Source organism: Cyprinodon variegatus, unplaced genomic scaffold (genome assembly GCF_000732505.1).
Source record: "Cyprinodon variegatus isolate N-32 unplaced genomic scaffold, C_variegatus-1.0 Scaffold108, whole genome shotgun sequence".
Classification (NCBI taxonomy): Eukaryota; Metazoa; Chordata; class Actinopteri; order Cyprinodontiformes; family Cyprinodontidae; genus Cyprinodon; species Cyprinodon variegatus.
The window spans coordinates 1399242-1470466 of record NW_015150561.1 but is presented as its reverse complement, the minus strand read 5'-3'; the positions used below and the strand labels follow the sequence as shown (position 1 = coordinate 1470466).

Below are 71225 nucleotides of genomic sequence, written 5' to 3'. Positions count from 1 at the left end.
CTATCACATAGAAAAAAATGAAGTGTTTAAAGGAACAAAAACATTCATAAATGGCTCTTTTCTGTTGTTTTGTTGTACAGAAATATCTGATCTATTTTAATTTATTTTTTTCAATGAGCATGCATGTACTAGAAACTGGGCGGAGAGATTCTCCAGTCTGTTCTTCTTGTCGCCTCTGCCTCAGGCTTCCCAGGGCAAAGGAGACAGAAGGCAGACAGAAAGAGCCAGTTTCAACACATTGAGAAAAGAAATTTCAAGAGCTGTCTAAATGAGAAATGTGGAGTGAATGAAATACGACAAGCTAAACAGTCCCCCTCAATCCATTATGTCAAAAAAATTTTAAAGGTAACCGACAGGCACATCTCCACAAAACCTTAACTCACCCTGCAGGAAACTGTCTCTCTCTGGTCAGATAGACCCCACAGATAAGAGGGCAGGTAATGAATCAAGCTGAAAGAGCTGATTTTTTCTTTTTCTTTGTGTTCCTCCTATCTCAGGCAGTGAAGAGTGGGCTGAAAACAACCTGCAAATGCCACGGGGTCTCCGGCTCGTGTGCAGTAAGGACTTGCTGGAAGCAGCTGTCCCCTTTCCATGACACTGGGCGGCTGCTGAAGTACAGATATGACAATTCTGTGAGAGTACTGAGTGTCACCAACGCAGCCACGGGAGAGACTGAGCTGGCTGGCCCTAAACGCCACGGCCAGAGCCCCCGCAACACCGACCTGGTCTACTTGGAGGACTCCCCCAGCTTTTGCAGGCCCTCCCGCTACTCTCCAGGCACAGGAGGCCGGTCGTGCACCAAAGACACCAGCTGTCAGAGTCTGTGCTGCGGACGCGGTTATAACACAGCCATGCGGCTCACTAGCCTTTCATGCCACTGCCAGGTGCGCTGGTGCTGCCATGTGGAGTGCCAAACGTGCGTGAGGGAAGAGGAGGTGTACACCTGCAAAAACGCATAAATATGAAAAAAAGGAAAGAAAATGATTCGATAAAGCAGCAGAAAACTTGAAAGGGACTGAACCTAGATCTTTCAGGCATAGTCTGCTGCAGAATGTCACATTAAAAAAAGAAATGTTGCAAATATCATTTAGGACATGTATGATATTTTGGGAGAATAAAAAAAAACACTAAAGTACCACAATGATACTGCTGGTTCTGTCGTAATCATCAGCTTGATGTAGATGATGATATTCCCAAACTAATCTACTTCGCCTTAGCTGGATGCACTGCAATCTCTCTTTTCTACAAAAGAGGGAATCAAGCTCCTTAAAAACGGGACCCAGACTGGATCTTCCCAGCAGTATGAACTCTGATCTCCGACACTGTCTGTTCCATGTGGTGTTTGTCCTCCCATATTTGACTATTTATTGTGCCACTTTCTTTGCCTCGTATACTGCTGCTTTTTGCATTAAATCTTATAATCAAGTGTTGCCAGTAAGGTTGTAAAGGAGTTGAGATGAATCTACCTGCCTGTCTCTCTGACTGCTGTAGAGAACTTTAAAAGTTCTGTTCTGAGTAAAAGCACTTAAGCTGCTCTTGCTTCAATTAATTGTTAATGCCTGGGTCTAATATGCTCAGATGGAGTTACTGGAAGCTTTACTAGTGGCTAAAACCGCCGATATACCTTATTAAGTGCGTTAACAAGGTTATCGTGTAAAGAAAGAAGCTTGGTGTTTTCAGTTGCTCTTATGGAAATGTCTATGGAAATCTCTACATGTGCTGTGCAGAACAAAGGGAGATTAGCACACTGATACGAATGCTGACCACTCTCTTTGAAATCCTGCCTAATTTGGGAGTATGCCAGTTTTTTTTTTTATTGTTGGTATTTGCAGAAATCTAAATTTTTCTATACTTTCAAGTGTAAAATCAGCTCAAAAGAATATCTGCTCTTTAAAGTCCAAATTAGCCCCATCATTGTTCTGCATGCCTTTGAAGTGAATCAGTCATGCTCTCTATTTTCCCTAATTGCTAATTAAAGAAAATGACCATGTTTACCCCCTCCTTTCTCTTTGCATCCAACTCTACGTCCATGTGTGCAGGTCGAAAGTGCACGCCGGACCCCAAAGCGTCTCCTTTTATTGGGCCATTTCATGCTTCATTGGTTTGCCTCTGAACTGCAGATGAGCTATGAATATAACTCACATCGGCGCTCCAGGCGTCTGACAATGCGGAATCGTAATTTTTCTACCTCACTTCAACTTTTGGCAAATATCAATAAGATTTATGAGCTATGCAGAGTTTTCTTCTCTGTAGATACACGTCTTTCCCTCTGCATTTAGTTGAAATTTCATATACTAGATGTCTGGGCAAGTTTTTTTGTTTTTTTCTGAATGTGGAATTATGTGTAATCATTTTTCTTATTTTTGTTTTGAAACTTTGTTGCTTTACACATTTTATTTAAAACAAGATTAATAAAAAGAAACATTTGTAAGACTTGTGCACTTGTAATGTTTTGCGTCGGTGCAGCAGGAAGCGACATACACTCACACACGCTGAGAAGAAATCAGTCTGATCCACCTGCCTGAAACTTGGTGCTCTGCATCATCAAAACCATTTCCTGCTAATGACACTCTGCCCTCCTTTTCATCTGAAAATACTGCGGCCTCTCTGCATCACCCTCAACCACAAAGTAAACAGCAAAGGGTTGAGTGGGTGGATGGGGGACATGCATACAGGTGTTCTGCCTCTGGCCAGCAAACCAACTACGATGACAATCTTAATGACGACGATGACAAGGAATATGACCCTTTGACCCCCAGATTACACACAATAGACCGCCCCACAAACACAACATGAACAGTTTACATCTTATTATCCCTGAATCATAACTTTCCACCCGTTTGCATGAGTGCATCTGTACATAGGGCCCCATTGTTTGGCGTATTTATAGCAAGCGCTTGTGTTTTTGATGTTCCTCTCTAATCACGATGATTACACACATTAGTCTTTATTAAAACATCAATTTGAGACCACTTGTAAATTGAATTAGAAAACATGTTCACTTTTTTTTCCTTTAAAAACTTACTATAGATGTAAAACAAGTTATCGTTACTGTAAACTTCTCCTCATGTGACAACTATATTTTGATATTTTACATTTTTTCCGTTTCTGATAATATTACAAATCTTAAATAACAGGATGCCGCTCATTTTAGCCATTTTACAAAAAGGTTTTTAAAAAATGACAACTTCCGTATTTTAGTCTTTAAAGCTACTTATCAAACATTTCTGTTAACATTAAACTCACTTTATTCTGTTTCCTTTAAAGGTGTTTATAAGTATTATGTACCTTATTCATTCAGAAACGAGATTTAGCTTATTGTGATAACACATAAATGGGGAATATAAAAATAATCTCTTATCTTATTTTATCTTATCTTATCTATCTTATGCATAGATCTGCAGTTCAACTTATACCCTTACATCAACATTAGATGGGAAAAATAAGAAAAAAAAACATCCCATTACATCATTATTCAAAAGACAGAAGTTATGCCATGTTGATAATGTCATATAAATAAAGAAGATTTGCATGGGTTGGTTCAATAATCACTTAGTGTCATAAAAAGCATTTATTATTTTACATGGTGAGTTTACACAGGAAACAGTCAAATTGAAAAATTTCAGCAGTAAACTTTATAGAGTTTTACCATTATTGCCATTATATTACCATTATATTATTCATGGGTTATGTGATTTGAAATGTTAATTTTTTGTTTTTTTGTTTTTTTTTGGTGAGGGGGTTGGGGTCAGTGGATGGGTTTCCCTTAATTTTTACAATTTAAACGATGTGCTGCACAGTGGAGCAACTCTGAGCCCCGAGCACAAACTTCAAGGGTCTGCCAAACAGGGCCGACCCAAGTCATAAGGGAAAAAGGCACCTGCTTAGTGTCCCAGGTCTACTAAACGTTCCCCCAAGAATTTTTTTTTACATGTATTATGATTTCTATATAAATATATGAACCAAAAATACATTATTTCATACTAAAGTCTTGCTTATTTCTACATAATTTCTTTTATCATGTAAAAATCATTACTTATAGATAGAAAAAGTTCTTCTGGGAGCCAGATATGAAACCAATGAGGAAACAATAAGACTAATTTATCTTTGAAGAACTGTCTGATAATGATGAAAGCACAATGACTTCAGACATGAAAAACCTTCCAGACATCCTAAAGCTCAGATGACCTCATTTACTGACTTACTTCTCAAAATTAGATCGAGGTTTTACTCAAATGTTACGGTAGCTCTTTGGATGACCTGCTCTCTCCCCGTGCCTGTTGCACCAGCAGAGCGGCACTTTTTCCAAACTCAAAATACTCGAGATCTTCTATGGTAGAAGAACCATCACTGAGCTGACAGTGATTAGTATTAATAACGACGTTGGCTATAAGATTTCCTACAGTGGTGTCATCAGTGACAGAAGTCATGTGAGTGGTTAAAAGTAACTTTTTTTTTTTTGGAAACCTTTTTTGCGGGGGTTACTTGTTAACTTTAAATTAAATTTTGTTTTTCACTTTGTTTTTGGTTGGTTTTTTTTTTCCTTTCTTTAAAAAAGTTTTTGTTTTTTTAATTAATTCTTTTTTTCTTTTTTGGCCTTTTTGGCCGGTTGCTACTTCCTTTTCTTTGTTTTGCTTTTTTGCCGTTTTATTGCCATTAAGTTTGATTTTTTTTCTATTCTATTCTTAATGTTTATTTTATCAAATGTCTGTTTTTGTACAGTCTAATTTAATATTTATATAAGTTATTTTGTTTGCTTGCCCTGCAGGTTATTTTTTTTGCATTGCTTTTTCAGTTGGAACCAAAAAAGTATGAACCACATGAGACCTTGAATTTAAATAAACTGAATACTAGTTTATTTTATTACTTTTAGTAGCACTAGATGACGCTTAAACATAGGAGATTATACAGGTTTTAAAACGATTTGATCATCAGAAAATCAATATTATTAGCAGAAAAAGAAGGCCTGAAAATGGAGGTTTGCTTAGACTCTAATGGAGGTTTGGGCCAAATACTTAAGAAAATATCAGTTGTTAGCCCTGTTAAAATGAGCATCTTTAAAACACCACAAAAAAAAAAAAAAATGCTCCAAAGAACCAGAGGCTTTACTGCTGCAGCACTATTCTCATTTTAAATCCCTCACATTGCAATTACCAGATTCTTCCCAAGGATTCTCTTAAAGAGTAGATTGTCTTCTTCATATTGAACTTCATGTATGATTCGGGTTATACAGCAACCCAGGATAGCATCTATATTTTGCATGAACCTTTTGACTTTTTGCTTAAAAATGAATTTAATATCTCAGGTATGTTAAGAATTCAGAGGTCTGGGGCCAACAAGTTCATATTGCCACACGTTGGCCTTACCATATTAACTTTTTATACAAGAATATTGCAGATCAATATTTAACTTTATTCAACGAGAATGCATTGTAATAAAAAAGCCACATTTCTCTAAGTAGAGCTGCAGGTTAGAACAAAAAAAAATGAGACATAGGAGTGTGTCACAGACTGGACCGGACTGAGGTCTGAAATATTGAAAGGCTGAAAAGAAGGAGATGAGGTTGGAGGGATGAGGAGGGATCTTTTGCCGCCCCAGGAGGTCCATCCCCTGCTGCTGTTGTTTTATAATAAACTCCCAAAGCTTTCATTTCCCTCTCTGGCCCAAGTGAAGGGGTTGCAGCGAATCTAGAGCCGAACTCGCACGCACACTAACCCCAAGGGGATGGGGTGTGGGTTAGAAAGGGCAGGGGTGCAGTCTGTGAAGACAGGTGAGGGCAGATAGGCTCTTTGCATATGTGTTTGAGTATACCTGCCCTGTGCACACCTGTGGTCACTACAGCAGGAGTGACATGCAAGTGTGTGTTTGTAATGAGGTTTTCGTCTGTGGGTGTGAGCTGCCAGCAGCCTGCCTGAGCTGGAGCTTTCCAATGCCACCCTGAGAGACTGCAGATCATACATAACACAGGGCAACTCTGCCTGTTCGGGTCAAGTAAAGGTCAAAAGGCCGCGCCACCAAAATCTGTGGAAGACTGAAGATGAATTGTTAAACCAGGTTTTAGGTGTTTATTCAAATATGTCTGAAATTATGCGTTGCATAGTTGAAACATTTTTTTTTTCCATTGCAACTTGCATAGCCTTCAGGTTTATACATCACTCATTTGTGTAAGAACAGTAGGTGTTAAATGAAGCGTAGACGACTTGGAAGGCATTTTGCTCAAGGACACAAAGAACGGCACCGTCTTGTAATTCAGAACCAGTGAGCCTCAGGTAAATCCACGCCCTCCTTAATCCACAAACCCTTACTCTATATGAATTAATCAATATAAGATATTGATGAAGAAGATGATGAAAGGTAAAGATGATTTGGTGATTTGATGAGTGGAAAATGCAAGAGGAAAAGAGCGGTAGAGTTGAGAATACGGCATGCGGTAGGAATGTGAAATGAGTAATGCATTTGCTCAACCCACAACAAGAACATGCACTGCCTAGAGCTACACCGAGGCTGAGTGCATACCTGTATGGGAGGAGGTGGAGGTATCTCAGAGGCTGGGATGACTGAACCTTAAGTCTTCACAGTTTCTGATGAAATTAAAAACTAAACTGATTAGACAGCACAAGTTTAAAATTGGATTTGTACTTGAAGTTGGAGAAAAATGCCAACTAATTACTCCATATAACCATGCAAAAGATAAGTAGAATTTCATCTGGCAAATGATTTCACATCAAGCAATCTGACGTTCATAGAGTTTTAGAACAAAAACTAGAGATAAGTAGATCCTTTAACAGAAATGTTGAAGTACCTAAAAAATATACAACTTTTGCAGGATTGGCATTCAATTCAAGTTCCGTGAAGGAATGTTATATACTTGCTGGTCATCTGATCATCTTTTTCTATATGGGGAGAAAATTGATTCTCAGCTCCCAGTGCTGTGAAGGTTAATGATTATCAATAGGTTATACTCTCTAAAAACACCTAAATATTTTATAAAAAATGGAAAAATGAATAAAGAATGAAACAAAGTCCAGACCCAAATTCAGCGGAGAAACTTGAGAATGACATGCTTTCCATTTGTTCTCACTGAGCCTCTATTTTTAAATCTTGTTTTAAAACCTATTTGTATTCTTTAGCTTTTAACTTTGGACTCTCTCTGTTTTTGCATTTGTGGTTTGTTTTATTGTTTTTTATTTGGTTTATTTTGTTTTAATACATTTATATTATTACTTTTTTGTATTCCTTTTAACTTCTATGTTTCTATGTTTACCTGATATGTGCAGTACTTTGTGGCAGCTGTGGTTCTTTTAAAAGGCTTTTTAGATAAAGTTGAGTTGAGTTTAAAAAAATTCTGTTTTTTATTGCAAAAACAAAAAAAGATTGATGTATATGCATGGATCCATCCATCCATTCATACATACATACATACATTTTCTCCTACTTATTCTGTCAGGGTCGTGGTTGGGATTGTACATATCTGTGGCAGTCTAGGGCAAAAGACAAAATGCATGGATCCTTTTCTTATTTTTATTTTGTGAAGAAATCTTTGTTTTTTTTGTACCCAAATTGGTCTTGCCACCCCACATACAGCGAGGAATACAGGTTTTGGAAAGGGAAATAAAAAAAAAAAAACGAACTGGTCGAAAGCTTAGTGTTAGACGACCTCATTGGGTTGACTTCTCTACACATTGTTAAGGGCTATGTAAGTAAAGATTTAAAATATGCACATGGAGATTTATGTTAAGTGCATGGATGTAGAGAGTTAACCATTTCAAGTAGCTCAGGAATCATACATGTTTGGTTTTAGCGCTAAAACATCACCTCTGTCAACTGAAAGAAGAATCTGTTGTGTTCTGTTCTGGCAAAATATTAATATTACTGTAAATGTTTGCTCCAGTTCCACTGAAATGACCAAACTGGGCGAAACACGTCCCTCCCTGCTGAGAAGCTCCAGGGGGAGTCTGTTCCCATGCCATTCCTCAGAAACACCTGCAGCGTTAACAGCATGGTTTACAGGACCTCCACTGCGATAGCACATGATAAGACCTCGCGTGCCTTCATAACTGACTCCCCTTCTTCGATGTATGGCACTCCTCTTGGTCTTTCTCACACATGGTCTCACAGACTTTGACCTCCATCACAGGCAAAATAAAACTTTCCCACATCAACAATGTCCAACGAAGAGAAACACTGATAACGCCCAGAGCGACGTGTTCCTCTCAACCAGCAACATCTTGGAATAATAAGTCTGGGATTATATGTAATCTCTATAGCTACACAAGTGTGCCATATTGTTTGCTATTAGAGCATCACTGTCAGTGAAGGATGCAGGCATAGAATGAGTTATTGTCAACGTGTTAAGGCTTCTGATCTTCCTAAACCGCAAGTGGAGCAAACTGACACACGGGATTTAGCGATGAGTGGTTTGGAAAGTAGGCCTGATGGAGGAAAGGAAGCTGTGAGGCAGGGGAAGCCCAGTGATGCTCTCCATGCTGAGGCTGTTTATGCTCCAGGCTCTGCTTCGCTGTCAGTCAGCTATGGAGATGAAGAGCGTCTCTTTATAGGAAGAGGTCTGCGTGTTGTTGAAGCATTTTGGGAACATTAGTAGGTGAAAACAAAACCAAAAAAAAGAACGAACATTACTGGTTATCACAATTATAAAGCAAATACTTCTCTAACACAGAAAAAATGAATGATTTCTAAAGAGCCTATCAGGAGACGGTTTGGGTGTTTTCATTGGACATTAGCTCCTTCATTTAAGGGTCCAGTCCTTGTAATTAATAGATCCCCATATGCAATGAGACTTTACTAATTAACCATCATGTTTTTGTGTGTTACCTTGTTTATTGGAGTAGCCACATTTGAACCATTCCAGTATTCTTTAAACTAATTTTGCCCGCAATCCTTTTCATCTGAACGCTCAGGTCTTTTTCTAGAGGAAAACATCCAATTGATGACAAGATTAGGTTTATGTAAGGATTCACTTATGAGATGCCGTTTACTCTTCAATAAAGAAGGATCTCTCAGCTTCATTTCATCACATTCTACCTGTTCTATAGCAGCTTCATTTGATTTCTATCCCACAGCAAAACAAATACAAACAATTTCTTCTTACCTTCAAAGCTGTCCACAACTCCGTCTCTCCAAATCTGTCAGATCTCTTCACATTTCTACTCCTGTCTGCAACCCCAGATCCGCTTCTTCTATTTAACTCATCATCCTCCCTGCTGGACTTGTTACTATGGAGAGCAGAGCATTCAGCCGCTCTGCATCCCGACTCTGGTACTCACTCCCACCTGATTTCTTAACATAAACTGATCGCCACATTTCAAATCCAAACTCGAAACTCATCTGATTAAAGTAGCCAATGCTCGATGATTGCACCTTTGTTTATTATTTATTAATATTTTTGTATTTATTGTGACTTTAAATATTGTATCTGTTTTTATGTTGAATTATGTAAGGTGATGTTGAGTGCTAATAAATGTGCTGACAAATTATTATCATAATTTGTATTATTATTATTATTAATCTCCCTCACCACATACATTAAGTTCTATGCTGGTGAAGATTCTCAGTCATCCAGGTCATAGTCATTACAAAAAAGTAAAAAAAAAAAAAATCCACTGGACTTTCTTTCCGAGTTTGAAGACGTTTCACTTCCCATCCAGGAAGCTTTTTCATATTCAAAAAGTCAGAAATAGCGTTGAGTTCAAGGCTTTATAGAGTGGACCAAAAAACAAAGCCACTCTACATAGCCTCAAACTCAACGCTGTTTCTGACACTTTAATTTGAAAAAGCTTCCTGGATGGGAAGTGCATTGTTTTTTTTACTTTTTTCGAATTAAGAGAATTAAGTTCTAATTAGAGGAGAAAAAAAAGTGTATCAATGATGCCCATCCCAACATGGTGATGTTTTAGTAATATGAAGGGTTGTTTTTTTATTAATATATTTTAAAGTTTGTAAAGTAGTTTCTGTATTGTCTATTCAGACATTTTGGATGTAGTTCCAGCTTTCAATGGCACTGTTGTCTACATTTCCTTACATTTTCTATTGCTTGTCTGTTTTGGTCAATGGGGCCCAGTGGCAATCACCAAGAGTCTATAAGCCAAAAGAGGGGGGATTAAATCAACCTAACAGTCATGCTTTTGGACAGTTGGAGGAAGCTGGAGTACCTGGAGAGAAGCCAGGCCTGCAAAGGGAGAACATGCGAACCTTATGCAGAACGATCTTAGTCTAGGTTTCAAACCCAGGACCTTTTTGCAGCAAGGCAACATTTCTACATGCTGCACCACCTGAAACCTTCATTTTCTGTTTGTTTGATATCTATGGTATTTTCAAGTGCTGTAGTAAAATCACTCTTGCAGTAAATAATTGATGCATCTTGTTTTGGAGTAAAAAATGACAAATGAAACTATTTTGTATGCATTAGGATGAATCCAAGGACACAATAAACAGAAAATGTGACATAAAGTATGATCGAGTAGAAGAGATATTTATCAAAGCAGAGGTCTCTTTCTCCTGTGCATTCCAATAAGATATTCCCTATAGCTTAAATTATCTGTTTCAAACATCTGAATTACCTCATTGGGATATAATAGAGCTTCAGACATGAGAGGTAGAGTGAAAGGGACCTCTCCTGAGAAGTGTGTGACATGAATATTAAACTCATGTACGTTCAGTCTGCTGCAAGTTGCAGCACTCTAGATTTAGGGCCAGTCCCATTTTTCTCCTTTGCACTCGGTTTGGGCCCTAGCATTCGGTTTTGCGCGTTCATATGTAAGGGTAGTGTTTCCCAATAGTTATATGAGCTAGGGGGAAGTGCCCTCCAACCCTTAAAATGACCCCTTTAGACCGAGTGAGGTCTTGGAACGAAATAGCTTTTCGGAATACTTTGCAAACTCAACCAGCGAGAGGAGAAATGGTGTCCCGCAGTGGAAAAGATGGGCTCAAATGAGAGTATGGCCCTTAGACTCCTGAACTCAGGGTTAATAATAATGTGAGGCTATCTGCTAATGCTGGCCTACTGATCACTTTGCTTCTTCATCTACCGGCAAATCTGGTCACAGTGATTATCAATGTGAATACAGCTATCTTTGAACATCTGACCTGGTGCGGCAGCATCAGGGGTGGTCAGTCAGATTCCTGGGCGGGCGATTTAGGGGTGCTGGCATCCCTTCTGACCTTATTCCCAGCACAACAAAACTAAGACGTCGGGGGCTTATGAGTTTCTCCTGTCAAATCTGACAGGCTCTCATTTGCTTTCATTCAGCATCTCATCACAGCTTCAAAGCCGGGTGGCTCATCTCCCTCAGGGTTGGAGAGAGGAGATCAACCCTTCCTCAAAAAAATGACTGGTATCCAAAAATTTTTGACCTAAGGCAATTCAGTTCCTCATAATTGGCTTCTTCTTCATTCTGTCTGTCATGGGCAATCACTGCAGAGTTATGACGCATTATTCTGCCTGGAAAACATCATTAAGTAGATTGTGAAGAAGTGATTCAATAACATATCATTTTCTCTGAGTGAACAAAACAGCGTTATTGAGGGCTGTACTCTTTGTAGTCTCCAGAACACTGAGGGCTCTCTTCTTCAAACTAATAATGATCCTGTTGCTCCAGTTGTGTAACCAGGTTCAAGGGGACTGATCCAGCACAAATTTTGTTTGGTTCCTGAAAGATGCCTAAAGGCCAGTAGTCTGGCACTCAGAAGGCGCATTCCTTGATGATCCAGACACATTTAAGTGTTAGGGTCGGCTCCTGCACAATCTTCTTTTGAGAACTATTTCTTTAAGGTTTCACATTGATATTTTTGTATCAAATGTTTGGAAAAAAATGGGGACATCTTGGTTTGTCCTGATCCATATCCACACCTGGTGTCTGGAATCCAGCTTGCGCCTGTGGTGATCAGGTGTGGAGCAAAACCAGTAAGCTCATCTCATCCTTTCCTCAGGGCTGAAAGGTGAAGGACAGACAGAGAGAAGCCCACGACCTAAATGCCACAGCGTGGTCTCTGATAGGAGTTTAACAAAGGGGGCCTTCTTCCTCCCTCTTTTTCTTACTCTGAGCAGTGGTTCAAAGCTGTGCACATCCAACCACTGCCCCGGGGAGATGTTATGACAACCAGAAATGGTGAACAGCAGGAGCAAGAAGTGGCATGAACAGATTTCAGGGTTTCAGACATGAGAGGTAGGGTGAGAGGGACCTCTCTGGAGAAGGGTGTCGCCTGAAGACACAACTCATGTACGGTCAGGTTATCGCCAAAAAAAAACTGTCTGAGGTGAGCTGTGATTGCTGTGCTGAATGACGAAAACAAATACAGCTACCGGTAGTAAACAGGAATTCATGTGACAGCTCGTGAAGATAATTAACTTAAAATACTTTTCTTTTTTTTTTTTCTTTTTTTACTTACATCCAGTACACTCATGTTCCTTTCCTTCCAGACACCACAGTGATGGCGGTTTGATATAAAGTGAATGAGCTGCGGTTTGGCTTAGGTACCAGGCGCACCCAGGGACAATATTTCTCCTACTTAATCACAAGAAAATTATTGTGAAAATTTAACTGCTGTTTCTGGGAAATCTAATCATGGCACCTTTACACAACTGGAAACTTCATAAACACCTTGTCTCTTTTCACTGAAATTAGATCATTGGAAAAGAAAATTAAAAAGGCCATATCATCAACCTCGTTACCTTTAACTGCTTGCAAGGCAATGAACCTCTGGATGAACAAATCGAAATAATCTGACAACTGTCTGTGGGAAAAACAAAGCAAAGCATAGGAGCCAGTAAAGGAGAGCTGACAAAGACTTGCCCCAGGACATGCTTTCTCAGTCTTTCCTGTCACATGTCTACATGTCAACAGATTATACCTTCACTCTTGAAGCTTGAGGGTCAGAGAGATTTCTGTCAGCTACTACCTTTAAGAGAATATAAAGTAAAATGGAAACTGTAGCCTAGAGCCTGAGAGTTAAAGCAGTAAGATCTAGCAGCAAAAAAAGCAAAGAATGGAAAAAAGAAACTTTATGTTTACAGGGCTTTGAAAACTTTGTCTCTTAAAACTATTTGCCAATTTCTGCTTCTTTTTTCTTCTTTTTTTTTTTTTAAACCAATTAGACCAGGAAAGTAAATTAAACATCAGATTTAGATAACCTGGGTAAATAATTACTACAATTAATACAATTTTATTTTACTTATAATGGAAAAAACTATCCAAACAAACAAAAAAGAAAAATGCATTTGATTACTAAACAAAATAAGTGGTTTTGTGTCACCTGATGCCAACAACTATTATAAAGCATTTACAACAACAAGTAATGAAATTAAATTGGGTTTATAACCATCTCCAAGTTCACTGATATTGTGCCTTTTGTTCTTTCCAATTTGTTTAGTTTCTTTAGAGTGCAGCATGATGCCGTTTTCAAAATATATTTCAGCTTACTCCATGTAATAATTATTTGCAAACTATATTCAAGGAATATGATGTAGATTCCAAAGATCTGGCCTTTATCAGGCCTGGGTGTGGATAGGGAAATTGAGCTCAGTTTTTTTAAAAGCTTGATTGATCACAGTTGATTCATTCAACACTGATTTATCAATACTTTTTTTTCCTTTTTTGTTGTTTAGATTGTTTTTATTAGGGTGTAATAAAACATAAAAGGCAAATACCTTCTTTAGGCAGCGAAGTGAAAAAATGCTTTTACCTGCTCAGTGTTGCCCTGACTTTACTAAAATATTTGTTGGACAATAAACACCATTATTATTTCTACCAAAAAAAAAGAAAAAAGAAAGCAGACATGACTTTGCACAGTGATTAATTTCATTTGAAAATATGATAAGAAATGGGAAGCAAATAAAATACAATAAATACTGTGAGATCAAGAAAGTCAATCAATCAATCAAAATGTTTCAACTTTAATATAAGACAACTAATGTACATGATAGATGCATGGCAAAAATATATTTCAACTTTTATAAAAAAAGAGATTGTATTTTTCTCATGGATATTTAGTTTCATACGATTTAAGTCCCTATCACATATATTTCACTATACACTTTAATATAAAAATGCATAATGTCCAAAAAAACGCCATCATGAAATATAGTTAATAAACAAAAGATGTGTCGTCATCCATAAAAAGCTGTAAATTACGGAAGAGGATTAGGGCCACTGAAAAGATTAAAAAAAGTTGACTGATTTTTTAATTTTATTTTTAGTTTAATATGGGGAAAAAATTCAGAATTCTGAGATTAAAGACAGAATTCTGAGAAAAAAGTCAGAATTCTGATAGTAAAGTCAGAATTCTGACTTTTATCCCATATTAAACTGAAATAAAATTTAAAAATCCGTCAACTTCATTTTATTTTTTCAGTTGCTCAAATTCCCTTCCGTAGTAAATAGACCTATAATCTTGTTAAAGCTTAAAAATGACTGTGACTCGTGATGCACATGAGAATAAATTTAAGTTGGAGTGAGCCGTCTTCCTTTTTTCCCTATCTTCCTCTCCGTTTCCGCTTTTTCAATTCCGTACACAAAGCTCAGCTGATGACGTGTACACATTGCTGTGCTGCTAGCGGGTTAGCTTAGATAGCTGTCAGAGTAAAAGAGGGGAAATATAAAGAGGATTAAGAGAGAGAGGGGGAGGACGAAAAGCGTTTCAGCGAATCCATAAACATGGAGACGCTTTATCACCAGACAAACAAGTGAGTGTGACGTCTGCTTCCGTTAAAAGTGTAACTACTTAGTTAGCTAACTTAGCTTAAAACAGCTAGCAATGCAAGCTAATTAACTGTTCAAAATAAAGTTGGACTAAAAAACATACTAATAATAGCTGTGATAATTTCTTTTACATATGAGCACATAATAAATACAAAATATTAATATGATCGTTGCTATTGTGTTTTTTTTTTTTTTATTCCTGTTCAATTATACCTTGTTTTTTTTTTTATAATGGAATAGGCAAATCCATGAGGTGCAGTCTCAGATGGGACAGCTGGAGAGGACAGACCGTGATTCTGTTCACTGTGAGTAGGATAAAGATGAAGGTTAATGAACAGTTATAATGCCGTTCCACTGTGTTGCTGCCATCCCATCATCCACACTTCCCGTAAATGTTAAAACGGTTTCCTTGTTGTGGCTTCGGATATGCAGTCAGAGGACGGGCTGATGCCTCTCTGGCTCCGTTCTCTGTGAATGGTGTCTGTCACATTAGCTCTGGGTCTGGATAGGAAGCAGTAGGGTGGGAGCCAGTCTTTCCACCACCATAGTCCCAACAAAAACTATGACATCACTTTATATTTTTACAAAAAAAAGAGAATCTTAGTAAAATCATAAGACAATTCCGATTTTTACTATACAGCCTTTTAAAAACCATTAACAAATAAGATTTGTCTTACACATTTTACACACATTACATAACAAATTGTATTTTGAAACACCTGCAATGTTTGTAAAATGTTGATGTCCACCTGAGCTGTATCTATCTGTTTTACAGGCTTATCCAATTAAAAATGTTCAAATTCCCACAAATTCTAAAAATTCTTCTTTATGTATTTATAGAATAAAAATTGAATGAATCTCAAATCCAGCTCAAGTGTGATTTGTGTGAATATTGCATTTTTTTCATCACAAATGGTGAAATGTAGTCCATTTTCTAAATGAAAAATTCTTTTAACACAAAGAAAACACTATATTCTATGGAAAAGGATTAGGGACACTGAAAAAATGAAAAAGTAGACAGATTTTTTAATTTTATCTCAGTTTAATATGGGAAAAAGTCAGAATTCTGACTTTAATCTTAGAATTATGATTTCAATCTTAGAATTCTGACTTTTTTCCTCCGAATTCTGACTTTAATCTCAGAATTGTGGATCTTAATGTAGATGGGTATCATGAACAAAGAGATGTGGGAGCACTCAGCTTCACTGACTAAGATGGCAGTTGTTTGGGAGCGCCAGTGACACATTGGTGGAAAATAACGCAATTAGGCAACTTTTTATGTGCTTGAGGGGTCTCTAGTGATGCTATTTCATTAATGGAAGAGAAGAGGGTGATTAAAACAAAAGAGCTAATCTCTAAAACAGACACAGCTATGGCTTGATGCTAACATGTTTGTTAGCTGTCAGAATTCTGACTTTTCTCATATTATACTGAAACAAAATTTAAAAATCAATTAACTTTTTTTTTTTTTCCAGTGACCCTAATCCTCTTCCGTAATTTTCAATGGGCAGAATGTTAGTTTTATTTCTTAGCCGTCTTGCTCTCTTGGATGTGTCAAATTGGACAGAAAGCAATATATTTTTATTGAAAACTGTCTAAATCTAAGTAATAGTAGCTTATGAGTATAATTCCACTAATTAAAAACATTTACAATGTGAAAACCAAAGAAAAATGGAATTTTGTTTATATGTATCTAAATTGTGAATATATCTTTATTTTTTACCTTTGGTCTGATGTTCTAAATATATGTTTTTGTTCCTCGTTTCAAGTGTTAGAGAATGAACTACAAGCTAGAATCGACCAGATCTTCAACCATTTAGAACGCCTTGAGATTCTGGCCAGTAAAGAACCGCCCAACCGCCGCCAGAACGCCAAAACGTGAGTGTGAATTCATTTAACTGTTAGAAGGCTTAGATCTGGAATCGTAAGCTATATCTCATAAAGTCACAGGGTGGGTGCACAAGACAAAACAGCTCTGTCCTGCCCTGTGGCAACATGGCTCTACAAAAACATTTCCTCTGAAGCCTCGTCATCACCAGCATTCCTGCTGCATCGGGCAAAGATTCATCTCTGACTTGGATAAACAGGCCTAAGGGGACAAAGATCACCCCATAGCTAAGCTTTCCTCAGATCCTAGAAGGCCTGTAGGAAGACCAACGTGACATGAAACGGAGGGCCTGGGAAAGACTAGAGATTTGAGCTCAGAAAAAAATCCCTTTAATCAAGAAACTATATAAATACCTGAATGTTAAGAGAATTAACACAATCATTTTCATTTAATCTAATGTAGAAACATTAATTTGAAAAAGTTAAATTTGAATAATTGTGATGAAAACTTATAGAGGTCCTTTTTATAATCGACTGTATAGTTTATAACCATTAAAACAGATTTTTCTTTTCCATCAGGCGAGTGGATCAGCTGAAGTATGATGTTCAGCATCTGCGAACTGCTCTCCAAAACTTCCAGCACAGACGCTACACCAGAGAAGCCCAGGAGAGAGAGAGGGAGGAACTCCTCAGTCGCAGCTTCACCACAAATGTGAGCTAAATGTGCCTAAATTCAGGCTATGGTGCAAACTGGTTAATCAAGAGCCACCTTGATCATGAAATCCATATTTTGTAGAAATTCCCTACTGAAGTTTTTTACAAGAATTTGCAATGGCACTAAGCTTTGAAAAGCTTCAAAAGTTTTCACCTCTTAGCTCTTAAAATTTAGGGATGTCCTGATGCAACCTTTTCATTTTCGATACGATACCGATATTGACCAGATAAGATATCAGCACGTATTTTAACAGCTGTTATTACTCATTTTATACTGTAGAATGTTAGAAAAGGCTTAATCAAGTAATATAGCTAAAAAGGTAACAAAAGGCAACAGCAAAGGTATGAATACAACTGACCCATATAAATTTAACCAATAGGTTTCAGAAACTTTTAACAGAAACTTTTTTTCTATTGATTTTAAATGCTGGCTGATAAAATCCAATATTAGTTTTTTGGGTAATATCAGACCAATGTAATATCGGATTGGGACATCCCTACTAAAAGTGTATGGTGAACTTGTTTTAGCTTTCTTATTGCCACTTTTTCCTTATGTTCTCTAACAAACTTCTGACTCCTTTACAAAATATCAGTTTTTATACTACAGTATCACTAGACTATATTTTTCTAAAACAGTTTAAAAAGAAAATGTTATTTTCAGTTACTATGATCTACTACTTTAGGTTGGTCTGGTACATAAAACACTAGTGTTGTACATGAATGTGTGGCTCTAACTGTAGGACTATAAAGACTTTTGCAAGACAGCTTTTTTTTTTTTTTTTTTTTTTTGTAGTGACAATCTTTATTGTACGGTAATAAGATATTTTTATGGTTCCACAGGATGCAGATACCGCCATCCACATAGATGAGAACGTGCAATTTAACAGCAGTTTGCAGAACGCACACCGAGGCATGGATGACCTCCTGGGCAGCGGCAGTAGCATCCTCAATGGTCTTAGAGATCAAAGATCGACCCTCAAGGTGTGTGCACATCCAAAAAGTTATTTTAGTTTCTGTGTATGAGCTACATTTGGGTGTTTCAAATTAATATCTAAAAAGGAATATAATTACATCCCTGACTTGGCTTCTGGTGTCCGTACTGTTCTTAGTAATTATCTCATTGTTACTAAGGGTGTTCTGAGTGGGTGGGGGGAGTCCTTGTTTCCAGGGAGGAGATGGGCTTCCTGGCTTTGGCCTCAGCGTCTTATCAGGGTGTGACTGCTGATCAGCACTCTCAGCCCGGCAGTCCTGCCATGAGAAACTCCTCACAGAGTGCTGGAGACACCGAGGCGGTTGGCCCTTTCCCAACATCAGATGAATTAGTGTAGATAATGAACAATGAGCTGTGCCTTCGCAGCTGCTGAAGTCATCACACGTGATAATTGTTGCTGTCGTTAATCCTTTTTTTTTTTTTTTTTTTACTTACATCCAGTACACTCATGTTCCTTTCCTTCCAGACACCACAGTGATGGCGGTTTGATATAAAGTGAATGAGCTGCGGTTTGGCTTAGGTACCAGGCGCACCCAGGGACAATATTTCTCCTACTTAATCACAAGAAAATTATTGTGAAAATTTAACTGCTGTTTCTGGGAAATCTAATCATGGCACCTTTACACAACTGGAAACTTCATAAACACCTTGTCTCTTTTCACTGAAATTAGATCATTGGAAAAGAAAATTAAAAAGGCCATATCATCAACCTCGTTACCTTTAACTGCTTGCAAGGCAATGAACCTCTGGATGAACAAATCGAAATAATCTGACAACTGTCTGTGGGAAAAACAAAGCAAAGCATAGGAGCCAGTAAAGGAGAGCTGACAAAGACTTGCCCCAGGACATGCTTTCTCAGTCTTTCCTGTCACATGTCTACATGTCAACAGATTATACCTTCACTCTTGAAGCTTGAGGGTCAGAGAGATTTCTGTCAGCTACTACCTTTAAGAGAATATAAAGTAAAATGGAAACTGTAGCCTAGAGCCTGAGAGTTAAAGCAGTAAGATCTAGCAGCAAAAAAAGCAAAGAATGGAAAAAAGAAACTTTATGTTTACAGGGCTTTGAAAACTTTGTCTCTTAAAACTATTTGCCAATTTCTGCTTCTTTTTTCTTCTTTTTTTTTTTTTAAACCAATTAGACCAGGAAAGTAAATTAAACATCAGATTTAGATAACCTGGGTAAATAATTACTACAATTAATACAATTTTATTTTACTTATAATGGAAAAAACTATCCAAACAAACAAAAAAGAAAAATNTGGATCTTAATGTAGATGGGTATCATGAACAAAGAGATGTGGGAGCACTCAGCTTCACTGACTAAGATGGCAGTTGTTTGGGAGCGCCAGTGACACATTGGTGGAAAATAACGCAATTAGGCAACTTTTTATGTGCTTGAGGGGTCTCTAGTGATGCTATTTCATTAATGGAAGAGAAGAGGGTGATTAAAACAAAAGAGCTAATCTCTAAAACAGACACAGCTATGGCTTGATGCTAACATGTTTGTTAGCTGTCAGAATTCTGACTTTTCTCATATTATACTGAAACAAAATTTAAAAATCAATTAACTTTTTTTTTTTTTCCAGTGACCCTAATCCTCTTCCGTAATTTTCAATGGGCAGAATGTTAGTTTTATTTCTTAGCCGTCTTGCTCTCTTGGATGTGTCAAATTGGACAGAAAGCAATATATTTTTATTGAAAACTGTCTAAATCTAAGTAATAGTAGCTTATGAGTATAATTCCACTAATTAAAAACATTTACAATGTGAAAACCAAAGAAAAATGGAATTTTGTTTATATGTATCTAAATTGTGAATATATCTTTATTTTTTACCTTTGGTCTGATGTTCTAAATATATGTTTTTGTTCCTCGTTTCAAGTGTTAGAGAATGAACTACAAGCTAGAATCGACCAGATCTTCAACCATTTAGAACGCCTTGAGATTCTGGCCAGTAAAGAACCGCCCAACCGCCGCCAGAACGCCAAAACGTGAGTGTGAATTCATTTAACTGTTAGAAGGCTTAGATCTGGAATCGTAAGCTATATCTCATAAAGTCACAGGGTGGGTGCACAAGACAAAACAGCTCTGTCCTGCCCTGTGGCAACATGGCTCTACAAAAACATTTCCTCTGAAGCCTCGTCATCACCAGCATTCCTGCTGCATCGGGCAAAGATTCATCTCTGACTTGGATAAACAGGCCTAAGGGGACAAAGATCACCCCATAGCTAAGCTTTCCTCAGATCCTAGAAGGCCTGTAGGAAGACCAACGTGACATGAAACGGAGGGCCTGGGAAAGACTAGAGATTTGAGCTCAGAAAAAAATCCCTTTAATCAAGAAACTATATAAATACCTGAATGTTAAGAGAATTAACACAATCATTTTCATTTAATCTAATGTAGAAACATTAATTTGAAAAAGTAAAATTTGAATAATTGTGATGAAAACTTATAGAGGTCCTTTTTATAATCGACTGTATAGTTTATAACCATTAAAACAGATTTTTCTTTTCCATCAGGCGAGTGGATCAGCTGAAGTATGATGTTCAGCATCTGCGAACTGCTCTCCAAAACTTCCAGCACAGACGCTACACCAGAGAAGCCCAGGAGAGAGAGAGGGAGGAACTCCTCAGTCGCAGCTTCACCACAAATGTGAGCTAAATGTGCCTAAATTCAGGCTATGGTGCAAACTGGTTAATCAAGAGCCACCTTGATCATGAAATCCATATTTTGTAGAAATTCCCTACTGAAGTTTTCTACAAGAATTTGCAATGGCACTAAGCTTTGAAAAGCTTCAAAAGTTTTCACCTCTTAGCTCTTAAAATTTAGGGATGTCCTGATGCAACCTTTTCATTTTCGATACGATACCGATATTGACCAGATAAGATATCAGCACGTATTTTAACAGCTGTTATTACTCATTTTATACTGTAGAATGTTAGAAAAGGCTTAATCAAGTAATATAGCTAAAAAGGTAACAAAAGGCAACAGCAAAGGTATGAATACAACTGACCCATATAAATTTAACCAATAGGTTTCAGAAACTTTTAACAGAAACTTTTTTTCTATTGATTTTAAATGCTGGCTGATAAAATCCAATATTAGTTTTTTGGGTAATATCAGACCAATGTAATATCGGATTGGGACATCCCTACTAAAAGTGTATGGTGAACTTGTTTTAGCTTTCTTATTGCCACTTTTTCCTTATGTTCTCTAACAAACTTCTGACTCCTTTACAAAATATCAGTTTTTATACTACAGTATCACTAGACTATATTTTTCTAAAACAGTTTAAAAAGAAAATGTTATTTTCAGTTACTATGATCTACTACTTTAGGTTGGTCTGGTACATAAAACACTAGTGTTGTACATGAATGTGTGGCTCTAACTGTAGGACTATAAAGACTTTTGCAAGACAGCTTTTTTTTTTTTTTTTTTTTTTTGTAGTGACAATCTTTATTGTACGGTAATAAGATATTTTTATGGTTCCACAGGATGCAGATACCGCCATCCACATAGATGAGAACGTGCAATTTAACAGCAGTTTGCAGAACGCACACCGAGGCATGGATGACCTCCTGGGCAGCGGCAGTAGCATCCTCAATGGTCTTAGAGATCAAAGATCGACCCTCAAGGTGTGTGCACATCCAAAAAGTTATTTTAGTTTCTGTGTATGAGCTACATTTGGGTGTTTCAAATTAATATCTAAAAAGGAATATAATTACATCCCTGACTTGGCTTCTGGTGTCCGTACTGTTCTTAGTAATTATCTCATTGTTACTAAGGGTGTTCTGAGTGGGTGGGGGGAGTCCTTGTTTCCAGGGAGGAGATGGGCTTCCTGGCTTTGGCCTCAGCGTCTTATCAGGGTGTGACTGCTGATCAGCACTCTCAGCCCGGCAGTCCTGCCATGAGAAACTCCTCACAGAGTGCTGGAGACACCGAGGCGGTTGGCCCTTTCCCAACATCAGATGAATTAGTGTAGATAATGAACAATGAGCTGTGCCTTCGCAGCTGCTGAAGTCATCACACGTGATAATTGTTGCTGTCGTTAATCCTTTTTTTTTTTTTTTTATGTACAGGGAACACACAAGAAGATGCTGGACGTAGCTAACATGTTGGGCCTCTCCAACACAGTAATGAGACTAATAGAAAGACGAGCCACGCAGGATAAGCTCATCATGATTGGAGGAATGTTGCTGACCTGCGTCTTCATGTTCCTCGTCATCAGATATCTGGGCTGACCACTATCCATCCACTACACTGGATCAGTTTTGGACATTTAAGGAATGCATCATCCCACAGGATATGAAACTGTAATCTTTAAGTAATTTTTATAAAAGGTGCCATTATTATTGTTTTGTTTATTTTCAAAACCTTCGCTTCATTTTGGATACATGTTAAACGGTTACGCTAAATGTGCTCCTATTTAGACAGTATTTTATCAGTCTATTGCTTTCCATAGCCTAGCCAACATGTTTTCTTCTTCAAACCCACGTACAAACTGATCTCGCCTCCTTTTTCATAAAAAAAAAGACTGAAATGTCAACATGTGATTGAATAGACAAATCTAAATGGTGTTATAACTTTTGTTTCATTCTGCTAATGTTTCATAACCTGTTATCCAACATCCATTTAGTTATGTGATGTCCATCATTGAACAGTTAGATTTACCTGCATAAAACAATAGTTTTTAAGTTGGTGGAAAAGAACAGCTTGATAATTTGTGATACTGAAGATTGCATAAGCCTGAAAAAAAATGGGGAATCACCACTTAAAAAAAAAACTCATTTTCTGAAGTTCAGTAAGAATATTATCCATAGTGTTTAATGCTCTAGCTGCACATTTATATGAAAAATAATTTCTGGAAATTATATTAAAAATATTTAAATATTAACTTGGTCTACTTGTTTGTTACCAGCAGAGAAAGTCATTGCAGTCTCTTGGTTTATTACATCACAGCTAATGTCTGCAGATTTTCTACACAAGATCAATTGGTTTTACTGAACCACCACAAAATCATGTTTTACTTTAAACACAGATTCAGATTTTACTATAAATTGTTGTAAATTATTCCCTTTGGAATAATTTGTTGGTTATGTTCACTTTTCTGCATGTTCTCACATCCATGGAGGTTAAATTCCACATCTGTTGTGTGAATCTACAAAAACAAAGCCAGTTCTTTTGACGGCTCCATAAATCAAGCTGTACATTTCCCTCGACAGATGTCTTTATGTTCTCATACCTACTTTAAAGTTTGGCACCACTTATATCTAAATATTCTTCTTTTTTTTATTCAAATGTTCCAATTTCCATTTTGGAGCATATTCATGTTCACCTTCTCATTTTTAACCAGTGTTATTTGCACATGGAACTGTGAACTTTACTTTCCAACTTATGCACCCCTTGCATTGAAAAACTTCTCAAACCCTATTTAGATTTTACATTTCACAAAGTGTACATGTAAATTAATAATAGAGTAAATCATACATTTTGTGATTTGCAGGAGTAAATTTGAGGAAAAGATTTCTGTATTGATAAACATCAAAAGGATTCTTTTTGTGTGTGTGCTAAACCTGAGTTTTGATTGTATTCCGCAGCTTTTATTTATCTGTCAACTTTAATAACTAAACATTTAAAGGGTTAGTAATAACCCTAATCATCTGTAAAAGACATTTAAGCATTTACCCAAATAAAAAAAATTTTTCTTTCCTATTTTATCATGGTTGAGCTGATTACATGTCCTTTAAGTAAACCATTCTAGCTTTTCAACATGTTCCAGGTTCAATATGATTATGTAGGTATTAATAGGATCTCTTAGCTTTTTCAATGTAACTATGGCGCCACCTAATGTTTTCTGTTGGTACCTGCAACATGATTTGGATTATTTGTCCAGGAATTTTTCCTGAAGGTGGGAAAAAAAGCTTGAGCAATGGCACCGTTACACACTGAAAACAAAGACATATGGACTCAAAGTTTTATTTGTTGAAACAGTTATGTTTTTAAAAAATACAGTCACAACTTTAGTTTTTTTTTTGACAAGTAATTTGTCTGCGATCCCAGAGGGAAGGATTTCATAACCAACCTTGATAAAATACGAATCCGTCTTGTAACTTCTAATTCAACTGCTCAACCGAGAGCAATGTCAACCTTTTTTTTTTGTTAATAGGTTAATCTACAGCATTTTTATTTACAAAATTACAGAAAAAAGCCAAACAATGCTCTTCCTCTGAAGAGCATTTTGAAAATAATTTAAAAATAAAAATACAATTATTGCAGTATACTACAATCGTTACATGATGCAAAAGCACCATCCTAATGTACAGATTTCAGTGCAATTCATTCACATGTGCCCCTCTGTGGGGAAACAGGAGCTTTGCCTCAGAGTATCAGATGTTAAAACCTCTTTGCCATTTTTCTTCAAATTCAGGACTTCTTTTGAGCGTCATACCAGTTTAGACACCATAGTTATTTTATAAGGTTATTAATGGCTGTCTTCTTCACATTACACACTGATATATGTACAAATTACACAAACGAAAATCGCTTTGAGACCAGAAAATAATGAAAAGCAGAGTGTTATATGGGGAAAAGTATCAAACGTCAGTGAGATGTTGTAAATCTATGGGCACATCTCAAAAGAAGAGAGCTGAAGCTGTTTGCTTCTGTAACCGAATCTCAACACGATCCTCAATGCCATCTCTGCTATTATGAATCTCTTTGGATGCCAGGATTAGCTAATAATCTGATTTCAAAATGAGGAAAACAAAAGAATTCAGTGGTAAATGTGGCTGTAAACTCAAATTGGTTTAGAAAACAGTCTCTTTACATCTACAAACTCGCCTTCATAGCAGGAAACACGGGGAAAAGGAAAATAAAAACACCCAGATGAACCAATAGAAAATGCTAGTGTCAACTTTTTAACAAAACACAGCTAAACCATGTAACGCCCACTTAGTTGGTGGAATAATGCTTTTACCGACATGTCTGACTTCCTATATAGAGGAAAAGCTTCATCTCTATCCCTAAATCAAGACCGTTGCAACGCTCTGTCAGAGGCTAAGTGTTCATATCCTGTTCCTAATCTATTATCCCTCATGAACCGTGGTTAGGAGGGTGTTGGAGGTCCTGTCCCGAGAATATTGGGTGCAGAAGTGGGTGGAGCTGGAGAGCTGCTGCTGCGGCAGCCTGAGATGGCCGAGGTGCAAATAGTGTTGGATAGAGGGCCGCGTGTGGAACATGGTGGAGCGCCAAAGGTGTGTGGTGAAGTGCAGAGGCAGGGATGATATGAATAGGCTGCCCAGAAAGGAAGGCTGTATGGTGTGCAGGAATTAACCCCGCATGCCCCAGAGAGTGTCCCAAAGAATGACCAAGAGACGGGCCTAAAGGGGACAAGGAGATGGGAGTGAGGTGGTGCTGAGGAATGTGATGCACCTGGGCCAGCTGGGCGTGTGCAGGGTGGGGGTGGTGGGCATGTGCAGGGTGGATGCCCATTGCTGCGGCGGTGGCAGCATGGTGCTGCAAGATGGCGTGTTGAACAGTGGTGATTGATGTGCCCGAGGCTACGGAGACCGTCGGTTGCTGAATGTGGATCTGTTGCAGGGCTGGAGGAGGGGGAGCCGGGGCCAAGTTAGCTGCCGCTGCAGCAGCCGCCGCCGCGGCAGCAGCCGAAGGAAAAGCCTTAACCTGCTTGGCCAGAAGCTGCTGCTGGATATGCTGCTGAGCCGCCTGCTGTAGTTTGCTGTATTTCTCCATCTCCTCTGGGGTGAAGGTGATGGGCTGACTCTCCAGAGGAGCCAGGCCGTCCTCTTCTGCCTCGATGCCGTCCTCCTCCAGATTGGGCGGAGGGTAGGTGGGGTAGCCGTGCACTGCAGCCTGCTGTTGCTGCATTTCGGGCATGATGGAGTCCATCATTGGGTTCTGCGAGGGGTCTTGACCTGGTTCAGCTTGATACTGGGACATCATCATGGAAGGATCTTGTTCAAACAGAGGCTGGGCTTCCTGGTGAACTTGCTCTTCGACATTTGACTGCGCTTGTGTCTCCTGCGCAGTAACTGTGTTCTGTGGGACCTCCTCCACCTTCTGCACTGGTGGGGCTGGGGGTGGGGGTGGAGGAGGGAACTCTCTTATAGGTTCTACAAGGATAACCTCCCCATCTGCTTCAGAACCCTTTCCAGTTCCTGATTTCTCTCCCTCGTCGGGTCTTGTCAGGGGAATCAATGGTTTCTTCCCTGCCTGCAGCTTCCCAAAAAGTGGCAGCATGGCTTTGCTTCCCAAGGTTGGAGGTAGTTTAGGACCAAAGTAACCCGTTGGTGGGTCCTTAATCTTAAGCCCAGACTTTGTTCCAGAATCCTCAGAACTTTTCTTGGACTGAACCCTCTCCAGCAGCTGCCGCGCCGTCAGCATATTTTTGTGCTCCCCTGCATCACGAGATCCGACCGGCCTCAAAGTCTGAGAGGAGGATGCATGGCTGTTCCGGTTAAGGCTTCGTGACGATGAGCGAGGAGACTGGGAGCGATAGATTCGAGAGTGGTTGAAATCTCTGCGATGCGTGTCGCTGTCGGCTCGGCCCCTGGCGGATCGTCTGTGAGGGGAGCCTTTGTTGGAGCTGGAGGAGCGACTCGCTGAGCTTCGGCTTCGGCTGTAGCTACGCCTCCATGACCTGGTGCTGGTGCTGCGGCTCCAGCTGCTGGAGCTTCTGGAACTGCTGTGATGGCGACGCCGGTGATGCTTCCTCCTGCTGTAGCTGCGTGAACGTGAGCGGGAATCGTCCGACGATGAAGAGGAGTACTGATGTCTCCTGGATCGCCTACGACCTCGGCTGCCTCTCCGCTCGTACTCAGACTCTGAGGAACGTTTCGAGTGCCTGCGCCGTCGCCCCTCTGTGCTGTAGTCGCTGTAACTGTCTGAGTAACTGCGGCTACGGTGACTGTAGGCACTGCTTCTTGCCGAGGAGCGCCCAGAGCTGCTAGAGTAAGAACGGCTACGGGAGGTTTGGCCGCGATGGCGCCGCCGGCTGCTGCCACGTCTCTCCCCACGCCTTGACGAGCGACTGCAGGACCGCCTGGATTCTTCACTGTGATGGCGCCGTTGCTCCCGTGGGCTGGACCTGTGATGGCGCGAGCGCTGGGTGTTAGAGCCACCATCTTCCTCACTCTCACTGCTGGGTGGTCTGCCGTGACCCGGACTTTTTTGGGCGGAGGTGGAGCAGGAGGCGCTTTGCGATCCACTGGAGTCGGTTTTTTGTTTTTTGGAACCGCTGTGATCTTCGGATGGGCTGGTCTTATCGGTTTTTCCACTTCCTCCTTGTTCTGCTCCAGACTTAGAAGGCACTTCCTTTGGAGCACGTTTCCTTTTACCCAACTCAGCTCCTGTGGCCCCTCCCCCTCCAGTTGGGGGCTGAACAGAGGAACAAGCAGCTTTTTCTTCCGACTTTAGCTTATTTTTTTCTTTTTCATCCGCAGCTGCCTCTTCTTGATCTTGAGCTTTATTTTTGCTCTTTTTCCGTTTGTGTTTCTTCTTCTTTTTAGGTTTTTCTTCAGCCACCTCGGCATTCTCCTCTGCATCTTCAGCTATGTCCTTTTCTTTTCCTTTGCGTTTTGAATGTTTTCCAGACTTCTTATGCTTCTTTTTCTTCTTCTTCTTTTTGGTACTGCTGCTTGCAGTTGTGGCTTTTTGCTCATCAGGTTCAGGCTGGCTGGGATCTCCCTTCATTGACGGCTTGTCTTTATCAGTGCATGCTTCAGGTAGAGGTACAGCAGCTGCAGCTGTTGGAGCAGCTGTGTCTTGTCCTTTCTCATCAGTCTCTTCTCCAGGCTTGGGGGACTTTGCTGCTTTCCCACCACGCAATCCTTTGTTTCTTGAAAGCTTAAAGTCAAAGTAGAGAGGATTGCAGCTGTAAGACAGTGAAGGCTGAGCTTTTGTAAACTCAAGAAGCTCTGTAGGCCACTGCAAAGTGGTACTTTCATCTTTGCTGAGGACAGGGAAGAAGGGACCCATTGGGATTTTTGGACCAGTGTTTGAGTCGGGTGTGCTCTGGCTGTTCTCTGGTTTCTGAGTGGGAGAAGAGGGAGCAGCAGAAGCCGTGTCCAGAGCACAAGAGACATTTTCCTCCATCTTTACTTTAGGTGACAAAGCAGGCGGCTCTGTGTCGGTTGCTGATGTATCTTTACCTTCTTCTTTCTCAGTTGTGGAGTCTGTAACTTTGGATTCTGTCTGATCAGAACTTTCTTCAGCCTTTTGAACTTCCCCTGCTTCGTCCTCTTCTTCTTCTTCTTCTTCGTCATCTTCTTTGCTCTGACATTGCTCCGAAGCCTTCATAAATAACAAAAACTGGAAGTGAGGCTTCACCCGACAATGAGCTGGCGGTACGTAGTGATAGTACTGAGGTTCTTGTCCAGAATATCCTTCATCCTTTTTCATCATCATCTTCAGTTTGTTTAAAGTTGAAGCCAGTGAGCCACCGTCATCAGGCTGCTGCACCTCTTCTGCTTCAGCCGCACCGCCTTTCTCCCCTCCTCCATCTCCTTCAGGCGCTCCCTTAGGACTCTCTGTGCTGCAGGCGGATGTCTCCTCCTGTCTCCCAGCCTTTTCTCCCTCCTGATCCTCGTCTTCCTCTTTAGCCTCCTCGCCATGATCAGCGAACACAGCAGCTGCAGTTTCCAGCTTTACGGGGGCTTTCTTAGCAAAGGAGAACGACACGCTGACTTTTGATCCACTACTGGGGGTTGGGGATGAGGATGTGCTCTTCCCCAGTGAAAAATTGATAGTTGGGCTGGGCTTCGGGGAGGATTGGCCAATTTTCTCTGATGGCGATCCCTCACGGATGGCATCTGTCAAAACAGGGTTCTCAAGTGCAGCGCCTTCACCATCTCCTTCTTTCTCCCCGTCAATAGCGACTGTTGTCGTTTTGAACATAGGGCCACTTCCAGGAGTACTAAAATATTAAACAAAGGTAATTTTATTGAGGATGTGGCAATAAATGCTTTGTTTTGACACATATTTAATTGTTTAAGTTTAGCCAGCAGAGGGCGCTGCAGTGGTATGTTCTTACCGGTTCTGTTTGTCCTGTTTCCTCTGCTCTGCCAGCTCGTGCAGTCGACGCAGCATCTTCTCTTGCTTCTTTCCATCTTTTCGAGAACGGGAGGAAACATTGCGTGCAAACTCTCTCTGCTTCAGCTCTTTTAACCGCTGCATCAAATTAAAGAGGACACATATTTACTGTACTGAAGACATTTAAATCATTCAGCTGTTCTTTGTTTAAATGCTTATCAAACTTAAACTTTACCAGACTGATCAATCCTACTGTTTAGAGTTCTTTAAGATAATAAATACCTGTTTGTGCGCATGGTCGTATGAGTTAATGTGGTTGTCAAATTCCTGGTGTTTGGTGTACTGCTTGTCACAGAGTTCGCAGTAGAAATTTGCTCTCAGGTCTTCCAGAGCTTTTGCGATAGCCTTCTCCTTTTCCACCTGGTCCTATATTTGGTTAGGAATACAAAGACATTTTGAAAAACAGATAAACAACTAATTATTTAATTTAATACATGTTAAAACTAATCAGCTTTTAGGATCTCACCTTGTATTTTTGTCGAAGCTCTTCTGTATCCTCTTTTTCCACTTCAAGCACTCTCCGCTTTTCTGTGGCATCCTCTGCATAGTCCAGCTATAAGGACAAACACAGCAGTTCCAGCACTTCCAGAAAACAAAATAGCTTGTGAGTCAACAACAGCAGTGTGCCACCTGATAGGCCACTTCTAAGTTGATGAAGTAATACAACACGGTTCCTACAGCATAAGGCAAGTTAAATTCAAGACTTTTTTATGCTACTTGAGATAAAAATTTAAGACCAAATTCACAAGAAACACAAGAAAAAGCTGCTTGCGACAACTTAACCCAAAGGTTTATTTTAAAATAAACCATTGCACTAATGTTTCAAATTTTGAAAAACTTTCCATACAGGAAGAAAGCTAAAAACACACAAATGACAGATATATTTTAATAATTATTTAACTGAATTCACAAACTTTCTTTTAGAAGGGAACAAAACAAATCAGTTTTAAAGCCACAACATAAGAAGCAGCAAGTCTTTTTTGCAGCTATTTTTCTTTGTATCGTTTTATTAGTATGTTTGATTTGGTGATGTGGAACAAAACTGAGAAATACCGGCTGTTTCTCGGTAACTCGATTTTGACGCTTTGTGTTTCACGGTTCGCATGAGACTTCACTGCCTTAATTCCCATCGTTCCAAGCTTGAATCGCTTCTTGCACAAAATACACTGTGCCTCATGTATGTTCCCTGGTACTGGTTTAAGCCATGGAGAAATCTTTTGGCTGGATAACCAATTTTCGTTACATTTACACTTGCTCTTATTTTCCAGACAAAAAGTTAATGGCGCATCTCCCAAATGTCCCGGCCGCAACAACGCTTTTATTGGTTCCGCTATCGGGACGGAACCAATAATGGCGAGTTGTTTTTTTTTTTTTTTAAAAATTTTCAATTTTAATGTTTTATTTACATTACAAAAATAAATCGTAACATTTATGATGTTTTTTAAATTAAGACCTACGAAACACTGATTTAAGACATTTTAATACCAATTAAGGCCTTAGTTTTATTTTGAAGAATTCAATGCCTTTTAAGACTTTTTAAGGACCCGTGGGAAGCCTGTACAAGTGTCAGTGACAGTATGGAGTACATTTCTGTAGTCTTGAAAATATTTTAATGTCTCAAAATTAAAAAGTAAGGGAAGGTTTAAAAAAAACCTTAGCCTGTCGTTACAAAATAAAGGTCAAACATTAACCCATGTTAGGCATTACTTAAAATCCCAGCGATGCATTTTTACTTAGGGATTTGTTAAATATGGGAGAAAGACTCAAATGTAGGCATTTCAGTTTTATCTAAAGTTCAAATTGAAAAATAAAATGAGAGAACGAACAAAAGCTAAAATAAGTTGTCTAAAAACAAACTGTTTTTTGTTTTTGTTTTTGTCATATAGGGCCATATAGTGCTACAAAAGTCAGGATACAGGTGATTTAACTCAATCATATGTTTTCAGTTTGCAGAAGGTAATGAAAAAAAATATATATATTTTAAGACTTTTGGGACAATATGGTCTGATAAAGAGTACATTTATATACATGTTTAAGCCAGAATGATTTGAAATTTAAATATTACTTCCCTACGACTTTAAGCATTTATCTCAAAAAGATGTTGAATAACAACACAATATAACGGAGGCCATGGCACTATAGGAGACTTGACCCCATGCTATAAATAATTTGACACTGACAAATATGGAGTTGCTGATATCACCAATTTAAAAAGGAGTGTACTTGCGTTTGCAGCACTCCAAGTTTGAGATCAAGTTATTGCACCACAACATTTGTTTCTCAAAGGTAAGGAACTTTGTGGTTCTCACAATGGAAACTTGCCGGATTTTATCTGGATAATTCCTTAACATGACATGAACGAAAAGATAAAAAAAAAATGGTAAATTTCAGCATCTCACCTCCATCTCCATTCTTCCCATCCCCATGACATCATATTTAAGGACAATGGGCACAGGGTCGGTGCGTCCTGAGGCAAAAGAGACAGAGAACACTAGTTGAGTCTTAGATTTTGGACAAAACATTCATTCGAAGACAGCCTGCTTTTAGAGCATAGGGTGCTGGGGTTAGAGTTTTTTTTTTGTTTTTTTTTGCCTTGAAAGTGCAAAGAGACCAGAAAGCTACAGTGAACCAAACACCAGCCATTCTCACAGCTTACTACAGCCACCTCAACTGAAGTGGGCTACATTGTTTTAATGTGACCTTTGGTTTGTATCTTAGGTGAACTAGATGAACTGTAGCTTTGTTCAATTCCTGATGGATTAAGAAGGACGAGTGCCATCACTATGCATTTATAGCTAGAGTTCTATTAGACCAAGTTTCTAAGGAAGCGAAAGCTTGAGTTCCTATACATGGTTGCAACACGTCTCCACGGCCTCCTTTATCTCAAAATCTTTAATGGAAGAGGAACTCCCAAAAGTCAATGAAGCCAATTGCATAATCTCTTACAGGACTGTGTGAAACGAACACTTTTCACTGAGCCGAGACCTACTTTTTTATTACCATGTCAAATAAATTAATTCCTAATCCCTCAAGATATACAATGTAAGCTGTGAAAAGAGCTAGAACAGAAGGAAATTAACTTTAGAAAATGAAACCAAAAGACAATCAAAAACAGAATGAAACATTATAGATATGAAATATTTAAAAATCAAAACTACTTTAGAGATTGACACAAATTGCTTAATCCACTTATAATCAGCCAAACAAAGCAGAGAGAATGTAAACAAAAATAAAGACACAAGCACTGAACTACAGCAGAGTGATGTCACAGGCCAGGTGTTGCCATGTTGACAGTGCAAGGGAGGGGGGGAGGGGGATACTTACCTGATAAAACATGGGGGGATGAGTAGGAGGAGGAAAGGGGAGGACAGACAGACAAATAGATAGAAAGACAGGGGAATCTCAAAACAAAAAGCATAAAAAGAATTTGGACTAATCTGCTGCTCCTGATGCCAGCCAGAGACAAAAACCAATCTTACTGAAGGCGATTTTAATTCAGTTTGGTTTCAGTTTTTTTTTTTTTCTTTTCCTGCCATATTTTCACAATCGTCACCCCCGCCCGCCCAGATTTCTACGCATTCCCTTAGGCTTACCAAAAATAAATACCTGGACAGATTTGCTCCAAGTTTAAAGGAATGCCTCTGAAAATCAAAGAGAAGTTGCTTCCTTGTTAAACTGAGTAAGTAAAACAGACATTTTATGTAATTATCAGTCATTCCTGAGCTCGCCTTGGGTAATGAAGTCATTACAGCCCAATGACTTATCCCCCCCCTGTAATCACTGATGCATGGACACTGTAACATGTCTTTGCCTGCCTGGACTTTCAGTCCCACTGCAGTGTCTCTGAGTTGGACAAGCTTTTAAACAGACATCTCACTCTTACCTCAATATTCTCATTAGCTTATTCAAATAGAGGAAGTAAGAGGAAATGGCTTCTGATGTGATACAGAGGACACAACTATACAGAAATATGTGTGGGTTTTACACTCTTTTACAAAAGGCATCAGAGCAGAGAAGCAAAGACAGTCTGGTCTTTTAGCCAGCCACTGCAGTGGTCTGTCTCAACTGAGTCACAAGCAAGGCCCAGAACTGACGGCTAATGAACGATTACAATGATCCCAGACTATCACCAGTCCTTATACACAGTGTCAATACCTCCACATTACCCCATTCCAGTGGAAAACAAAGGGACCAGACAGAAAAAAAAATGTGCAGCTAAATCACAAAGGTGTGAATCACAAGGTTAAAAAAAAAAAAACTGAAAACAAAATGACAAATGTTCTAAGAGTAATACAGATGCATGGTAATATACAAGCAGCAGAATGAGGACTAGGACAGAGAGAATTGAAAGCCTATGTAGCATTGGTGCTCTGATGAGAGGAAAATGAAAATAATGGGAGAAATTAATAAGAAAAATAAAATTCAATTGGGGGATAAAATAACATTTACCACTAAGTTTACCATCAGCACAACATGGGCAGGATCATATCGCTGTAAAAAAGAAACACCAATTGGTTAAGCAGGAAGATTGAGGCACATAGAGAAGGGGAGGTGGGGTTGGGTGTGTGTGGGAGTGGGTTTGCAGAGCGTTCCCAGAGGGCCTTCCGTAAGTCACCGCCCCCACCCACCTCATCCCTTTACTCAGGGCTATGTGCTTACAGGAATCTCCTCTCACCACTTATTCAAACCGTTTGTCCGAGTCCCCAGGCCCATAAAGTGGCACTGTCACTGTTTTGACTGTAAATGTAGCACAAGGAACCAGACTGCCATCCCCGTAACCTAAGCTTCTCCACTGCAGGATAATGTAAACAGTAATTTTAATACATAAAGGTCACAGATCATATTTGTCCCCCATTAAAATATAAAGTTTCCATCCTGTTTTCTAAATTATCAGATATAATTCACACCAGAAACCAGGTGGCAATAAAAAAATAAGGGGAATACATAGAATTCAAGCACTTTATTACTAGTTATAAAAACCTGCATTGAAGAAGCAGCTGCATTACATTACACAATGTATTCTATGTATGTCTATAAGAAACATTTTCACCTAAAGAAGATTAAAAAAAATTTAAAAAATAGACTATTTTAACAAAGAGAACATCAGATGAAAAAAAAAAAAAGTATAAAATACATTTAGGCACGGGCCAGTAGGAGATCCTTACAATAAACAGAAATAAAAATCATTTAAAAAACAGTAAAATCTACTTGTTTGGGCATGGCCAGAGATGTGCTGCAAGTGGTGAACACACCCCTCACTTTTTTTCTCACTTTTCATGAGACAGCACTGAAAATATGACAGCTGGTGTAACATTAAAGTTTTGCTTTCCCCTTAAAATAACATGAAACCATTAATGTGACACCACTAACAACAAAGTAACGTGTTACTTTTTCTACTGATATAGGCCTAATTTTTAACATTAAATGTCTCAACAGAGAACGCTTGCCAACCTTAAATAAATGCTTGCTCATTGAAGTTTTATACATAAACACTACAGCTGATATAAAGGAGTTACATAAATGACAACAATACGTAATAAATACTCTTTTTACATATTCTTTCATGCATGAGCATAAAAAAACTGGTCATGCCTTTAGAGTATGGGAGTTGAAGTCAGGCCGCCTCCGTTACTGAATTGCCAAGCGAGCTAGCTACAGCCCTGCATCATTTAGCATATATAAGAACAAGCAGGCTTATATCATCATTCGAGTGATTAAGTGATGGAGTAGGGTTTGTACGACAAGCTAGCTGCAGAACTTAAAAGTGTAAGCAAAACTTTGGGAGAAATAAGGGAACATATTCAAATTAAATTCAAAGCATTTGCTCAGGCAACAACAACAGGATTTATAAACCACCTTTTGATGGACATTAATGCTCTGAAATGAGTGCTATAATGAGACTTTGAACAGCTTTTAGAAATGGAGATGTAACAAATGATCCCCTCCCCATTTGTTGTTCTACACTGGCTTTATTTCTGAAAGCTCACAGCAAAGCAAGGTTATTAGTGGCCCGTCTTTACGGTTTGACCAAAAAAAAAACTGAAACCCACGTAATCTAAAACTTTCTCTGTATCCAATGCCGTACAAGTGGCTTCATGCATAAGGACGGTCTAAAGGACCTTTTTCCAAACCCATCTTAAAGAATATTGAACTCAATAAAATTACCTGACCCGTGCCTAAATCTGCAATGTTTTTTTCTTTTAAAAGATAAGTAAAAAAAGGATTTTTCGATTCATGCCTCTCGGGAAGACCACCATTTTCCCCCTCTAAGCTTTTTGCCTGGCATAAGCTTGTTATAGCCCTCTCAACAATTCTCCTCAAGATCATTTTCCCCCAGCTTGTCTACAGCCAGCAAGCTTAGTCTGGGATATGCTTAACCCCACAACAAATAAAAACATAAAACATAGGAACGTACCTGAAAAAGTAGCCAGACAGGCTTTTAGCAGTGTTCAGAGTCTTTCCCATATCGCTATAGGTGGAAATGAGAAACAATATAACTGTGTCCACTTCTTTTTTTTAGTTTTACACCGTTTTTATTTAATGATTATTGTGGTTTAGCATCCTACCTCCAACACTGCTTAAAGCCTCTGGTAAGTAACAGATTGAGGCAAGCAGGAGTGCACCTCTGGGTAAACATGCTGTGCAGAAGGGGCAAAGAAACAGGGGGAGGATGAAAGTCTGTACCATGGGGACAGAGACACTCCGAGTGTAAAAAGGTGGAGAGGTTTTCCCTGTAAGTTGACTATACGGCCCGGTAAGTAGCAGACATACACATCTCAGTCCCACATAATGACCACGCACATACAAACACAACTTTTCACTGTTTTAGAGGTAGAAATAGGTAAACAAGCAGAAGGGGAGAACTTTTCTACACGGCAAGCCATTCAAAGTCTGAGCCGTGGTTACAGCCAATCAGATTACTTCAACAGCAGCCACGGAAACTCAAAGAGAGGGGGGAAAAAAATCTAAAATACATGGAGATGATGATTCTAGGGGATGTGAATCATTATTCATGGGTTCCTAAATCTACTTTGATTTCACATGGATCTTGAATCTTTGCACAAATCGAAGCGTTTTCTCTTAAGCAGATTGAAATAAAGGTTTAGTGATTATGAAGCAAAGAGGAAGAAGCTGACAGAGGCCATTAGCCTATAATAAACTGTAAAAGGAGTATTACACTTAGGTCAACTGCAGAGTGGGAGAAAATAAAAACCACACCCACACATGCATACTGACATAGAGAGGGGATCCAACAAACCTTACCTAAAAGGGGCAAAAGGGACAAAAGAAGAACAAGAACAAAGTCAATACAGTGAAAAACGTAAAGAGGGGACAATGCTTTAACTTCAAATTTCAACAACTGTCTCTTCTGGCAGGGAGGACAGGAAAGAGGAGGAAGATTACCATGATTACCCAGCATACTTCGATGAGATGTGATGCTGTGATTAATATGGGAGCCTACTCACAAGTTTGAGAGGGAAGCGGTCTCTAAGCTGAGCCATTACTTCCTACACAACTGGACACAATTTGCTGCAGTCTCATCTGCCCACAATGTAGGATGCTTACGTAACCACATTAATTCTGCCAGCGGCACAAACAAGAGCACAGTCATCCCCTGCAATGTTTTCTCTCCTCCACATCACTTCCAATATATTGCCATCTGACTCTTCAAGGCCGGATGGAAATAAACATGGATGGAAATTTCTGCCGGGCTGCTGGCCTTCATGCTTTTGTCAGCTTGCCCAGAATGAAACAGCTTCCAGGTCTAATCCGCTCACTAGCTTCATTCATGCTGAAAATACCTCAGAGACAACACAAGAAACTAAGGCTATATATGTACATAAACTAAAAGATAGCTGGGCAGCAGCAAAATGGAAAAACCCACTACCAGACAATAAACTTCCCTGTGGTGCCAAGAAGATCTCACACTCAGCGTTTATCTTCAATTATTACAGGCAATCCCTAAAGCAAGATTAGGAATCTGAAGCCAAATTATCTTTTGTTTTGAGCAAAGGTTTAGCAGTTTCAGTTTTTTTGAAATGGGAATTTGTAGAACCAGCAAATAATGTCACACATGTTAAAATGCTGCTATTAGTTATGCAGGATTATTTCAGCACTACTTTATAAAGTACAGAAATGTTACAAGAAATGTTTTGTTTTGTTAATGTTTTCGGCTCAAACAGCTGAGTTGTTTTTCTGCTTAAAATACCAACATTTAGAACAGATGTCATTTAATATTGTCTACAAACAAAATGTAACATTGCAGTAAAGGAGGATGAATGGTTTATAAATGACTGAAATGATTCACAATTACAGAAAGATGTATTGGAGAATGTGGACAAGACAAAAAAAAAAAAGCCTAAGGGGACATTAAGATGCCAGACTGGCATTCATGCACGATGCCAAATAACATCCTTTTAAGGTTAAGTTCTAAGATAACTGAGGATTAAAAAAATAAAAATTTAAGTAAACTGTTGCAAAGCAGAAAAAACGTGGAAGATACAAACAGGAAGTTAAACAACAACATTTTTGGAATTTGGGATTTTTGGAAACCTGCCAGGGTTTTGAACCACTGCTACATATCTATTTAGCATATGAACACAACAGGTTTAAACTAATGGTGTAGTAACAAGTGGACCGACCAGCCCACACAATCTCCTGCCTTTTATCTCAGTGAATCAATATCAACTCGTTGCAAATGAAAGTAAAGGGAGTGGGACAGTTAATTCTATTCCAAAATAATTTTATTAAAATGTTGCATCTGATTAGGGTTGTCAAAAGTATCGATATTAAAAAAAGTATCAATACTGAAACGTTGTATCCGGATACAATACTCATTTTCAAAAGTATCGATACAGTGCCACCACCAGTGGCACCTTAACAGTTATTCATCTAAAGTGCAGAATAGAGGAAAATGCACTTTCTGAACACTGTGTGATTGAATAATTCTTTGCACTTTTCAGTTTCAGACATTTTTTGTAACAGGTGCAGCTGCTGAGAATTATTTTTGTTTCTTAACTGGTTTGGCTAGCGTCATTGTTATGTGTGCAAAGCATAGCCAAGTAAGGAAAACTTAATTTTAATTTTGTAAGTTTTTTATCAAGCTTGCTTAATACTGTGCACAGCAAACAATCTTAAAATGTTGTTCTTATTGTTTATTGTATTTATTTATTTATTTATTGTATTTTTATTATAAATCAAAAATATTTCTGAGTTTTTATCCTTGTGGTATCGAAAATGGTATCAAGTATCGAATATTTTCCTTAGTATCGGTATCGAGTTGAAAAGTTTAGTATCGTGACCCTACATCTGATTCTATAAAATGCTTAAAATGATCTTGTTTGGCAGGTGCAGCACCAATGAAATAGACTGGAGAAGCATTTACACTGTTTTTTTGTTGTTGTTTTTTTTAGGAAAACATGATAAAAACCTTTATTCTTCCATTAACATGTGAATGTTCTGTACAGGGGCCTAAAGACAATTAGAGTGCATAAGTTAAAAGATGAAAATAGGATTAAAATGTTTAGATTCATGTATATAATTAATGCAAATATTCCAATTAGTTCAACATTTTATCTTTAGTCAAACAAAAACTCATTTAAATGTGGCCCACATACAGGCTATTGGCATTCTTTAAACAGTAGAAAAAAATTATGCTCTGAATTTTAAAAACCAACAAATTCTCTATTTTGTGGCCTGGATAACCAGATAAGACGATGCAACAACACAAGCAGAAATAGAAGGTGGATGTGAAGTTTAGTGCAGGTGCAACAACCACAGAGGTCCCCATATGCTCATGCTAAGACTGTATGATGGACTTAACAGCTTTTCTTTTTTTTTTTTTTTTTTTACACAGTTGGTTAAAGTTACCACTAGTCTGCAGAACTGCAAGCAGGTGTTTTAGCACATTGATTTATGCACGTACAGGTGTTTAATTTGAAGTATTTAAAATGTATTCACTTTGATTTTATGCTTTACATTGGGCAAAGTAGCTTAATTGCCTGTGCCCATATTATGCACCAATAAATTTACAAAATGCTTTAATTTTAATGGCAATATTTGTTATCAAACACAAAAACGTTATGGCCAACATCCAAGATAATGGAATGTGTCTTATTTGGGGGTTCTGCAACACGTGATAAAATGCAAAATATTTCTTGAGTAAATTGAACTCATATAAAATTGGATCTGTACATCTCATTTACTGCTAAACAAATGCTTCACTAAAAAAAAATCAGAAATTCCCCAAAGCTTAATTTCTTAAACCTAATTCTCTACAACACTCTGGGAATGCCTATCTTCAAGTTAAAGAGAAAAGCAGAATGACAGAACTGGATCATGTTTGTTCCTTTCCAACTTGTTCCAGTGCAGAATCAGAAAAAGGAAGAGGGCAAATAGAGGATGTGAAGAGAAAAGAATCTGGTAGGGTATCATATATAACGAAACAAATAAAAATATGAGTAGGAAAAAAAAAACAAAAAAAGAAGAGAGTGGCTCAGTGCCACCAGCAAACGTTGAAAATGAGTGTGCTTCAGATTGAATCCTTACCCTGCATGGTCTTGCCAAGTCCTTGCCCCGACTTCCATCCATGCTTCTGAAGCAGCCGGTGTCCGATGTTATCCTGGCAGAGAGAAGAGAGGAGAAAAAAACCAAAAATATTCCAATAATAAGAGGAGCTATACCCTGTGAGCATGGATGAAAACATCAAGACAAACAAAACACTCAAATCACACTATCATCATAAGCACAACCACCACCACCATCACCATTGTCGTTATCATCATCATCACCTACAGCATGTAACAATCAGTGTCCTCCAGCACAAGGAGTGTTAGGGCAAGTAGGGGGAGAGGGGTAAAGGCTGGGGGACTTGAGTTGAAGGGTAGGATTGCCTCTATGTTAAATAAATGCATGACTTTTTGTGTGGTCTGTAACCTTTAGGATTTACTCCTACAATATAAATGTATTTAAAAAAGGGTTTTCAAGCAAAAATAAAAAGAAAAAAATCTAGTATTATAATCCATTTAAACACATCAAATAACATCCACTATGTAAAAATTAGGAGGAGGAGGAAGGAGAGGGCAATATATATATATATATGTATCGCACGCATACATATATGATTCACTACAGAGTAGGATCTTAGTACACAAATAAAAGAGACAGAAACAGGTATGGAAATCTAGCAGTAACAAAATAAAGAGTAGAAACTCCAAGCTTGCTGTGAATCTGTAACCATGACAGGGGAAGGGGCACCATGGAACATTCAGCTGTCACAAAAATATAGCGAAAGGAAGAGACAGAAGTGGAGCTTTTGGGCCTTGGATTACCATTACAAGGCCCAGAGTTGACTGGTTATGCATGTGTGAAGGGCTGTGTGGGTTTGAAGATGAAGAGAAGAGCAGTGTACCTCTAACCCCATTAGAAATAGTATAAATGACCGCAGAGCATTTTTTTGGACGCCTCATAATTTTTTTTCCATTTTATCAGGAATTGTCAGATTCCAACCATGTTAAAAGAAACGTGCCACCAACAATCTGTAAATCTGCTTCAATTTTTTAACTTATACTGACAATTTACTATATGACCAACGATTCTGGTTCGATCAGACAACAGGCAATGAGTAAAAGTGGCATAAGAGGCAGTCGAAAAAAATGCACAAGAGCAATTTCCAGCAAACTGTGGGGAAAACGAGCAAGTCATGTTATTTTACTATTATTGGTAAACACGTAACAAAAACTTTAAAGTGAAATGCAAGACCATCCCAACACTACACACTACAGTACATCCTCAAGCACATATAAAACAGGAAACAATGACATTTCTGTCTAAGCAGTGTTTTCTGTTGTGATTATAACTATTCCAAGCTTGTCTAACATTCACCAGAGTGCTGCATTCTATCAAAATCCATACAAATCAAACAGAAAGGATATTTATAATCACAAAGAGAATGACGTCGACTTTCACAAACAGAAAGTGAAGGGTAGGAAAAAAACATTATAGGAAAAGAAAAAAAAAAGCATGCAGCTTTTTGTTAAAATGCTTTTTAACAAAAAGGGTCGTCGGAGTTAGTAGGAGCACTGCGAGTGGTACACATACAGTGGTGTGGGCGGGGGGGTAGAGGGCAGGTGAACAAAACTCCAGCTGAGTTAGTCTGGGATGGATCAGGCACAGTGAGGGAGGATGGCTCAAGGCTTGAAGAGATCTCTTTGACAAGAGGTCAGGAAAATGGGCAGAACAGAGCAGGCTGAGCCATGAAGGAGGTATGTTTTCAGGTGGTGGAAGTGAGCTGGCTTTGGAATAGGTTAGTGCGTGTAAAGGAGGTGGTAGCCTCAAACACACGGCACACACTTCATCTCTGCCCATAATGGTGCAAGAACAGATTTGACTTATTCCTTTGTTTTAAATGACACATATAGTAGCCTGCTTTAGCTGCATGTAATGAATCGTCAGCTTTGGACAAAATAAAAACCATGTCATCCGTATAATTACAAACAAACCATGTGACAGATTTATGCATTCTGGTCGAAAAGATGAGGCCATCACAATCTGTTTATTGTGAAGTTTGGGATTTTCTGTGATTGGTACTTTTTTTCCCTCTTCCACTCAGAACTGAATAGTTAAATTAAATTTTTCTCTTTGACAGATACTAATATCTTGGTTAATGACACTGGCTCTGAATGTTACTATTGTGCACTAACAGCATGAATGTCAATAATTTGTAGAACTTGCATGTGAAACTTAAAGGAACCCGTACGATTTAAATCCACTCAGAACTATGAGCATAAAAATACTTATGATACATTATCAAACATTATTTATAAATTGTGGTAAAGAATGATACATTAAGAACCTAAACTTCAAGTGTTTTTATGGCATATTTCTAAAAATTTGGAGCAGGCAGGATGCAGCAACAGTTTGCACCTGTTAACAGTTAAGAGATTAGGTCAGGATGAGCTCTGTGGAGGTTGGTGGCCAGAGATGACATGTACGCTGGGTGTCGGACAGCATATGAGTGCACCAAAAGAATAGACAGACGGATGAAAGCAACGACGGCGAGTCCAACAGCAGTGCAAGTGGAGTGAAGGCATTTCCATACGAACCTGGCTTTAAAATACTGGGCTGTCAAAAAAACAGTCACACGTGACACAACGTAAGAAACCGACCAAACGCTTTCAACGGCAATTCTGCTAGCTTATCTAGGTCTTAAAAATGCTAATCTCTCTCTCTCTCTCTGCCTTGAAACAAACATTAAACTGTACACAAACAGAAATGGCAGACATTTCAATACATCCACCAACTGACTGTTAATACAGGAGAAAGGAAATAAAACAAAATGTTAAAACAAAAGAGATCTAAAAGGGTGATGGGTTTTTTTATTGGCACAATGTGCCGTGATTGGCACAGTGCATGGGAAAAGATGTGGACAGGGGAAGTGATATGCAGGGGCCCCACCAAGAGACCTCAGAATTTGTATTTCTATTTATTGGTACTATATTTCCATGAGATTTCATCAAAATTGAGGGAACATGTAAACAAGCCTAAATGTATTCAAAAACTAGCTTTTTAAAATTACTTTAGCAGTAGATAACCTTTGAAGTTCTTCTTGCAAAATCAGACATTTGAAGATCCGTTTCACAGGAAAAAGTAGCCGCTTCTAAAAGGACTTTGCTCCTTGTGAGTCTTTGCAGATTCTTTAGTTTAGGTCTTTGCATGTAACCAGTCAGTGTCAGACGTGACAGGTGAGACTAAACCAAAACAGCTGTGGAGAAGTACCATAAGCTAAACTAGAACAATAAAAATCTGTTGTGCAAGTTACACTAAAATGAAGTTTTCCAAGGTTCTAAAAGTAAAACATGATGAGAAAAATGAAAGAAAACCAGAAAAGTCTGACAAAAGTCATCTAATTTACATATAATTATTCCAGAAAAAATAAACATACTTACCTTTTATTTCTGAAGCCCATATTTCAAAGACGGGAATTTAATAAACAATTATAAATCAATGTGATTACACATTTTCTCAGTTAGTTTCCCTAATTTTTCTTATTTTATTTTGTATTTGAGGACAGAATTAGGTTTTATCCAACACCATTTACCTTCTTCCTTTAACTTCTGTTCACATCATAAAAGCTTATGCAGAATGAAGCAAGTGATGCTGTTTAAATAATGGTTCCTGAATGTTAAAATGGTGCTTTTTTTTCCCCATGTGGTGTTCGAATTTCATTAGAAATAAAAAATATCTAATGTCCTTTTAAGAGAAAGCATTTTGTTTGATAACAGTAAACAGTAACAACACGAAATGCTGCATACTCAAACAGCTATAGCTTTAACAGCATTTTGGGTAACTATATTAGTGTGTGCTTAACATGAGCACACAAATTTTTACTGCAAATTTAGTTTCCCTGCAGCATTCACGCATATTCCTTTCCTGTGAGCGTTCATGTTGTTCTGTGGCTCTGAGGCTGCCCACTGCATATCGCTGTGGTTCTGGCTCAAAAAAGGGGGAGGAAGGTGGATGGTAGATTTAAGGGATTGGGAGAAGTAAGAGACGAGAAGGGATGAGTCTCAGATTAAAAATTAAATTACATTACAACACAGAGTGTTGAGAGCACATAGTGCTTAATGCTACCAAGTTAACACATGCAATGCAAAAACAGTGTTAGGAGAAAAGAGCAAAGACCAAAAGGGTAAGACAGGAATTAAAAGAGATCCCAATAAAATACCACAGACCTCTAGCTGCCTATATTTCACACACAAATAACGGCAAAGGGGGGTTCTGAGAAGCTGGGCTGAAGCATTTATGAAAAGCTCTAAAATAGGTATTTGAGGTCAAAATTAAGAAGAATAAGTAATTGTAATGATTTTGGATCATATCTATTAAGATCAATTCTGTTAAAGGCTAATTTAATGCATTTAATTAAACAATCTTCACACAATTATACTGATTTTGGAATTTTTCAATTCAACTACCTCAGATTTTGTATAACTCCTTCAGATTCTGCTGTTTTAGAGCCTACAATTGTAAGCAGAAGAGACTTAATACTGGCGACAAGGTGACACTTTACAGCTCCAACACCGCAGTGTTTTTTTTCCACAGATGTGTTAGGAGCCGTGTGGTGCTGCAGCGTGCTCCTCAGCCCCCCTTCATGAATAATAGCGCAGGAGCAATATAGCTACTCAGAGCCAGGTAAGCAGGCCACTCTTTCTAACCTTTTCCTTTCTCCATCACTCACATGGAAAACAACACTGCTTTTGTTTGTCTGAGACTATTTCATCCTAAAACTTGAACTTACAAACCTGTGTAGGACCCACTGGGCATAGAACTAAAAATAAATACAATAAATGCATCTTAGTAATCTATGGAATTGTGCAAAGTTCCAGAATTTTAAGTAGAAACTATACGAAGACGCTTGCTCAGTTCTACCTGAACACCATGGCTTATTTTAACACCCATACTAAACTTTTTAAATGGTATTTAACAAAAAATCCAAAAAATTAAACAACTTTGTCATTCTGAACATTTCAGATTGACATCAAGCACGTTTAGTGCTATTGGACTGGTTCACGAACTGCATGAATAATGTCAAGGAAAGGTTTCCTGATGCTTTATAGGACAAAAGAGTTTAGGCCTGCTTACCAAAATGCATCAGAGAGCAAAAGGAGGGTGAAGAAAGTGAGGAAGACAGAAAAAGAGAGCTGCCTGCGCTATTATCAATGTGCCTCTTCAGCGAAAAATGCAGTCCCAGTTGCACAAGCACCATGCCAGCACAGAATGACAGAGGGTACTGTACACCGAATCACTGTGTAGAAGGGAAGGAGCAAGAGAGAGAAGGGAAGGTAGAAGGAGAGAATAAGATGTCAGGTGTGAAAGTCGTGAAACAGAAAGAGTAAAGTGAGAAAGAAGGACAGAGTAGCGTTACAAAGGACCCTAAAGATAAGGAGTAAGGAAGCAGAGCGTGCAAATACAAACCGGGTCATTGCTGCTTAGCTAATAGGGGGCCAATTCGCTGCAGGAGAGAAATGTCGAACACCCCAAGTTGTGTACAATAAGATAACTGTCCTATAAATACAAATACTATACACTAACACATACATTCTAAAAGCTACATAAACAAACACTCAGTCAAACACAAATGTAATCATTCACACCAGCTAATGACCACGCTCTTCTTTACAAAGTAAATGGAATAAGCACTGCCTTGTTTTATCCATAAAATCAATTCAACCTAATGCAAAACGAAATCTGATGTATATCTTTTTTGCATAAATGTAATCAAACTAAAATGTAAGATTGCTTAATTTATGGTTATGGCTTTTTCGGTTTTAAACTTGTAAACAGCTATGGTATTAAGACAACAGCTGATCCGACAGTGCTTCATCCACTTTATGCTTATAGGTTTATCTCAGTCTGCTAAGATGACTAACAATGACTAATGTGAGACTGTTACAAAAAAAATTTAAAAATTACTAATGATTATCTGGGAGCTGTACAAATAACAGGAAGATCTAGAGTCTAAATCATGTTCTTATATGTCACAGAAGAAATGAAATAGGTCAGGGATATGAGAAGTGGGAGTGAATTAAAGGGAATTATGGACACTGACGGGTAGTGATTCTACAGGTTAGGTGGCAAGAGTGTTCAAGGAAACACTAGATGCTTCTACATGGACAAAATGAAGTAAAGACATGGCTCTTATTCCTCCCTGGACCAATCATATCCACTCTCACAGCTGGTCCAATGGTGAGGGACGATGGATGCAACCTTACCGATTCGATAGGCTTGTCCAAGGACGCCTGCTCCAGCTCCAACTGGCCTTCTTCATACTGGTCAAAGTGATTCCCACCCTAATGAACAAACATACATCCAACATTACTAACCTTATTCTGAAAAAACAAAACAATTACATGTTGTTTAATATACAACAAAATACACAGAATTTACCAATTGTATTGCAATGCATAAAACTTTTGGTCATCCCTGATTCCCCGTCTAGTGTTTAACTGTTGGAAAATCCAAATTCATTGATTTGTTGGTGTGAGCCAATACTTTATGCAAATTACTGCATGTGCACCATCACACAAGTAAGCAATTTCAGGATCTTGTCACAGTTTAGCAATTGTTAGGTCAGATTAACGGTCAAAGGGAAGCAACCAAACTGTACCTTAGTTTTGGAAGTTAAATGGTTAAAAATTCAGTTTACTGTTAGATTTTAAGGAAGATGGGCTACAAAGAGATTTTCTTATAATGCGGTTGGAATAGTAAGTTGATTGTTAGAATAGGGAGGAACAAATTCATTGCAACATACATTTCATCGTCATACATCTCAACTAAATTACGATATCCATTTTTGTTCATTTCACTTATTCTCAAGGGACCAAAATTAATTAAATAAATAAATGCACTAGTCTAAAACCAGTTTATGTAAGTAAAAGATTTACAAAAACCAGAGATCACAAAATCAGCCATAATCTCTTAAGTGTTGCTTCTGGTTCAGCTCTGGGTAGATCTGCTCTTCAGACGCAGAGTAGATCTGGGTTATATTTGTTTTTATGCCCATAAATGCAAAATGATATAATACTGCATAAAAGCTATAAAACTGGTTTGTAGACATTGAATAGAATGCTGGTGGAAAGCTAAACATAAGGCCCATATTGACAAAATACACAACATTCAAACTACTGTGTATTACATTTATTATGGGATTTAACCTACCATAGCTGATTGCATTTACAACCGGTAATATTTCAGTCATAAACTGAAAAGTTTGGTTCTACCAAATAGACTATGAGGGTTCACTGCAATTACATTATAAATTCAATTCAATTCAGTTTATTTATATAGTACCAATACACAACACATGTCATCTCAAGGCACTTTACAATTCAACCAGAGTCTGCAGGATGAAATAACATAATTTGTAGGCATCATTTGAGATTAAGTTAAACTCCATGTAATTAAACTTTTCAGGATTACTATATGATGCAATGGAGGGGAGTATTTATTTCTGAAAATTTAGTAACTTCATGTTTTTCTCCCATATTTTTCTCTTTTGGCTTTTTACTTAGACTGCATGACGTACTCTATGCATTGCCAAATGTTCTCCACAACAGTTCCTTACTTGTTTCTCAGTTCTGTGACCGAAATATAATGCCTGCTGCAAAGCTAAACATTAAGTTTTCCCTCTTTTATACTGGTCATTACAAAAATAACATTTTCTGTAAACATGTTGACACGTTAAGCTTTGCAATTTTAATACTTTCAGCAGCCCAATTTAAAAGAATAAAGCAAATAGGCTCTTGGCTGAGTTGTGCAGTGGTTAGACCATGCGTGAGTATTTTCTGTATTGCGCTGCTTAGCACCAAGCTTTAATCCATGAAGAAACTTTGTGAATACTGAGCATATGAATGCATTCACTGCAGATCTCACACACAGAGCTTCACTGTGCTGGGCCTGCTTTTCTCAACAGACTCATTCAGACCACACACCAATCAGGTTCTTGTAAACAAAACAGCTGAAAAAACTGTTCTTCAGCAGACTCATTTAGGTGTAAAAAAAAACAACCCATCGTCGCTTAAAAATCAGACTAATGAGCAATACAAAGAGGACGATAAGCTAAACAGAAATCAATGAAGCAAGCTCTAACTAAAGCAGCACACAAATATTATCTGGTCAATTTTGACCCCTGAGCAATAAATTAATGAGACGAAAGTGCATAGTAGGAATCTACATTCTGCACCCATAGCAGTCAAACAAAAAGCAACTTCTACCTACAGAAGCATAAAAACCTTTATAAACTTTATACATTTGATATTATGGATATACGCGGCAGTGTGACACAGGAACCAGAAAAGCATTCACTGGATGCAAATGTTTATCGAAAACACACACCCTAACAAGAAAAACACGATCATTTTGTAGGAAAAAAAACGAGTTTAACTTAATCTGGGTGTGGTCACAGATCTGTGATAAGCAAGAAAAAGAAACAGCTCTAACACAGATGGTTAAACTATGTCAACATTCTTGCATTTATTTGGAAAGCAACATGATGGCAAGGGAATGTTGCTGAAACTCTGGTATTGGGTTTGGACGTAAAAATATACATTTAAAATGAGTTTGTTATTGTTGACACCGTGTCTAGGTTAAACCTAATTTGTTTGCAGGAAAAATGAAAATGGATGCCATTAAAAAGAAAAAAAAACAATAATAGATCCAATATCGCAAATAAAATTTGGTAAATTTACATCGCTTGCAGTTTCATTCATATTAGCAGAAACAGAAGGCAGTATACCAACGTCTTTAAGCCATTGTTATCTAGATCTAAAATTGCACGTTATAAGCCTTAAAGTATCGATTTCAGGCCAACTAAAACGATAATATTAAAAGTTTACAGTTACGATATCATTACAATTCTATAAGCACGAACTGTTTACAATTTGATGGTAAAACATGAAAAACAGCCGAAATATAGCCTTATGTTAGCCAAGCTGACATCGTTAGCATATTTTGATAAACAACCCGCAAACCCAAGGTCACTAAGTAGCCGGCGTGTTTTTATATATTTTTTTATTTTTAAGGTGTTTAATTAATTAAAATAACACGAATGACCTGATACTACAACAAAACGTCGATAAGAGGAGTAAAACTCGGACGCGTTTAGAAAATTGTGACACAGAACCGCAGTGAAGCTAGCGTTAGCTTAGCTAGCTTGCAGTGCTAGCAAGCAGCTTGTAGCACCGAAATGCGTACAGTTGGCTGTAAAGTACGGGCTGTTTTATAACGTCTAAGCCACCTCCGGTAATCTAAAATACACCGACGTGCTCAATTCGTTAAACGTTCTCGGTATTTTGATGTGCATTACCTGGAAATCACGTTCTTCGTTGAACCTAGAAAACCTGTCGGCCATTTTCTGAACACAGCTGCAGTTTGAGTCCGATGGAAGCGCCTGGCGGTGAAGCAACGATTCACACTGCGGAGGATTTCAGCCTCACTCCTGTCACAACATTTCCCTGTCACACAGAGGAAACCCTGTCCTTCATGGGTGAAGCATTGTGGTTTATTTACTCTTTTTTTTTAAGTTCAGGAAAACATTTACTAAACAACAGCAATGACTCACTAAATGACAACATTTTATGACAGCATAAATATAATTTGAGGGAGCATCCGTGGTAATTAGCGTGATATTCATTNTATATATATATATATATATATATATATGTGTGTGTGTGTGTGTTTATGTATGTATTTTTTTACATTAGGGGTGTGCAGAAACACACACAATGTGTTGGCAATACCTCCAAAAGTTGTTTCAAAAATAGAGCTATGTACTATGAATTCAGTTGCTTTCAGTTATGTATCAATTGAAGACACTATGAAGATCACACACAGCACATCAGCATCACAATAGCACCTAAATATATATATATATATATATATATATATATATATATATATATATATATATATATATATATATATATATATATGGTATCACAAAACAATTTTCATGGATTAAATGGTCATGATTTACAGATGATTTTTCAAGTTATGTAAATACACTGAATTCTTAGATTTAGAAAACATTTATTGCCATTTTGTATACACAGAGTGTATACAAAACAAAATTTCGTTTTTGTACAGTTCCCATGACATTTCCATTTTCCTAAAGTGCGGCAGTGACAAAAAATGTAAACATTGTAGGAGAAAATAAAGAGCATGGTGCAAAAAACGCATTCATATGGTCAGCTTGATGCAGAGTCTGTGACATGATTTAGAGCTTTTAGATGAAGTCATTATAATTTGTGAGTATTTTGGTAATTTTAACAGATTCCTTAATAGAGTGGACGTGTAGAATCAAGGCCATATAACATATAACAGGACATTATGTTAATAAAAAAATATTGCATTGAATGAAACGGATCAATGAGAAAAAAAAATAGTTTAAAAGAACAAAAGTGAATGGTGATGCCACATAATAATACGTTCAAAAGTTGGAAGCAGTTGCACTTTTTCATCCATCCATCCATCCATCCATCCATCCATCCATCCATCCATCCATCCATGCATATTCTACTGCTTATTCCATCAAGGTTAAAGTGGTCAGTTGTCTATCTCCGGCAATCTGTGGGTGAAGAGTGGGGTACCCCCGGACAGCTGTTTTACCCTCTGTCTTCCACATACCGTTTTTAAATATTCTTTTCATAAATGCATCTTTGTTTATGCTTTTTTTCTTCTACAGAAATCAAAGAACATGATCCTCACAGTGCTGTCTAACTTGCCTAAGTGAAAGTGGATTTGGTGAAGCAGGTTTATGATGGCATCTACACCCCCAACTCCATGGCAATAGGAAAACATCAGGGGGTCCTGTTGCTGCTTTTGTTCTTGCTCACGTGGACCAACAGAAGTCTCTCTAGGACCTTTTGTGATTTGGGATTTAACCTCAACAGATCTATAGTCATTGAGGAATCTAAGCTGAGGTTTATTTGGTATGGAAACAAGGCAGGTTTACCACATCGCTGAAACTGTCTCCTGGGTCAGGTTAAGGTTTAAGAGGTATTCTAGAATCCCATAGAGCTGCTCTGCACAGACCTAAGGACTCTGGGGCTGACAACATCTGGACCTGGTAACTTATTGTGATTCAGTCATCCTAGTTGCCTCTTTATTTTACTTCTAAAGAACCATTTTCAATATTTTCTGATTAAAAAACTTTTTTGGTGTAAGAAGAAAGCTTTAAGTCAAAGGAGGGAGTAATCTGTCCTTTGGATTGTGGGAAGAAGAGAAGGATTGCAGAGCTTTTTTTGAGCTCAGCCTATTGAAGAATCTATTCAGTTCATTAACAGTCTCTGTCCAGACTTCCATCTTTCTGATCACCCTTCTGTTTGAAGCCTGTGATCATCTTCATCCCTGATAACACATCTCTGATATTGCTCAACTGGAGCTTGCATTTTAGCTTTTTCCTGCATGCCCCTTTGCCTTCTTATATGTATCTTGATTGAAAATCACCTCTGAATATTCCTCAATAATTCCTTGTAAGAGAATTGTAATAATTTTTTTGTTTAGGAGTTCTTTCTGATCATTGGTGAACCAGGGTTTACTAATGGAGAAGCATCTCACTGACTTAGACTTAAACTTTATTTTTTGTTTAGTGCAGTGCAAAAAAATGGTGGAAAAGGCAGTATAAAACATTGAGTTGTGTCCTATTTAAAAGGATTGTAAAAGTTCTGCAATATTCTTATGCAAAATAATGTGAGGCAGAATCAGATTAGAGTTCAACAGGCTGATTGTAGCGGGTAAAAAGCTGTTGCAGAACATGCTGGTTTTGCAGCAAATGCTGCATAACCTCTTCCCAGAGGGCAGCAGGGAGAACAGTTCATGGTGGGGGTGTGAGGGGTCACAGATGAGGATACAGGGGACACGCAGCGCTGGGATGAAATTTCTTTTATGAAGAGGAGAGGAGCCCCGATGATCTTCGCTGTTGTTCTCACCATTATTTTCTTCTTCCAGTCTGAGGCGCTGCAGCCTCCACACCACACAGTGTGACAGCTGGTCAGAACACTCTCTATGCTGCTTCTGTAGAAGGTCGTGTGGATGGGCAGGGGCAGTTGGGCTCTAGTCATCCTTCGCAGGAAGGACAAGCACTTCTGTGCCCACTGTTCAGGTGAGGATCTTGTTGTCTACAGAGAAGTTTATGTAGTCTCACAGTTGAATTGATGTCCTCTCCATGTAGCTGACACAGTGTATCTGATTATTTAGCCTTAAAACAACCTTGCAGGGCTTCCTCAGCTTCCTGTGACCATCTTCTCAAAGATCTATGCAGTTTGTTATAAAATGGCTTACACTCTGAACAGAGGAAAACAATATTGTGATTTGATTTCACCAGAGGAGGTCTTAACTTAGATAACTGTAAATCGTGGACATTTGTGTATAACAAGTCCAAAGTTTTTTAGCTGGTAGAATAGTTTTAATCAATACTCTTTCAAGATGTGACAATACTACAATCAAATGCAGTTTTAAATCTACAAACAGACCGTAATAGTTTAATGTCAGGTGTCTGTAATTATGCAAATTCATTAAGACAGAAATATACAAAAAACATTTTTTACCAGACTCATAAAGTTTAAGAAATGTATACTATACAAATTAAACAAAGAATCCAAATAAATGCTTGTATAATGACTCCATCTTGTGTCAAATCAATGCCATTACATTGCTTTTCATTTACAAATATATTTTTATTAGTGTTTTTGTTATTGCAAGACTTCAAACCAAAAAGCCTTGTATCATTTTCATAAATAGTAAATCTATTTATTGGTTTCTGTATTCTTCAATTTCAACGAAAGCCACCTACGAATAGGGATGTAAAATATAGCTAATATTGGTGGAAAATGCACTGCAGGTAATACTTTAATGACAAAAGGGTTAAAATAACCAGATCTAAAGCAAGCATTGCAATGAAGCTTTATGATGAGGACTTCTGATTTCCCCTTTTTTTTAAAGAGTCAATATAGTTTCTGCACCTCTGAGTGAGGAGGTCTCTGGTGGCCTGGGGGTTCTACATGTTTATACATGTAGAATAAACCACTTAGTGCCTTAAAGACCATCAACATGATTTTAAATTCTACTATTTCACTAACAGGAAGTAAGGTTGGTTTAGTGCGATCCAGTATCTTGCTGTTGGTCAGGACTCCAACTGCACCATTTTGGACAGAGGCACCTGCCTGATATGTCGGAATAATTTAACCTACTGAAAATAAACTTATGAATCCCTTTTATTTTCTGTGTCTTCCTGTCATTTGAAACGATCTATTAAAACCCTTTTTTTAAATTAGTGGTGGACTGATGCTTTGATAGATTTTATTTTGTTATCAAAGTTCACATTCATCATAATGTCTTATAAAAATAAATCAATAAAACAATCAAACGAACACAACATTTCTGGACTGAAAACAGTCTTCTGTGTTTTCTGAGTTTGTCTTTAGGAAATTTAGACCGATCCACTAATGGATAGTTTTTATATACTTTACTTTTTTTGACTGTGGTGGACTATGGTCACGTCACGTGATAGCACATATAGAGCTGCATGTTATCAGCATAGATGTTGTAGTAGATGCAGTGCTCCATACTGTAAGTGAATAGGTAAAAAGTAAAAAAGGTGAATGAATGTCTGGAAAACGACCAGTAACTTAAAGGTCCATGCATTTCTATTAAAAAGGGCAAAGGTAAAACTGTGGCAAAGATCAACAGCTGCACTGATCTAATGTCCACAGAGCAGAGATTGCAGGGCACATTACTCTAGACCAGGGGTCACCAACGTGGATGCTCTTGACCGTCCAAACGGTTGCAAAAACTCATGTACTCAACAGAAAGGCTGCAGAGTTTCAGATTTAAAGCATGGTTTTCACTCAAATAGTTCTCCATTATATTTATTATTCATTATGCAAACTGAAGAACTCTGTCAAGCTCAAGTATACCTGAGGTAGAGCTTGGTAATTATCCAATAAATTATTTATCTACATTGAATTTGATTTATACTGAAACAGCTTTATTCAATTCTCTAACTCAATCAGAATGTGGATTCATTATTTCATTACTAAATATCCAGCACTAATTGGATTAAAGACCAAACTCAAATTCACTAGAAGATATTATTGTTGTAAAATATTCATCCATTTTCTGACACGCATTATCCCAAGTGGGGTTGCGAGGGGTGCTGGTGCCTATCTCCAGCTGTCTACGTGCAAATGGCGGGGTACACCCTGGACAGGTTCCCAGTCCATTGCAAGGCAACACAGAGACAAACAACCATTCACTCACACCTAAGGAGAATTTGGAGAAGCCATTTAACCTAACAGTCATGTTTTTGGACTGTGGGAGGAAGCGGTGCATGCTCAAGGAGAACATGCAAACTTCTTGCAGAAAGACCCCAGTCCGGGAATCGAACCCACAACCTTATTGCAGCAAGGCTTTAATGTAAAACATTAAATATATATATATATATATATATATATATATATATATATATATATATATATATATATATATATATAGTGGGGGAAATAAGTATTTGACCCCTTGTGGATTTTGCAGGTTTGCCCACTTACAAAGAATGCAACAATCCATAATTTTAATCATATGTACATTCTAACAGTGAGAGACAGAATCCCAAAGAAAATTCCAGAAAATCACATCATATGAATTTATTAAAATTGATAACCATCTGATGAGGAAAAACAAGTATTTGACCCCTTGGACAAACAGCATGTTAATATTTTGTAGAAAAGCCATTATTAGCCAGCACAGATGTCAAATGGTTTTTATAGTTGGTGACAAGGTTTGTGCACATTTCGGCAGTGATGTTGGCCCACTTCTACCTGCAGACAGCCTCCAAATCATTCAGGTTCCGAGTTTTTACCTGGCAACTCGAATTTTAAGTTCTCTCCAAAGATTTTCAATTGGATTCAGGTCTGGAGACTGGCTAGGCCACTCCAGAACCTTGATGTGCTTCTTCTTCAGCCACTTTTTTGTTGCTTTGGCAGTGTGCTTAGGGTCAATGTCGTGCTGAAACACCCATCCTCGACCCATCTTCAACTCTCTCACTGAGGGAAGGAGATGTTGGTCCAGAATTCCACGATACATGGCCCCGTCCATCCTCCCCTCAATATGATGGAGTTGTCCCGTCCCCTTGGCTGAAAAGCACCCCCAAGGCATGATGTTGCCACCACCATGCTTGACGCTGGGGATGGTGTTCTTTGGGTTGTACTCGGTGTTCTTTGCCCTCCAAACACGACGAGTTGAGTTGAGGCCAAAAAGTTCTATTTTGGTCTCATCTGACCACATCACCTTCTTCCAGGCCTCTTCTGAGTCGTCCAGGTGGTGAATGGCAAACTTTATGCAGGCCTGTACATGTCGCTTCTTGAGCAGGGGGACCTTGCGTGCACTGCAGGATTTCAATCCATGACGGCGTAGTGTGTTACCAACCGTTTCTTTTGTAACTGTGGTCCCAGCTGCCTTCAGTTGATTCATCAGTTCCCCCCTCGTGGTTTTGGGATGATTCCTCACCGTTCGCATGATCAGGGACATACCACGAGGCGAGATCTTGTGTGGAGGCCGAGACCAAGGGAGGTTGGCGGTGGTGTGGTGCTTCTTCCATTTCCTGATAACTGCACCGACAGTTTATCTTTTCTCTCCAAGTTGCTTTCTGATTCTCTTGTAGCCCATTCCAGCCTTGTGCACATCAACAATTTTGTCCCTGATGTCCATAGAAAGCTCTTTGGTCTTGCCCATGGTGGTGATGTTTGATGCTGGTTGTTTGGGTGTTGACAGGTGTCTTTTATACAGGTAACGACGTGAGGCAGGTGTATTTGATGTAGATAATTGGTTGGGATTGGGGCTGTGTCTTAAAGAAAGACTAACTGGCTTGTAGGAGCCAGAATACTTGCTGTTTGGTAGGGGGTCAAATACTTATTTCCCCCACTGTATATATTTAATGTTTCATATTAAAGCCTTGCAGCAAAGGTTGCGGGTTATTTAAAACGTAAAACATAATAAATATATATATATATATATATATATATATATATATATATATATATATATATATATAATGAGTTCCGAAAAAACACACTGACGTTTGTTAAACGAGAACAACCGGTTTGCAAAGACATTTCACTTCCTAAATGTGCTGCTTGAGCCTAGAAGCGTCAGCTTTTATACTGTGCCTAAAACCGGCACTCTGCTGAGGCTTTACTTTCAGATTAAAACCACCAATATTTCACTTGAGCAAGCGTGCGCGCTTATCTATAGAAAACAAGACAAATTGAAAATACACCACTTAAATACTCTTATAACATCAGCACATTTGTTTTTAAAAGATTGTGTAAAATAACATAAAATAAACGTTGAAAAAAAGAGGGATTTTACTTTGAAAATCTAAGAAGAAGCTGCTGCTTCCTCCAGCCTCCAAATCGACTCAAATGCCGACAACCAGCCGACGCCTTTAGAGCTGGTAACGGTGAGTTCATTTATGGTTTTAATCTTCTAAAGGTCGGTAACCTTACCAGCTTTACCTCTTAACAACTTTTTTGTTTATTGTTGTCTTATTACGGCTCTATAACGTCTTTCTAATACGTGGTCTTTCGACAAACAAGAAAAAGTACTTTGGCTAAGATGCTTATAAAATGGCGCTGAGGAGGCAACAGGGAAGTTATCTGTTATCTGGTTGTAATCAGTGCAGCATGCATGTATGATTTTTCATCAATAAATGAATAATTGTATGTATATTGTGATGGTTTTATCTGTTTATAGTCATATTAAATGGTAAACTCCGTCATTGTTTGAGCTCGGTTAAAATATCGCTGTCTTGAGTGTTGGAAAAATCTCACGCCCATCTGAGGCCGATGTTTTCTCATGAAACAGCTGCTCCTAATGTCGTCCTGAAGGGGTATTTGTAAAACAAATTAATGCTAAAAAAGTTAAGCTAAGCAAACGAAGCAGATTAAGAAATGTATTTTAATCTTTAATTACCTATTTTATTACACAGCATGCGGGGTAAAACATTGATATTTATTTATATTTATTAATTTAGGCTTTTTATTTGTTTTCGTATTGCTGTTTAACATTAACTGCTCTCGTAAAGCTAAGAATACATTACTATTTTTCTATTATATCAGAATTTCTTAACATCTACTGACCAATTCGACAACAGGGGGTCCGCGACCCCTAGGGGGACCACAGAGGTACTGCATGGGGGTCTCAAAAGTTTTTGATTAGACTTTTTTAAAAGTATTTTTCTACTAATTGAATGTCTTTAAATACACATTAACATGAATTCAACACACTAGTAAAACAGATAAAGTCATCAATGCACACATTCAGCGACACACAGGAGCTCTTTCAAGCTGGGCACCATTTCATTCACAACACCTGTCCCATCAACCAGGAGTCCATCCATCCATTATCTGCAAGGCTTGTCCCAATTGGGGTCGCGAGGGGTGCTGGTGCCTATCTCCAGCTGTCAATGGGTGAGAGGCGGGTTACAACCTGGATAGGTCGCCAGTCCATTGCAGGGCAACACAGAGATAAACAGGACATACAACCATTCACTCACACCTAAGGAGACTTTAAAGAAGCCAATAAACCTAAAAGTCATGTTTTTGGACTGTGGGAGGAAGCTCAAGTACCCAGAGAGAACCAACACATGCTCAGGGAGAACATGCAAACCCATGCAGAAAGCCCCCGGGCCGGGAATCGAACCCAGAACCTTCTTACGGCAACCATCTCGCCATTAGTTTGGGGGTCCTTGGCCTGGAAAATGTTTAAGACCCCCGGTCTAATTTGTTGTTTACATATTTTTTCTTGGTCAAATCATAGTCCATCTGTAGTGCTGTGGTAGAAGTCTAAAGTGCATTCAAACTCTGCAAAGTGTTGGATATTTGCTGAATTTGCTGTGGCGAAGAAGGCTGCAGCCTAAAAGATTCAATATATTTCCAAATTATGGGTCTGTTTTGTTATTTACTCAGCTTTATTCAGCACCATCTATTGTGTTGTCACCCAACATAACTATTCAAACAACTATGTCTGCTACAAAGTTACAAAATCTCTATTGTAGATTTATGCTCTAAAACTCATTAGCCCTTCAATTAGAAATGTTGCAGCAGAAGCAGGCAATTGCTGATTAAAAAAATAACTAGTGACACCTGTCGCTATATGCATAAGGAGCATTGCTGTTACCTGAGACGAAAATGCATCGGAAAAAGAAACCGAAAAACAAAAGTTTTAATGAAATTCTACATATGAAATTGAACAGAAAATAGAAAAAAAAACTCAATATGAAATAGAAATAGAGTAATAACGAAGTAAAATTGGTTAAAAAAAAAAAAGAAAAAAAATTTACTGACCTATTAGTTGATTTGCCATAATGTTATGGTTGGATGCTTCTTTGTGTTTTGACTCTTGAACTTTTGCAGTCTGTCTCTAGAGCTGCCAAGGCAGATCCTTATTTAATCAAACCCTGTTCAGAACCTTGACAAATTTTCTATACTGCTGTAGTGTTTCTTATCAAGGCATCATGCAACTTGCATTCATTTTTTTTGTTTGTTTCTTTGTTCATTGCGTGCAGCCGAAGCAAGCGGTATTCTGAATTTCCTGTGTGCAGTAGTGGTTTTGAAGTGAGTAAGTTGTTTTGCTTCTTAAAAGGAAAGAAAGTGAGATTGTGTCAAATCGATAAAGCGCACAGCTCATATATGCTCATTTCAAATTTCGGATGTTGCCGACAACTTCCTAAAAAAAAAAATGAAGATGAAAAAGCAATCAAAATATTCAATAATCTCACTGTCATGTTTTTTTTTTCCTGATTTGTGGAAAAACTATGTTTTTAATTAAGTGCAATGCAGAAGGTATAGTGGTGCGAAAGAGTCGGCATCAGCAACCTCTGCTTACATGAAAGGTCAAAAATCTCTTCACATTTCAGGATGTCTGTGATGAGTCACAGAAACTCATCCCAACACATGAGTCAGATGCAAAGAAATGTGACATTTATACACTGCCTCGTATTTACTTGGCAAACAACTTGTTTGTCCTATAATTCGGCTTTTTATTAGAACTTGTTATTCAAATTTCTAATGGAAGCCCTTTATTTTATGTGGGACGGTAATCTTGCATAATGACCAGTTGGAATGAATTAAAAGCTGGCATTCCGCTCATGCAGTTAAATCATAACCAGAGCTTTTATCACAGGTTATCCTGTAATCTTTCAGAGTTGAAGGATACAGGAACTAAAGTAGCTGCACTGGAGCGAGAAGAAGGAGGGGAGGGAATATGGGGAAGTGTCGATCCATTTCCCATAAGTCATGTCAGCCAGCTCCTCCCCTCTTTGGCAGTCTGCCAGCATCAAACAAAGTTAAGAGCCAAGCTGCAGAGGCTAAGCTGCGAGGCAATGTTGAAGACCATGGAGGATAAGGAAGGCAAACAAAGCACTTAGTTAAAGTCGCTGAGGTTATTCAGAGCAGACCCCGAGAGAGGTAGCAGTCAGGACTAGTTTCTGTCGATACGTGCTTTCAGCACTGGGCCTTCTGCACACAGAGTTGTTTTTGTGGTGGTTTATAGCCGTTTTTGTTTTTCAATTTCCTTTCTGTGAAATCGGGGTGTGGTGGTGCAGCGATGTTATACGGAAGTAACATTTGAACCGCATTGTTCTAAAAGATCCTTCAGTGCATGAAGTCGGCAGGAAAGGTAATATGCAAAATTTGTTCAGACTTATTTGAAGTTGTACGGTAGTTTGCTTGTAGGAAGGCTTTAGCACTTAAGTTATGCCGGCATAATAAAAAAAAGTATGAAGGTGGTTCTGCTTGTTTGAAATGAGATTGTTGGTGTTAATCTTTATGATCAAGGAATGCAGTGATGCAATAAGCTGTAACTGCTTCTTTAGCTCATTTTCGGCAGGGCTTAGACATACACACATTGTTTAAACCGATTTGTTTCACGTTGCAACTCTATGTTGGTATCGCCTTATATATTTGTTTTTAAAGAGGGGGTGATTTTCATGAAATTGTTGCAACTGTCAAACATGGGGTTAGTTTCCTGTGTTGTCTACTGACTGCAGACTTTCAAAGTTTCAGTTCAACTTGATGTTAAGAGTTTTTTTTTTTTTTTTTGGTGGGGGTGCATGGATTGCTTAATTCAATACGTCAACCAATAAATGGGTTATAAAAAGAGTGCTGTAATAAGACACCTTTGCACTTTTATCTTGGCAGTTTTATTAACCTTTCTGCTTGTTTGGATTTGCTGTTTTTGTAAAGCGAATTTGTATCAGTTCTTTTTACCATCAGCAAAATGCCATTTAGGAATACGAAGGAGCTTTTACAATGTGTTTATTAGGTTTTTTTTTTTTTTTGTCTTTCATTCGTAAAATACCTGCTAATAACCATCTACAAACACACTGCAAAGAAATTCACCCATTGCTAATGGCAGCATTAGTGGGAATGTATACCAAATGCTGCAAATTCTTTGAAAAAAAACACCTTTTGTATAGAAACTATTACTAATTCAATTAAAAATGGTTCAAATCAGATGAGAAGCTAAGTTTTTTTTTTTTAAGAGAATCTGTCCATAAATTAAATTTAAAAAACTCTGTAATGGAATTGAACTTTAATCTATCGGTAAAACTTAGACGTGGATACATTGTCCAAAACAAAAGATAATAATTAGACCAAATAATCTCTCTTTCCAGATCTATCAGATGAAATGGCGGTGAGGCAGAGGCCTTTCAATTCAACCGCTCCATTCTCCGGTTCCCCCAAAGGCGAGCTGAAGGGGTCCTATCCGCCCAGCTCCAGCAAGGAGCAGGAGGCGGAAGAAGAGGAAGATGAGGGGAAGGAAAGCAAAGTGGGTTACATGCAGGAGGAAGGATGGATTAAGAAAAACCCTTATTTCAATAAACTCCTGACACGTGGAACGGCAGAGCAAGTGGGAGAAATGCCCATTAAGAGCTCAACTATCATCGCCCAGGCTGAATGTAATTATGAATATTTATAAGGATAAAACGTTCTGTATTGATGAATGGGCTGGGAATCTGTTTAACATCAACTTTTGCTGCAGGTGAAACCCAGGATTCCCAGGAATTCAGCCCCTCTTGTTCTAAAAGATTTGTCGCCTTCCCGAATTGTTTCACCAGGTGTGTCATTACATCCTCCAGTGCATATAACATGTTTTCCTCTTATGTTGGTGTTTGCAATGATTTAAAATAACCCAAATTTGTATTGCTTAGCCCTTCTTCAGACCACAACCATGTGGCATGCCCCATTTCAGCCTCCATCCAGGAGGCACATAACCCGCTGGAGAAGAAGAGCCAGAGGAGGACAAAGAGCAAAGGGAAGAGAAAAAAGCCAGGGAAGGGAAAGGAGAAACAGCGGCGGCGACATCGAATTCCCTCAGGCGTCCCTGAACAAGAGAGCGGCCTTATCCAGGTAAGAACTGCTTTTCCTACCCAGACGTTAGCATAACAGCATCCTGTCTAAAAGCTGAACTTAGACCATGTCTCATTAAGACACTGCTGTGTCATCGACCTTTTCTGATTACTCCAACCATAAATTAGGTCATACTTAGAGTAAGCAATAATCAAATTAAATGTAACCTAGCAATGATTAGATAATGTGAACATGTAAACTCTTTGATTACATAGACTTTGCCCCAAATATACTAAATAGCTTCAAGGCGTCTGAATGTTGGTACCTTTAGTTGAAAGTTTCTACGTGTTTGTTAAAATTTTTTTTTAATTTTGCTTGTCTCTCTATAGGAGGAATTCTCTGTCAGTGAATTAAGCGACTTCAGTTCATCCCGCTGTAGCAGCGTTGAAAGCTTGGTGGAGCAGGAGTACGGCCACCCTCTCACGGACAGACAGAACTACCCCACCGGCTCAAGTTGCTCTCCTCTGAACTGGGCCCCGGTCTTTGCCTACCGCCCCAGCTTCCAGCCATGCGAGCAGCACATCAGCTCCGATTCCCTCAGCAGTCTGGGAGATTGCTCCCTGGCCCTTGCAGGACTAAGAGGCGTCGTCAGCCAGGCTGATCCTTGTTACGTGTGGCCATTTTTCAGTGAGGTGGAAAACGAGGCTAGAGAGAACGAGGAAGAGCTTTCAACAGCTGATTTAAAATGCAACGAAGGAATTATCTTTTACAATGAAGTATGTTATTATCTATCTTGTATAAAAAAAAAAAACTGCAGTTTTTTTTTAGTTTGTGCAAAATTAACTTCTGTCTTTTTATTTAAAAAAAAGAAAATTCAACCCGTGGACTCTGAATATAAAGAAGGGAGTGAATACACCCTGTCCCGTTTTATCAAGGACGGCTCCTTTGGCGAGGTTCACAGCGCTCAGGATGTCAATACGGGATTCAGATTTGCAGCCAAAAAGGTAAACAAGCTTATTTTGGCAACTTATTTGTCGGCTGCCTGCTTTAAAAGTGTGACCCTCAGAATTTCATTCTGTCTCCTTTTTTTAACAGATTGCCCTGAAGAGATTCAGGAGTGAGGAGGTGGGTACGTGGAGTACCGTCAGATCTCCTTATATCACTGAGCTCTTTGGAGTGATCAGAGAGGGACCAAACGTTGTCCTTTTAATGGAAGAAAAATCAGGTGAACATCTGTTTTTATTTTTTTTCCTGTTGGCTGGTGTTAAACTTTACTGAAAGTAGGATATAAATTAAATGAGATTGTCCATATGGATAACTCTGTCAGTTCCAGCTGACAAACTTTTTGTTTATGAGAAATCAACATTAAAAACTCTTCAATCAAGTATTTTTATTTTTTAACGAGGCTGTGATTCTGTCTGTTATGTCAGGCTCCCTGGGCCAGCTGATAATGGAGCGAGGCAGACTGCCAGAGGATTTGAGTCTTCACTACCACTCTCAGGTTTTGGCCGCCCTGGAATACCTCAAAAAGAAGAAAGTAGCACATTTAGATATTAAAGGTATGTATGTTAATAAGCCTAAGTTGAGGGGGGAAACTGTTATAAAGCGAGAGAGAAAACCGATTTTCTCCCTTGACACACAGAAAAAAGGAAGTGAGATTAGGTTTAATGTTTGGGTGTTTTATAAACTGAGGTTTTGAGAGAACAACAAAACTAAGAAAAAAATCCTAAAGCTGAAATATTATTTGTTTTTCTTATAACTTTATGATCAAATCCTCACATAAAATTCAAGAATAAACTCCAAGGACTATTAGCGACTGAATATGAACACTCTCACTGTTTACAATATCAAGTGGAAAATATACAGAACGTGTAGAAAAACTTTCTTCTATTCCTCTGAAGAAGTTGTGTTTGTCTATTTATGTGGAACACCAGTGTCATAGCTACAGGACAGATTTGATCTAGAGGCACCTGTGTACTGCTGACGGGCTGGGAATTTCCCACAGTGAGTCAGGGCCATCTTTGAGTAACGGCGCATGTGCGCTGGATGAGGACAGAGCAGAAGGAAGACAACGAAGCAGAAGGGGGATGGGTAAAGGAGCAGGAAGCAGAGAGAAGTTTAGAGTGAAAAAAAAAGGACAAGTATAGAAAGTGAGAAGGAAGCCTAAAGGTATGAAAAGTTTGAAGAAAAGGAGGAAACTGAAAATCAGAACTTGAAGGGTGGGGGTGGGTTGAATCAAAGCAGAACAGCAAGAGCATTTTTTTTTTAAAGCTTAGGCGCCATCTAGTGTTCAACTACAGTAAAATCGAGAGCTACAGCAGCTCCAGCTTTGTTCCCACATTCATGAGTTTCATTTTATGTCCCTTCAGATGATTATTTCGGCTCAACAAACCTTCTGCAGGATCATTAAGCTGCAAAAAGATTCAGTTCTCTGCTTGTTTCTCACAGCTGACAACGTGTTGCTGTCAGAAGATGGGAAAGACGCCTTCCTGTGTGACTTTGGACATGCAGAGAAGCTTGACCACCAGGGCCTGGGCCTCAGCGGTTCCAGAGGTAAACACTGCGCGGCTTTAGCCAGCAAGCTCTGGAATATGTGGTTCATCCAATCACACTAATTACTCTCTTCCAACTAATAACAGATCTGAAGGGCACAGAGACTCATATGGCCCCTGAGATTGTAAAAGGAGAACCACGTGGAGCCAAAGCAGATGTGTGGAGCAGCTGCTGCATGTTGCTCCACATGCTGAACGGGTGTCAGCCGTGGACCAGATACTACACCTGTAGACTCTACCTGAAGGTGCTGCTCGCTCACACCTACTTTAAATCAGCTCTTCTAGCTCTTCATCAAAGCTTAACTAACTTTGCTTTTCTCATGTACTCAGATTGCAAATGAGCCTCCGCCAGTCAGAGAGATCCCGCAGGACTGCAGCCCTCTCACAGCTGAAGTTTTGAAGGCTGGACTCCAGAAGGATCCAGTCAAGAGATTATCTGCATCTCAGCTCAGGGAAAAAACCAACAGAGCTCTGAAAGAAGGTAAAGAAAATGATTTATTTATGCTTTCCTTTTGGTTTTGTTGAAAGAATTTAAGTCAAAACTGATTTGCTCTTGGAGGTGAAACACTCAAATAACCTTATAGTCAGACTAATGTGAATGGAAAGAAACATAACTGACCTTACTGTTAATTCCTAGGCGGATTTTACAGGGCTTTACTTCTCCGTTCTTCTGGAACTACTTTCGCTATACAATTAGATTAGATTAGATTAGATGAGCTTTATTGATCTCACAGCGGAGAAATTCACTGGTCACATATTGGCATAGTAATTAAAGAAGGTACAAACAAGAAGGAAAAAGGTGCATTAAGAATAAACAATATATATACAGTATATCAAGATAAATACGGATTAAGGTACAAGTGTACATTGTATCACACACAATAAAAAACAAAATAAACAAATACATACAACAAAATAAAAAAATACATGTAGATGCATCACTTCTCCAACACATGCATCAATTAAATGCATCTACAGACCTGAGAGACATACTAATGATTGGTTTCAGCAGTTTGATTTGGTTTGTTAGAGAGGGAATACTTCTAAACAGACAGGCATTCCTGGAATAAAAGCGTCTATCACCTCTCATTATGCTGCTCATATAGTGTTGTTCTTCCTCAACAGTGTAACTCACCTTGTTTATAACTTAACGAGAATAAAACCCTGCTGACTAAATTGGTTTATTGCTCATGTCCAGAATTTATGTAATGATTTAAGATCATATCTGATCTGTAAAATGGGGATTACAGAGTTCACTTTAGTGTCTTTTTTTTCCCTCCCTTTTCTGCAGTTGGAGGATTAACCAGCGCAGTCCGAGGACCCTACACAGATCCTCTGTATGTTCCTAACAAACCGCCTGACAACCCGCAGCCCATTATGAGCTTAAGTGACTTTGAAGACCTACAGGAACACAAGATGTCTGTCGACAGAGAAATGACAGGAACAAAAAACAAAGTCGTGGAGAAGGACATGGAGATCAGCCCCAATGAGCCAAAGAGGGAGTCATGGAACGCCCCTCAAATGCTGATACCTGAGCCAAACTTCAAGAGGAACAAGATCCCCGCTGTGCCTGAGCCTGAGCTGGAGCTGCGCAAACTGGAGCGAGGTGAATCTTTGTTCTTCCAGGGATGCTATCATTGTAATTTGTCTGTTTTGATGCTTAAACTCTGCTTGTTTTCAGACTTCTACCTGAGCAGTCTGTCTCAGCTTCCCTCTGCTGAGATGCAGGAGCAGCTCCTGTCTTGTATTAATAGTGACCATTACAGCAACTGGGAACTATGGGATAAAAAGGTGACTGGGACACATTGTTCAAATTTAACATCCAAATTGCCAGTAAACAGCTAAATTGATAGAGTAGCTTCATATTAGCCTGTAAATATGCATGGAATATATAATCAATTTTGTGAAACTTATTTAATTTACCACAATCAGTTCAACTGAGTATTTTTTTTCCTCCAAGGATTCTGGTCGCTGGTCTCTGAGCCCTGGAGATGATTACAGCTCCGGCTTCTTCTCCTATAACAGCCAACCAGATGTTCAGGTCTTCAGTTTGGATTTGCTTGGTCAAACACCACCCTGCTGTTTTGAAGGTGAGAGTAAATCCAAAAACTTCACTCCTACTTCAAACTATTAAAAATAAAGCAAAACTCTTCATGTCTGCATTTTCCTTTCTGCACAGGAGTTGATGTCAGCATCAGAGACTTCAGCGGGAGAAGAATTCAGATCAGAGAAAAACGTCGGGTGAAAGTTGGACATATTGCCACAGGCATCAGTGATCAGGTAGGAGTTGGCAGCTTTAACTCTTTTTTTTTTTGTCAAAAAAGGTTGTTTGTTGGAAGAGGGAAGTTAAACGATTGTTTGTGGTCTAGATTTCAGAGCGGGTGTTCACTCTGGAGACTCAGAGCGGACAGCAGGTCGGTCACGATGAGGAGGTGCTGGAATGTGGTCTGGAGCTCCGCTGTGTTCCTGCTCCTGACTTCAGCTCCGCATGGAGGTGGAGGATCAAGGATGGAGTGCTGGAGGCGCAGAAAAAGACTCGCCATCCCCACCTACCATTGGCTGAAATACCACTGATGCACTCAGTTCTGAAGTGACTTTAAATTCACCCGCCATTTCTGTTTTAAACTCTGCTTTTAAACTGATAACTTTGACACGTCTTAATAGCTGAATGATTATGTTTAACCTTGTGTCGTGGTGTTTACATTTCATTTTGATGCAATAAACATGGTCAAGCATGCAGAATGTGTGAACAGTTTTCATTTGTTACAAGCAGACTGTGCTTCCATAGTAATGAGTATTTAGTCAAATAACTATCATTATTGTTGTGGCTTTGATGACACAAAGAAAAATGGAAATCCACAAAGGCCACAGATGCACTATGGACTAATTTTACACAGGCAAAAGAAAAAATGTTCCAAGTAAACTCAGTTTTCTCAGTTTATTTTCTCCTCAGGCAAACAGACAGAAAAAGACACAGATGCATGCTGGTCCTACCATTGACAGCCTACTTATAAAAATAATTCACCCAAAGTAATCATAACTAACCAAAAACAAAGGAACATGACTAAATAACCAAAAAACATAGTCTCATAACAGATATCAAACAATAAAGTAAAATAAACTTAGCTAGATTATCAAAAAAACAAAAAACTTTGTTAATTATTAACAAAAAATAATTGGCTCCTACAATTATGTTTACGAATAAAAGAGAAAAAAGTTCTAGATTTGTCATCATCTGAAAGTTACTCTCAAAAGGTAACTATTTTATTTATCTCCATGTCAAGATTCATTACACACAGACTGGAGGTATTTCAATCCAAAATTAATTTTGGAAAATTGATAATTATAGCTTTTAGTTATATGAAGCCGATAAATTTAGTTACATTGTTGAAAATTAGATCCTCATTACAGTCATACATGGAAGTTGTGTCCCCGCTCAGGGTGAACACTCACAGTAGAAAGGTGCTCTGTTTAGACTTATTTAATGAGGATTTAGAAAATTCTAATATATTGGGATCAAACAAACAAAAGTTCTGAAAAGTTAAGTTCTATGACCTCAATACTTTGATGGTGTCTCCATCCTCCTTTTGACAAAACTCCATCAATTCTCTTTGTGGTTCACATAAGGCCCATTTGCTGCTCCATACAGAAAGATTCATCAATGTCTCTATAAAATATTTAGCAGAGGGAAGCGTTAAGTTTTAAATTTCCCTGGTGGATGTGTTGAATGTGGACTTCAGAAAACACTATAGACCAGCAGATGGTGCCCTACACATCACAGACTGCTTGAGGTCCAATGAAAAATTTCCACAATATAGGGTCTGTTCGAATTCATAGGCTGCATCTTCCAAGGACGCGGTCTACCTGAACTGGATCCTCGAGGTCCGTGAAAATAAAAGAGACCGCAAGTGTTTTGGGCTGTGAATTCAAACAGCGACTGTGACAGTTGAAACACAAAGCAGGAAAATAATGAACTAAGCTTTTCAAAACTTTCTTTTTATTATTATTTTTTATTTTTTTTGTTGTAAAGTGAACAAAGACTACACTTAGGAGAATAAAGAGTGGAATAAAGGTGCCCACCACCAGGAGCATGAACAAATAAAAGCCAATATAATTATATAATCCTTAGTCGTAACATGCTGCTGTTATTTTTCACATCTCTGATGTTGCTGCTATTTTCAAATATCAATTTCTGTAAAAATGTCAGTAGCAGTATATTGGTTATTTTTTTTCTCCAGGTGCACAGTTTTTAATATAGTTAAATCACTTTACAGTACAGTATTTTATTGTTTACCTTTTAACTCCTCAAATTATTCTTATAAATTTTTCTAAGGTCCACATTTGTGTGACCATTTTTTCAATAATCTTTTTCTCTGCTGTAAACACCAGAATCTCCCCATTGTGGGATAATAACAGGATTTTCTATTCTATTTTATTCTATTCTATAAAAGGGGTAGAAAGATATAAGTAAATCTAAACAATGTATGTACAAAAAATATATCTGCTTAATCTCTTATATTCAACAACAAATAGCAGACTGTGCAAAATAGCAATTAAAAAATCAAAATCCTATCAGATGTATAGTACCCACACTGCAGATACATTAGAATCTGTTCTTAAATTACAGCCAATCCCATTCACACAGTAACAGATAAAAACCTTTAGATAAACCAAACATTACCGGCCACATATCTGGCTTAATAACCATTAAAACAACTATTATAATTAATTTCAGATGGAATTATTCACATATCTGTATTATGTTAAACTGCACTTCTAATATTCAACGCTATGACGTAATCGGCCTACAAATCTGGCCTATGGAGGACGCAGCCCATGAATTCGAACTCACCCATGGATTCTGAGAGAGTGGAAAGGCAATGGAATGCAAAGCACGTCCACGAAAAGCTGGAGTCAAATAAAATGCAAATAGTTCTCATCTAAAGAGAGGACTTTGGATGTAACACTAAGCAACAATAAACATCCTGTTCTCTGGACACATCCAACTCCTTTGGTTTCAGTGCTTAGTCTCCCCCTTCTTTTGGGACTTCAAATCCTAAGTGGATTGTATTGTTTTTATTATTTTATCATCCCTGTTACTGGTACAGCTTTTTTTATTCAAGTCAGCTTTCTTTGAGTATATTTGGACACAGCATTCTTGTAACAAAAAAAGGCCTTTTTTAAACTAACCATTCTTGTTGAATGTGACAGGATCCTGTAGTCCATACCGTGGCCATCACACAACACGAATCACTGAAAGTGCTTTTCTTTTAAATTAGTGTAATATCTACGTTTTCTAAAATGCCAGTATTGAATATTTCTGACAATATTCTATTTTTCAGAGGTACCTTTAATTCCTAATTATTGTCCAATTAAAAAGGATAATCGTTATTTTTATCTGATCAGGGATGCTTGAAACAACACGTTAAGATGGATTTTTAACATTTTTAACTATTTAAATTATGGCTTATAGCTTATTAACCCTTCATAGGGCACTAAAAATTTGACAATCAAAATTTCAATAGTGTTATTGGAATCCAGGACAAGACTTTATTACCTTTGGAACATAAAAAAAATATGGATATTTTCATGGCAAAAATTAATGTGGAAACGCCAATTTACCCGAATATATTAAGAAAAATAACCCAAGTTGTTCTATAAGAAATTCATTAAAAACACTCTGAGGGTGAAAGAAACTCATTTTCCTGGTTCAACATAACCTTAGAGGCATTAATGCTGATACTGGCACTTACATTTTTTGTTTATAAATCTAAATATAATTGTTAATTAGGCTTAACTTTTCAATTAGATTTTTACTTTTTTTTCTTAACTTAAATAAAAGCATTTTTACGGAAGAGGATTAGGGCCACTGGAAAAATTAAAAAAAGTTAACTGATTTTTAAATTTTATTTCAGTTTAATATGGGAAGAAGTCAGAATTCTGACTTTTTTCCCAGAATTTCTGACTTTATTCTCAAAATTCTGACTTTAATCTCAGAATACTGACTTTAATTTCAGAATTCTGAATTTTTCTTCAGAATTCTGACTTTAATCTCAGAATTCTGAGACTTCTTCAGTGGCCCTAATCCTCTTCCGTACACTTTAGCTCAATGGCTTGTAGGTCACGTGATCAATTGTCTCAAAATCATTGTTGGATCATAGTACTCCATGTGCTTCAAGAGTTGCACCTTTTATTTTTGGATTTCAAATCTTGAAAATCGCTTTGCACCTCCTATGGAGAGTACAAAGAGCAACAAGCATAGATGTAGGTTTTTAAATGGGTGTTAAAATATCTAGCCAAATTGAAAGATTTTTCTTCAACATTTTTCCTGAAAGACTTTAAATTAGTCATTCGGACATGTAGGTTTGTGATTAAAGAGGATGGCTTTGCTTTGATTAGTAAAACAAAATCAGAATTTTGACATGTCTGGTTATAGAAACCACAAATGTGTCCAAAATACTGAACTAATTTACAGATCAGTAATAAAGTAATTTAAAAAAGAGAAACAAATCATTTAGAAGCCTGTCCTCTGGTGTTAATGATTATGTTTTTTTAATACAATGACACTCCCACAAAGTTACTACAATCTGTTGTGTTTAGGCTGCTTTTCTTTCCTGGCAGTAACCAGTCTTCCCACTCGGCCCAGCATGTCTAATCATGACCGCTCTCTGTGCTCTGGCATCCTGTCCTCTCTCTTCTCATGCCGGGCAGGAGAAGTTTTAAAGTCCTCCATGACGTGCATCTTTTCTGAAGGAAACAAACGTTTTAAGAATAGAAGTGGAAACAAATATCTTGTGTCCTGAACGTTTTTAAGATGTTTATGCTTCCAAACATTTGAATTGTATGGTTGAATTACCGCCTCTGTATGAGGTCAATTTCTCCAGAGATCTGCTTGTCAATGACCAGATTCTTTGACACAGGTGTGTGAAAGCAGAGCTGCTGCATTTAACAGGTGCAGGTCACTGACCCTCCAGGACTGGAATGAATAAAATCCTGTATTTAACACATCTTATTCAGATGGTTGCAGGTTAGTAAAGCTGGTTAATCAGCCATCAACTGAAATTAGGTGGTTCAGAACTTTGGAAATATTCAGAAATGCAGGGCAGTGCGCCTTCAGGACTGTGGTTCGAAAACAGTAAAATACAGCAAATATCAGCAGAAAAATTATTTACTTTTAATAATCTGTGCTGAACATTCTTTACCGTAATTAGTATATTTAGGTGCATTAAGGCCTTTGTAAATGAATTAACACCTGTAATATAGTTAAAAGGCTATGCAAAATTTTATGTACACTTACCGGCCACTTTATTAGGTACACCTGTCCAACTGCTCGTTAACGCTTAATTTCTAAGCAGCCAATCACATGGCAGCAACTCAGTGCATTTAGGCATGTAGACATGGTCAAGACAATCTCCTG

General features: G+C 38.3%; 4 protein-coding genes across 16 annotated transcripts in view; 3 read left to right on the top strand and 1 right to left on the bottom strand.

Moving 5' to 3' along the window:
- Window positions 1-1060, top strand: part of wnt9b (wingless-type MMTV integration site family member 9B) — a 5079-nt gene extending 4019 nt beyond the window's left edge. The window contains exon 4 of the mRNA XM_015374746.1: window positions 498-1060. Within this exon, the coding sequence (XP_015230232.1) occupies window positions 498-959 (462 nt within the window). The 3' untranslated portion in view covers window positions 960-1060. The remainder of the gene's footprint in view (window positions 1-497) is intronic.
- A 13474-nt stretch (window positions 1061-14534) lies between these two features.
- Window positions 14535-23952, top strand: gosr2 (golgi SNAP receptor complex member 2). 2 transcript variants are annotated; one of them, XM_015374716.1, is made up of 6 exons: window positions 14535-14698; window positions 14955-15019; window positions 16484-16592; window positions 17121-17253; window positions 18096-18236; window positions 22326-23942. In XM_015374716.1, the coding sequence occupies exons 1-6, from the start codon at window positions 14670-14672 to the stop codon at window positions 22485-22487; spliced, it is 639 nt and encodes a 212-aa protein (XP_015230202.1). In that variant the 5' UTR covers window positions 14535-14669; the 3' UTR covers window positions 22488-23942. The 2 variants fall into 2 exon arrangements, with proteins under 2 accessions (XP_015230202.1, XP_015230201.1); XM_015374715.1 differs by lacking the exons at window positions 14535-14698; window positions 14955-15019; window positions 16484-16592; window positions 17121-17253; window positions 18096-18236 and adding exons at window positions 20032-20237; window positions 20766-20898; window positions 21741-21881 and having other exon boundaries at window positions 22326-23952.
- A 337-nt stretch (window positions 23953-24289) lies between these two features.
- On the bottom strand, window positions 24290-49309 carry gpatch8 (G-patch domain containing 8). 10 transcript variants are annotated; one of them, XM_015374708.1, is made up of 11 exons: window positions 49217-49281; window positions 46125-46202; window positions 45328-45364; window positions 42459-42477; window positions 39904-39976; window positions 33805-33846; window positions 31755-31822; window positions 29822-29908; window positions 29578-29721; window positions 29297-29433; window positions 24290-29179 (listed from the first exon to the last, which is right to left on the bottom strand). In XM_015374708.1, the coding sequence occupies exons 7-11, from the start codon at window positions 31779-31781 to the stop codon at window positions 25339-25341; spliced, it is 4236 nt and encodes a 1411-aa protein (XP_015230194.1). In that variant the 5' UTR covers window positions 31782-31822; window positions 33805-33846; window positions 39904-39976; window positions 42459-42477; window positions 45328-45364; window positions 46125-46202; window positions 49217-49281; the 3' UTR covers window positions 24290-25338. The 10 variants fall into 10 exon arrangements, with proteins under 10 accessions (XP_015230194.1, XP_015230191.1, XP_015230198.1 ...); XM_015374705.1 differs by lacking the exon at window positions 33805-33846; XM_015374712.1 differs by lacking the exon at window positions 42459-42477.
- A 6938-nt stretch (window positions 49310-56247) lies between these two features.
- Window positions 56248-66542, top strand: LOC107084720 (mitogen-activated protein kinase kinase kinase 14-like). Of its 3 annotated transcripts, none has more exons than XM_015374680.1 (16): window positions 56248-56365; window positions 60581-60865; window positions 60949-61024; window positions 61118-61316; window positions 61646-62032; window positions 62126-62260; window positions 62352-62481; window positions 62687-62815; window positions 63705-63809; window positions 63896-64053; window positions 64139-64289; window positions 65100-65414; window positions 65490-65599; window positions 65769-65898; window positions 65988-66088; window positions 66178-66542. In XM_015374680.1, exons 2-16 carry the CDS (start codon window positions 60595-60597, stop codon window positions 66400-66402), a joined length of 2622 nt encoding a protein of 873 aa, XP_015230166.1. In that variant the 5' UTR covers window positions 56248-56365; window positions 60581-60594; the 3' UTR covers window positions 66403-66542. The 3 variants fall into 3 exon arrangements, with proteins under 3 accessions (XP_015230166.1, XP_015230165.1, XP_015230167.1); XM_015374679.1 differs by lacking the exon at window positions 56248-56365 and adding an exon at window positions 59190-59583; XM_015374681.1 differs by lacking the exon at window positions 56248-56365 and adding an exon at window positions 59192-59372.
- Window positions 66543-71225: the final 4683 nt, after the last annotated feature.

Excerpts from the sequence above, each read along its gene's own strand:
- gosr2 (XM_015374716.1), top strand. The coding sequence starts at position 14,670 with ATGGAGACGCTTTATCACCAGACAAACAA. Across the intron at positions 15,020-16,483 it reads AGACCGTGATTCTGTTCACT|TGTTAGAGAATGAACTACAA; the intron begins GTGAGTAGGATA and ends CCTCGTTTCAAG. Across the intron at positions 18,237-22,325 it reads ATCAAAGATCGACCCTCAAG|GGAACACACAAGAAGATGCT; the intron begins GTGTGTGCACAT and ends TTTTATGTACAG.
- gpatch8 (XM_015374704.1), bottom strand. The coding sequence starts at position 49,261 with ATGGCCGACAGGTTTTCTAGGTTCAACGAAGAACGTGATTTCCAG. Across the intron at positions 29,909-31,754 it reads TGGGAAGAATGGAGATGGAG|CTGGACTATGCAGAGGATGC; the intron begins GTGAGATGCTGA and ends TTGTCCTTATAG. Across the intron at positions 29,722-29,821 it reads AGCTTCGACAAAAATACAAG|GACCAGGTGGAAAAGGAGAA; the intron begins GTGAGATCCTAA and ends AACCAAATATAG.
- LOC107084720 (XM_015374680.1), top strand. The coding sequence starts at position 60,595 with ATGGCGGTGAGGCAGAGGCCTTTCAATTCAACCGCTCCATTCTCCGGT. Across the intron at positions 64,290-65,099 it reads CAACAGAGCTCTGAAAGAAG|TTGGAGGATTAACCAGCGCA; the intron begins GTAAAGAAAATG and ends CCTTTTCTGCAG. Across the intron at positions 65,415-65,489 it reads GCTGCGCAAACTGGAGCGAG|ACTTCTACCTGAGCAGTCTG; the intron begins GTGAATCTTTGT and ends GCTTGTTTTCAG.